Genomic DNA, 71,272 nt, shown 5'->3' with positions numbered 1-71,272 from the left:
TTTGCACAGAAGCCCCAGGTGCTCATCTGCACCTCCAGGGACTGGCAGCTGTGTGGGGTAAGAGGACTCGGTAGCACAGCTTAGTGCAAACCCTACAACGGATAAAACGTGCAGTCTGGCCTCAGTAGAAGTGTGCTCCAATCAGCCGAATTGACTGCTTTTACAAAAGAATTTGCTGAAAATATAATGCTAGAATTTAAGGATTTGGACTTCCATGTCTTTCTCCTTAATTGTACCTTTATAAATGTTGTTTTTTTAATAGAAATATATTGCCATTTTACTTCTAAGGATGGAGTCAACCTGAGATGGAAGATGTTCATTTCATGTTAATTCAGGAGAAGTTGTTGTTTTAAAAATCAGGGGAGGAAACCCAGTACTCTATTTGCAGGGATCCGTCCTGTCCAAGATTGCAGGCATCCATGGGGGCTCCCAGTGGTCGGGCCTCCTGTACCTCCATCGCTGTCTTTGCCCCCCATTGTGTTCTTGACTGTGATACTGTCCCACTGTCGCTGGGTGGGAGGGAGAAGGACTTGCCCAGTATGCCCTGGCCAGATCCTGGAGCTTCTCCCAGCCTGGTCCAGTTAGCTGCTTAGCAGGGATTCCAACAGAGATGTCCTGGTCTGTTGCCCACTTTTCTTTTAATACAAAGGCGTCTTCTAGGGAAATAATAATAGATTCCTATTACACAAAATTTTGAAAATATGTCGATGCCACCACTTCTATTTCTAGAACCTTGTCATTGAGTGGTAATGTATGTTCTACTTAAGAAGAGGAACTATGGGCTGGGGCTGTGGCTCAGTGGTAGAGCCCTTGCCTGGCACATGTGAGGCCCTGGGTTCGATCCTCAGCACTACATAGAAATTTTAAAAAATAATGGTTTTGTGTCCATCTACAACTTAATTGTTTTTTAAAAGGAGAGGAACTGTGAAAAGGAGCGTTGTTATTTAATGCAGACTTTTGAGATGATCCCATACTTTCTCCACAAGCTTCGTGTATGGCAGGGTCTCCAAGGTGTGACCTGTGAACCAGCAATGTCAGTGTCACTAGGAACTTGCTGAAAATGCAAATTCCCAGGCCCTACCCCAGGCCTGCAGGAGCAGTCTGAGCTTTAGACAGCCTCCACAAAAAGACCTGCTTACTGCAGTGGGAGAGCCGTGCATTCTGGGTATGCCAGTGGCTCAGCAGCAGCTCTGCCCCTAACCCAGGCAGTCCGTTAAATTCCTGGTGAACTCAAGCTCATCAATTATAGAATATTCCCAATATGATACTGTTGGAAATATTTCATGTCCTTAAATAAACATCACCTCTTTAGTCAACTAACACAACTGAAGAAGGATGCTATAGAAATCTTTCCAACATTCTTGTGCTTAGGTCAAGGCCGACAGACTAGGACAGATCAACAAGAAACACACAGAAACACAAGCCCACGAGCTCTAGTGCACACTTGTCATGTGCAGGAGCAGAGTTGGGGGAGCCTCTCAATGGCTTTCAGAATAATGTGACAGTGTGTCCGTCCGTGTTCTTGACATAACTGAGATGCGTTTGAAGGGAATCAGTTCTTTCTGACGGTCCTGAATTCCCCAGAGATAAACTCAGAGGCCGACGAAGGACACAGGACCTCCGTGTCCTTCTAAATCCCACTAAAGGAAATCTCAGGTTAGCTAACAACGGAAATGGTTGTGTAGAATAACAGTGGGGGATCACGCTACTAAACAGATGCACAGCTGAGCCATGTTCAGCACAGATTGAAAGTGAAATTGAAATGATGAGGATTGTTTAAAATTCAAGCTTTATCAAGGTGTGTATGTGTGGGAATTGAAGCCAAGGGTGCTCTTCCACAGCTCTTTTAATTTTTTATTTTGAGACAGGATCTCACTAAGTTGCTGAGGCTGGCCTTGAACTTGCAATCCTCCTGCCTCAGCCTCCCATGTCGTTGGAATGACAGGCATGTGCCACCACACCCGGTTTATTAGGTTCCTTTTATCTTCAATGTTGCCCAAATGCCTAATTTTAAATGTTTGTATGTACCTTGAAATAAACCACCTACTTTAAAACTTCTGACTGAGTCAGGAGACTTGCATTTTGATCCCGAATCTGCAACAGCCCATGGTATGGCTAAGTGCAAGTGCCCACCATGCAAAGCTTCTGCCCCTGATGGCGGAGTGGAGCTGACCCCCACCCTCATCTCCCAGATCACTTCTAAAGAAGCTTTAACAACTACAAAATGAAAAAAAAAAAAAAAGAGTATTCTTTTGTTGGGCACTTGGTAGTTCTGAACTCAGGAATTGTGTTTATTAAATGTTTTTTGTAGTTAGTGTCCAGCAATAAACTAATGAGGTCCCCTGCACAAAGTTGCAGGCCTGTCATCCCAGCTACTTGAGAGGCTGAGGCAGGAGGATCCCAAGTTCAAGTCCATCTCAGCAACTTAGCGAATCCCTGTCTCAAAATAAAATAGTTAGATAAAGGGCTGGCCATGTGGCTCAGTTCAAAACACTCTTGAGTTCAATCCCCAGTATCCAAAAAAATGAACAGGTAAATCATGAGGTGATGGAGCTGCACCCCAACAGCAGCCTTGCTGACTTAGGTGCACCCCTGTGTTCCAGCAGCACTAGGGTGAGACACCATAATGACGGTGTAGGACTCAAGCCCGGGGCCAGCAGGGCAATGGGTGGGAGCGAAGAAGATCTACTGAGTGCTTAGCATGTGTCAGGTACCACGTCACTGCTTAGAAAAGGAGTCATTTAACTATCACAGCGGCCTGCTACCCATACTGTTGCCATTTTATAGATGAAGGAAGTAAGGTCTATGGCTTGTGCTTTCGTGGGCCACCCTGTTGGCTCTTGTAGATCAGCTCAGCATGCCCCGACTTCAAGCTGTATAGGGTGTCGGTCATAGTATGATATGTACATTCCCGGGTTCTTGACTTGTAACTCTAATCTTGGCCAGGTGGGTGGTACACATCTGTCATCCCAGCAGGAGGACTCCCAAGTTCAAGGCCAGAGTCAGCAACTTAGTGAGACCCTGTCTCAAAAAATAAAAAGGGCTGGGATGTAGCTCAGAGTTAAAGCATCCCTGGGTTCACATCCTAGTACCAGCAAGAAAAGAAGCTACTCTTCCCCTGCCTTTATCTGACCATAAATGACCTTGTCTGACAGGAGGCCCTAGAACCTTCCCCACTGCAGAAGGGTTCCGCCCTCTGCCAGGAGTAGATGAGCCTTGCCGGCCTCCCCACCAGTCTGTAGCAATTTGCCCATCCATAAAACCCAAAAGGACAGGGTCTGGAGCCCTTCCAGAGGACTGAACCAGTGGAGGTCGCTGGGGGTGGCTCACCTGGAGAGGGCCACCGTGCCTTCTACACGTCACCTGTGCATGTCTTCATCTGTCTCTTTCTACCATCTCCCCTGGACATCCCTGTACCTAGGGCAGGACCCAGAGCCTCAGGCTGCTGGGCAGGCTTTCAGCCACCTCCTGCAGCATCCTTCTAATAAGCCAGAAAACAGATTTCCCTGAGTTCTGAAACCCACGCCCGCAAACTAATGGAGCCCAGGTAGGGGGTTGTGGGATCCCAAGTCATAACTGGTCAGAAGCAGAGGTAAAGCAGCCTGGGGCCTGGGGCGGCAGGCACAGTGTGTATGGACAGAGTCTCTGGGCCTGAGCCCTCAACCTGTGGGATCCAAAGCTCCATGCAGGTCCTGCCAGAACTGATTGAGTAGAGGACACCTACTAGAGGGGAGAAATCGCCACACCTTTCAGGGTCACGAAAACCTTCCCTGCTGCCCGTGGCCACACAGGAAGTTGGTTTTTGCAACACACATTGACAAAATGAAGATGTGACTCCAGACACCTTTCACAGTGGCCTCTGGGACCTTTCCTGACCTCACCCACTTGCTGGTCTGAGTCATGCTTTCAGTCCTCCTTCACCTCCCTTGTCCCTGTTCAGAAACTCTGGGGAACTGGGGCTCCAGAAAGCTCCAGAAATTTTTTGCTGCAGCTGTAGCCCTGGGTTGGCACCTGAGTTGTATCTGGGGGGACCCTGATCGGTGGGTATTTTGAGTGTCGTTTGTTGGCGGGGAGAGACAGAGATCCTGTGTGACCAGATTGCATGGCTCTGGAGCAGTGGCCAGCTCCAGCTGCTGAGCTGTCAGGCCAGGCTCATGGGACCTGTTTCAGTTGTCTCATTTGCCAACGAGGCGACTCTAGTCGTCTTTGCCTCACTGATGGACACTTGCTTGGATACTAATGACGCTGACCCTAGCAGGTTTCAGAAAGATCTTATGAGAAAGCTGCAGAATGAAGTGCCCACCCCCAGTGAGCTCCAGACAGACACTGAGCTGACCGTGGGCTTGGCACGGAGCAGGGCACACTCTGGCCACTCAGGAGTCACCAAGTAGAGGGAGGTGTCAGGGGTGTGATGCTCTGTGCTCACAAGCCCACCACCTGCAGAGAGCTGAGGCAAGCACCAAGACCTCTCCCCAGGTGGACATGGCATCTGACACCTGCACTCACAACACCCCTGGAGATGCCGCAGGGACCTTCTCTCAGGATCAGAGAACTGCGTGGCTCTATCTGCTCAGGTCTGCGCTGCTCCCTCCACCAGCACTTGTTTATCTTCATTGTCTCCCACTGTGAGCTCCTTCAGCACCTTTTCTCCCCATGGAAGCCCAGTGCCGGAGCTTATGGAAGGCACTCGATGAATACCCTTCTGAATGAGAGCATGCATACGCCATGAGCCTGGTTCCTTGGACATTTGCCTCCACAGAAGGCCAGGACTTGCGGAGAATAAACCAAGATAGAGGTGAAGGTTTGTCGGTGGCCTCCAGGGTCTCCAGTGAGCACTGGTGCTCCTTACCAAGGCTGAAGCTACACCCTCTCCACGGGACAAGTGGGGCCTGGGCCTGCGGGAGCAGGTATGGTGGCTGAGGCCTGCGTCCAGAGGCCTGTGTAGACAGGAGAACAGCCTCCTTGGGAGCTAAGCAAGAGAGGAAGACTCCAGGGGATGAAGACTAGGGAAGCCAGGAGACACAGAAGGGCCAAGCAGAGGGTGGGCTACTGGCCTGCAGGAACTCACGTGTCCCTAAAATGCTCAGCCCAGCACTGCTCCCCAAGACACTGACGGCCTGAGAGTCATTTTAGGTGCTCTGCATGCTCCCTCAGTTGGATGGACTGAGCAGCTCTGTTCAGCCCTTAGATGGGCCACACCTGAACACAGGACCACAGCTAATAAGCAGAAGCCTTTCAGAACGCTGACCCCTTAATGAGGTCCCAGGCATGCTAATCATGTTCTTGAGGAGACCCCTTTTCCTTACAACACCCCAGCTCTGTTCCAAGAATGAACTCAGTATCTTCTGTGTTTCCAGGACCACAGAAAGTCACACAGTCCATGCAGCATTGGCATGAACCACAGATGTGGAAAGGCTTGCTTTCCTCAACCGTCTCCCAGCTATTTCTGATTTAGCCGCTCCTCACCCCTGAGTGGTCAGGCTGTTGGGTCAAATGCATGTGGCTCAGTTTTTGACCCTGAAGCTTCCCCAATTTCCAGGGCAGGATCAGCAGCAGTAGCCTGCATGTCCTGGGCCCTGGCGCCAGCACTGGCTAGAGCTAGGCTGCTGCAGGTGTTGCACGTCCCAGGAGGCCCTCTTCGCTGTCTGCTGTAACGGGCCAGGGACACAGTTCCTGTGAGGTCAGATGCCCCGTCGATGTTCTTTCCCCCCCTCTCTATGTCTGCAGGTGGTAGTCAGATAAACGTGATTCCTACATACGGATTTTTAAAATACAGAAGAAGCGCTTAACTGTGGTAAAAACGTATATAGCATGACACTTGCCATTTTCAAAATTTGTAAGTGCAGAGCTCAGGGGCACGAAGCTCATGCATATGGCTGTATATCCGCCTCAGTCTCCTCCAGGACTTCTCCACCCTCCCCGCTGAGACTCCACCCACGGAACAGTCCCACTCCATGTCCATGGATCTGACCACCCTCAGGACCCCTCAGAAGTGGAATCATCAACTAGTTGTGGTTGTCGTTGTGCTCTGGGGTCACACCGCAGCCAAGCACCACTCTACTGTGAGCTCCTTCCCTAGCCCACCGTGGGTCCTCTGGGGTCTGGCTCAGGTCCCTAGCATAATGACCTCAAGGCTCATGAGTGGCATGTGCGTCAGAGTCCCCTCTCTGCGCTGGACAGCACTACACTGTGCATATTGAACGCATCTGCTCTCCATTCGCAGTGCCCCCTATGAACTCGGTGCCCAGGTGTGTACAAGAGCTGGCTCTCAGTCCCTGAGGGCACATACCCAGAGTGCTGGCTCCGGTGCAGATTTTGTGGTTGGGTTTTTGAGGACCCACGGACCTGACCCCTCCCATTCCCACCAAAAGTGCACTAGGTTTTCAATCTTTTCACATCTTCCCAAATGCTCATTATTTTCCATTTGTTTGTTTGTTTTCAATAACAGCTATCCTGGGACTGTGGCTCAGTGGCAGAGCACTTGCCTGGCATGTGTGAGGCCCTGGGTTCCATTCTCAACACCACATATAAGTAAATAAATAAAGGTCCATCAACAACTAATAAGAATATTAAAAATATAGCTACCCTAATGGATATGTGATAGCTCGTTGTGGCTTTGATTTGGATCCCTAATAAATGGTACTGAGCCTTTTGACCATATGTATGTTTTCTTTGGAGAAATTTCTACTCAAGTCCTTGGCTGGCCAAAAGTAAGAAATTTTTACTGTCATTAAAGGGAACTCACTTCTTATAGTTCTGAAGATGTGTGTGTGTGTGTGTGTGTGTGTGTGTGTGTGTGTGTGTTTTCATCTCACCTCAGGCTAGAGTCCTTTATCAACCCACATTGATTTGGGGATTATTTAGGAGAAATACAAAGAAGCTATAGGTAATGTGATGTGTATATAAGTGAGCATATACGTACTATGTTTATCCAATATAATCATTGGGCATATCTAATTCTTCTATGTCCACACATGATCTGAGCAGTGTGTGGAATATGTATCAGGGCCAAATTATGCATTATTTATTTACTTATGTTATGGGATTGGGGATGGAACGCAGGGCCTCACACACTAGGCAAGTGATCTACCACCAGCTACATCTCTTGTCTCCAAGTGATGAAATCTTAAAAATAACAGTGCTAAGAAAGATCCAACTCAGCTGAAGCAGAAGTTGAATATTGCCATCCTGAAGCCAAATGCCATCGCATCCCTCACAAGAGCATCAGTTTATTCTGGAACAGTAAAAAGACAGGGAGGAGCGCTCTGAGAGCAGGTGAATCCCATCTGTCCTCTGTCCATCCTGAGGCAAAGTTTACCTCACCTAGAGAACAAGTGCAGTAATTATTAAATAAAAAATAATTCAGGAGCTGGGGGTGTGGCTCAGTGGCAGAGCGCTAGCCTAGCACATGTGAGGACTGGGTTCGATCCTCAGCACACATAAAAATAAATAAATAAAATAAAGGTATTGTGTTCATCTACAACTAAAAATATTTTTTTAAATGGACATATAATTCAGATAAACATATTTTTCTTCTTCTTTTTTCTTTTTCTTCTTTCTTTCTCCTCCACCTCTTATTCATTTTTTCCTTAAAGATGATAAAGAAAAAACTCAGAATATCTGAATTCTTAGGCACTGGTGCTGGCTTATATATTATCATACATTTTTCTAGAAAAGGAAAATTCTATTTATTTATTTGCAGTATGAGGGACTGAACCCAGGGGTGCTCCACCACTGAGCCACATCCCAGCCCTCTTTACTTTATTTTGAGACAGGATCTGGCTAAGTTGCCTACTCTGTCCTTGAACTTGCAACCCTCCTGCCTCAGCCTCACAAGTAGCTGGGCTTACGGGAGAGTGCCACCCAGCCTGAACTGAGTATGCGCTTTTGGAGTGACATTTTTCTACTTAAAATACAAAAACAACTCCTAAAATTCTAAGTGGAGCTCAACTGTCCCGATGGCCTGTGAGTACAGGGACTGTCAGCCTCAGGCGGTGACATCCTGTTCCCTTGGTGAAGCTCACGACTTCAGGTGCGTGGTCCTGGTCCTATGCTGGTGCACCGTGTGCAGGACCCGCCCTCATCCCTCTCAGGTCAGCACACCTGGGGATGGCCATGGATGCTCACCAGCCGTCTCTCCTGGTCCACGCAGTGCCATAAGTATCTTCTGACTACCTCAATGAACTTGTTGACATGGTCAGGTACCAGGAACTTGGTTCCATCCAGAAGGGCAGACCCTGAGTTATCATCAGGATCCTGGTAAGGTTCTTCTAGGCTTTGCTGGAAGGTGCACTGTGCTTGAAGTCTTCTCTGACCACACGGTGCTGGAGGTCCTGGGGACAGTGGCTCTAACTCTGGCCTCAGCAACTTCCCATGTGATTTCCTGTCACCAACACTCAGGGGCTCTTCTTGGGTCCCTTCTGATCATTACTCCTCCCCAAGGTAATGTCTAGGCTATGAGTACTGAGGACTCAGTCTGCCTGTTTTAAAATTTTGAACAGACGGAATCAATCAGAAAATACTTTCCAGTGTCTGGCTTTAGTTAGTAAGGTTGGCTTTCTAGAGTGCGACAATAGTTCGTTCATTTTCGTTGATATGTAGTATTCCACAATATGAATATTGCACAACTTTATTTATCCATTCAACATGTTGATGAACACTTGGATTTTTTTTTCTAGTCTGAGGTCTTTTACAAATAATGGTGATGTGTACATATTTTTGAAGCAGAAGTTCTGGATCATAGGTTCTTCCATGACCATTAATTCTGAGCCTGGTAAGGGGCGATGGGGGATTGAGAAAAACAAACATGTATATAGAGAAAGCTGGGACCAGGTGGGACTTGGTCCTCTGGAACAGTGACCCAGAGAGAGCTCAGCATGTTTATTATATAGGTTTTATCATCAAAAGTTTATTTGTGGGAAAGTTTTTGCAAAGCAGACAGCCTTGAAAGTAGTGGTCACTTGTAAGACACTGTGGTTATCTTATTAAGCCCCCAAATCTCTATCCCTAGCAGCTGGTGCTGGAGCTCAAGGTCCAGACTGATACAGCTCCATGCCTTTGCACAGAGCCTCCTCAGGCTAGGCATTACCATAGCAACTGGGCAATCTTGATCTGCACTTTGCACAAGAAGTTCTCAGTGCAAATGCAGCCACCAGGTGGTCAGAAACCATGATCCAAGTCCCTGTTCTCCACAAGGTTCTGCACGTGTTTGGATTTAGGAGGTATTGCCTAATGTTTTCTAAATAGGTTGTACCAATTTACACTCCCAAGAGCATTGTATGAAAGTCGTGTTGCTGTATAAGGCAGGTAGAATATAATATCCCTCAAGGATGTCCATGTCCTAATCCCCAGAGCCTGAGAAAATATTACCTTATGTGGCCTAAGGGACTTTGCATCATGATTAATGATCTAGTAATGGGGAGAGTATCCTGGTTTGTATGGGTGGGCCAATGTAATCATAAATGTCCTGAAGAGTGGCAGAGAGAGGAAAAAGAGAGTCAGAGATGTGACTGGAGGAATGGTCAGAGATGCAAGGTGGCTGGCCATGAAGGCAAAGGAAGAAGCTGTGAGCCAAAGTTAGATGTTTCTAGAAGCTGGAGAAGGCAATGCAAGGGATTCTTTCCCAGGCCTCCAGAAAGGAGCCCAGCTTTGCTGCCATCTTGACACAGCCCAGGGAGACCTGCCATTGACTTCTGATCCAAAGAACTGTAAAATAAAAAAATTCCACTTGAAGCTTTAAGTTTGTGTTCCATTACAAAAACAAGAGAAAACTGACAGATTCCACATCCTCATGATACTTTGTATGTGAGGATTTTTTAAAATATTTTGCTATTTTGGTGGGTGCATATGGCACCTCATCCTGGTTTTAATACACATGTCCCTGATGGAGGTGTGGTTGGGCATCTTTCATACGCCTGTTAGTCATGCAGATGTTCTCTTTTATGAGATCCCACTGGCTTTTTGGATTGTCTGTCCTATTCTTATTGATTTATAGTATTTTATATTCTGAATATAAACTTTTTTAGTTATATGCATGACAAGTAATTTCAACTTCAGAGTGAGTGTTTTCGTTCTCTAAAATAGTGTGTCTGGATAACAGAATTCCTAATTTTAATCAATTTATCTTTTTCCTTCATGGTCTGTCATATGCCTGTTTAAAAAATTGTTCTCACCAGGCATGGTGACACATGCTTGTAATCCCAGCAGCTCAGGAGGCTGAGCAGATGGATCACAAGTTCAAAGCCAGCCTCAGAAATTTAGAAAGACCCTAAGCAACTTAATGAGACCCTGTCTCAAAATAAAAAATAATAATGAAAAAAGTGGATGTGGGTCCATGGTCAAACACCCCTGCATTCAATCCCTGGTACCAAAAAAGAAGAAAGATGAAAAAAAAAAACAAAACAAAAACAGAAAACTTCTCTACCTCTGAAGCCAAGACTCGATCTTCTTATGTTAACTTGTGAAGTTTCACTGTCTGACCTTTCAAGCTTGTAACTCTATTCATCTGGAGTTGGGTTCCTATGGGGAGTGAGGTGGGGATTGAGTTTCTGTCCCCTTTTTCTCCTATAGTGCTCCACCCGACCAGCCTGATTGCTCACATGGCTCCACAGGGCTGCTTATGACTTTTTGTTGCTATTCTGCATTGCCACTACTGTCCTAAGTCACGTATCCATATGCACGTGAGCCTACATCTGGATTCTTCACTCTTTTTTATTGGTCCATTGGTTTATGTTCACTCAAATACTGGACCCTCTCATTTGCTGTGGCTTTCTTGAAGTCCAGCCATCCTGTAAGGTGAACTCCTCCCGCTCTGCTGTCCTTCAAGACCATCAGCTGCTTTGGCCTCTATTGCCTGGCCCTTGTGTTTCCACAGGTCCAGTCAGGGCCAGATAGTTGACATTCATACCTACAAGAAAACTGCCCATGGTTTGAACAGGATGAACTGAATCTACAAATCAATTTGGAGGACAATTAACATCTTTTAAAAAGTTGAGATTTCTAATCCAGAGCCTTCGTGTAGACTTATATTTTATTTAAGAACTTAATTAATTTCTCTCACTAATATTTCACAGTTTTTTTATGCAATGGTCCTTCATATCTTTCATCAGGTTCATTCCAAGGATGAATGAATTTATGAAATGTATATATAAAAATTATAACAGCTTTGAGATATAAATCACCATAAATTTACCCACTTAAAGTACACAATTCAGTGGGTTTTAGAATATTCAGAGTGAAACAACCATCACATACTATTGTTAATAGCATTACATTTTAAAATTCTCCTTATATTTATTGGTTGTTTGTATTGTGGGCGTACAATTGACCTTATGTCCAGCAACTTTGCTAAATTTGCCTCTGATTTTTCAACAGTCTGCAGTAGGCTACTGTGTTTTCTCCACCCACAATCATGTCTTCTGTGACGTGACATGTTTCTCAATGACAGCATAGCTATGGAAGAGGCACATTTCATGTCAGAAGACATGAGAAGATCGGACCCACACACACTGCTGATGGGAACATAAAATGGTGTACTGCTTTGGACAATAGTCGGCATTTCCTCTGTTAAAGACAGAGTTGCCAAAAAATCCAGCAACTCCACTCCTAGGCACAAGCCCAAGAGAACTGAAAGATGACATCCACAAAAAACCTCGTAGGTGGGTGTTTACTAGTCATCACATGATAGTCATAGCTACAATGAGCCACCCGTCCAAATTCCCACCAACTGACGGGTGGATAAGTGAGAAGGGAGACAGCCAGACAATAGGACGTGATTCCTCAATAAGGAGGAGACGGCTGACTCATGCTACCACCTGGAACACAGGAGCCGTGTGACAAGCCACTATACACCATACGAATGTTTGCATGGAGCACTCAAAGCAGTCCAGCCAACGGAGACAAGTCGCTGACTGTGACGCGGGTGTGGGTGGCAGTGGAAGGACGGCTCGTGACACCTATCTCTTTTAAAGGTTGATTGATTGCCTACATGTCAATACTCGGTGGTAAACAGAATTTTAAAATGTATTAAGGTAATGAAAATGTTCTCATATGTGATGGTTGTTCCACTCTGAATATTCTAAAACCCCATGAATTGTGTACTTCAAGTGGGTGATTTATATCTCAAAAAATTTTAGATGTATATAAATTAAAAGGTACACTAATGTTCTTGAGTATAATCTCTGAATTTGGAGATTATGGGGGATTTAAGTTTTTCTTTATACTTTCTGGATTTTCTCAGAGCATATATTTTTACAACAGGAAAAACCAGAAAAGAGTAAACTTACAAAGATGTAGAATCCCTCCATAACCCCAATCAGGAACACCAAAATATCTTCCTAAAATCCAAAAACATGGCCTGAAGTCTGGGCAGGAAAATGAAATGTGGCAAACCGTGGTTATACCAGCCAAGGGCCTTTGGTGGGAGGTTGGGGTGAAGGCTCAGGATGTTCACTGGGGTACGGTGAGCCGTTATCACTCAGAAAAGATAAATCTGCATCCTTGGCCTGAATAGACTGCAAATGACTCGCTAGAAAGTTGCTAGTGTGCTGCTGGAAGCGTGGGCAGCGCTTCTGGAGAGACACCAGGTCCCTCCCGGGAGGAGGAGGCTCTTGGACACCCGGGAAGCTGGCCGAGGGACGATTGATGAGTGGTCCTCAACAAGACCACAACCAGGATTGCAGCACTGGGAACTCCCCTACCTGTTACCTGACCTTTGTCAAAATGCTTTTTTGGGCCTTACTTCCTCTATGTAAAAAATGTTAATAGCAAAATCTGCTTCTCAGGTGTCATTAGTTAAGACAGAAAATACACAAAAACACTTAGCATAATACCTCTACGCTCCTCTCAAAAATATTCCAAATATGTCACATTTCAAGTGGGGGAACTGGGCAAAGGGGACACACTGAACATCCGGGTACATTTTTGCAACTTCCTATAAACCTGTAATAATTTCAAAATAAGAAGTTAAGAAAATGTTCTAGCTCTCTTGTTTACCAATTATATATACCTCATGCTGGACCTCTTCTTACCAGAGGAAGGATCTAGGACCAGGCACACTGAAGCGAAACTGGAATAGAAGCAAAATCCCTGGGTCCCAAGCCTGGAGTGCCTTAGTGTGTAGAGAACCTGGGGCGAGGCTTGGTCTGACCACAGAGCTCCATGGCTTTGAGCATGCGTCATTTCTTTTGCTGGCTCAACCTGACTCATCCATTGGAATTCCAAATAATAAACATTTCCTCAGCACATACTCTACCAGGCCTGGTGGGAGCCCTTCCACGACCTGACACCACTGGTGCTTTCTGAATCCTGAGGGATGTGTGAAGAGGTAGTCCATGCAACGCCCACTGCTTACACGATTGGTTTTCCTAATGAAATTAAATGTGTGGAACAAACCATAGGGAATACAGGTACCTAGGTTGGGGTGGCCACAAATTTCCTCAGGGGAGAATCCTCTGTCTCCACGAACTGGAACATTGTGGAGAGCACTAGAGCAGCCCCATGGTGGTGAGTGCTCACGCTCCTCCACACTCAGTTCACAGCTGTGGTTTCCTGGCAGGATATGCTGCTTTGTTTAGCACAAGTCTATGCTGAGAAACCTGGAACAAGGCTGCCCACCAGGGACAGGCCTGGTGTCCTGCTGAAATTACAGGCAGCCTCTAGGGCCAGTAAGCAGAGAAGAAGCAGGTCCCCTAGGGAAACAGATGGGCAGGTCCCCTAGGGAAACGGATGGAGTTCAATTCCTTAACTATTTTCCCCTCTCTTCTTTCCCTTCCTTTCCTTTTCTCCCTTCCTTCCTCTCTTTCTTCACCCTACACCTCCTGCCCCCACCTTCCTTCCTCTTCTTGATAGTGGAAGCAAATGAATCTTCAGCTGATGTGAATAAAAAGAGATCAAATGTCTTGAAAATCAAAGCCAAACTTGAAAGTTTGAGGAAAGACAGATTTCATTCTGGAACATCCTCTTGACCTGGGTTTTTTGTGACAGGGGCCAAAAGAAGCAGAGGGGAGAGGACAAAAAAACTTCACGTAGATATTTACCTTCATACAGTCCATGAAGACAAAGAGGTGGCACTAGGTAAGAGAGGGTGACTACTTTTATTTTATTGGCTGGTGGCTGGTTTTGTAAGAAGTGCTCTTTCCTACTTGGCAATGGCAGCCTATGAGGGCCACCACAGCAACCTGCTCCAAAAAACAGAGGTGAATAAAAATGAATGTCAAAAACATTGTTCAAAAACCATTTTTATCCATTTCTCCATCTTCAGATTAATTTTCTTACCATTTAAAACACAGCTCTGCCTTTTAAATATTTTCAGCTTCAGGAATGACTATTCTGAAGGAAAAAACGAATGCTTCATCACTGATACTGAAATTGATATGTGGGATAAGTGTCCTACCGTGTCAGGTGGGTTTTGTTGTTGATTAACAAGGTCTTCCCTTGATGCTTATCACGTACTCACCAAGGTGGATAAGAACAAGCGTTTATTCTGCTTGATATTTGGTCTACAGTCAAGGTTCTAGTAGGACATACTCCTTTGTATGTTGTGTTTGAAGATCTAATTTCTAATTGTAAGTCTCCTGGGCAGCTAATCAGAGTTTTCACTGTCATTTGGAAGAGGATTTATTCTTAAAAATTCAGGCCTTGGGCTGGGGATGTGGCTCAAGTGGTAGTGTGCTCGCCTGGCATTCGAGGGGCACTGGGTTCAATCCTCAGCACCACATACAAATAAAATAAAGATGTTGTGTCTACCGAAAACTAAAAAATAAATATTAAAAAATTCTCTCCCCTCTCTCTCTCTCTCTCTCTCTCTCTCTCTCTCTCTCTCTTAAAAAAAAATCTGGCCACAGAATTAGATAATATATTTTTAAAAAATATTTATTTTATAGTTGGACATCATGCCTTTATTTCACTCATTTATTTTTTTATGTGATGCTGAGGGTCAAACCCAGGGTCCCGTGTGTGCGAGATGAGCGCTCTACCGCTGAGCCCCAGCCCCAGCCCCAATACATTTTTTAAAAATATTTATTTTTTAGTTGTAGTTGGACACAATACCTTTATTTTATTTATTTTACATGATGCTGAGGATCGAACCCAGGGCCTCTCACATGCTAGGCAAGCACTGTACTGATGAGTCATAACCCCAGCCCAGATAATACATTTAAAAAAAAATTACTTATGACACTCTCCCTACTTTACAGATTTCTGTGTCAGAGCAGGGTAAGAATTCCTGTAATCTAGGGGCTTGGGAGGCTGAGGCAGGAGAATCTCAAGTTCAAAGCCAGCCGGGGCAACTTAGCAAAATCTGGTACCCCCTGAAAAAAAAATAAAAAGAAAGGGCTGGGAGTGTATCTCAGTGGTAGAGCACCCTTGAGTTTGATCCTAGTATTACACACACACAAAAAAAAAAGAATTTCAACCTCATACTGTGCCCTGACCATTAACAGGGCATTCGATAACACTGTTGACTACACTGTATGTGAAACTAGGTTAAAGGTACACAGAATAATGATTGCTATTATTTGCTTAAATGTAATTTTTTTTTTTTTTTTTTTTTTGGTACTGGGGATTGAACTCAGGAACACTTCACCACTGACTGAGCCATATCCCCAGCCCTTTTTTCTATTTCATTTAGACACAGGCTCTCATTGAGTTAATTAAGGCCTTGCTAAGTTGCTAAAACTGGCTTTGAACCTACAATCCTCCTGTCTCAGCCTCCTAAACCCCCAGGGATTACAGGTGTGTGCTACTGTGCCCAGCTCAAATATAATTTTTATAAGGAAGGAATAAAGTACATGTTATAGAGATAAAGCCATTTATCTGTGAGAAAGCAGTAAAGAGTGAGAGGGCGTGTGCTGAACTCACTGATGTTACTAACCACACTGGGTCAGGGACCTATGGCACTGGGCACCTCAGCTAGGATGGCAATGGAACACAGAGCTTCAAGGGACAGAGAAGTAACCCCTGTTTTCTGCCTTTGCTTCCCCCTTACTGGAGGACACCAAGGCCAGACTTGCCGAGGCCTAGCTCCCACAGCAGAGCCAGCCACCCCACATCCTGGGCTAGCACTTGGCACAGAGTTTCTATTTTTCTCTTGATCACTGAGAATTCTAAGTCTGGCTTAGCTGGGGAGAATATCAAGACTGTGTGGTGGTCTCCTGACCACCTGGTGGCTGAAGCAGAGTAGGCTGTGGAGTTTGTGTTATGCAAGATCACTAGGTAGTGTCAAGAGCCAGGTGGCCTCTCCTGCCTCCCTGGCCTCTCCTGGGAAGCAGGGAACTCTCGGGGATTGAGTCCCCCTCCGCTGGCTGCTGTGGACAGTTCCTGAATTTCCAAGTCCTTGCCATTTTGAGTTAGCGTCAGCTGAATTCAATAAGGGCATTCTGTAAGGAAGGAGAGAAATATGAAAGTTTGGCCTTTAGTTTTAATTATTCTATACTTGGAGTTGAGTCCATTTTCATTTTTTTCACTCTGAACTTTTATACCATACAATCTGTGTTCTATCTTGCGACAGCTGAGAGGAAATCTTTTGAAATAGCTGTGCGGAACCCCTTTTTTATTAGACAGATTTTTATGCATTTCAGAGGATCTGGTTCCTTAGTATCTGATGCCTCAATGCCACTAAATGCCAATGCACTGTCCTTAGTTAAGGCTACAGTGCAGAAAGGCGCACACTGATGATTTAGAATTCCCTCTTTTAAGAGACCAGGCCCCCTGAAGGGCGGGCAGGGTTTTGTGCTCCATTCTGGCGGAGTACCATTTTGGAAACCTCCGTAGCCGGATTTAGACTAGAGTCAAAGAAAGAGCAGTGAAAAGGAGTCAGCAAACCTGGCTTTAGCCTACTTTGTGTTACTAAGTGTAAGCCAGTCGCTTAGCTTAGCTCCTTTAAAACGATAGAAATAATAAAGCGTAGGACACAGGTTTCAGCTGAGAAAGTGCTGCCAAAATGACTTAAAAGACCAAAAAAAAAAAAAAAAAAAAAAGCGAATCACAGCTCCATGCGCACCTCCGGGACAGCAGAGGTGAGCAGGTTCTCGGGGCCCACGGGAAGCACAGGGCAGCACTGGGCAGCACGCCTGCGCTCTCCCGCAGGCCTGGCGGACGCGTGCGGCAGGGCCTCAAGGACCCAGGCTCAGTAGGGAGATCGAGGAAGGGGGCTCCGGAGGGCAGGGAGCTGGGGTGGCCGGGGAGGGGCTCCGCGGGGAGGGGCCGGCCGGCGGAGGGGTCGGGGGCGGACGAGCAGGGCGGCGCCTCCTCGGCCCGCAGCCCGAAGCCGCCCGGGAGCCGCCGCAGGGCCCGGGGGTGGCGCGGCCGTGACCCAACAAAGCCCGCGCGGCGGGGCGCGGGTCAGCGGAAGGAGGGCGCGCACGCCGGGCGGCAGCTCGCGCGCTCGCAGCTGTGCGCGCGCCGCCAGGCCGAGGGTGCGCGCCGCCGCCGGCGGGAGCGAGCGAGCGGGAGCGCGCACACAAGCGCGAGCGGGCGGGAGGCGGCGGCGCGGCGTCCCGAGCCCGAGTCCGCCCCGCGCGCCGTCCCCGCCGCCGCCTGGCTGCCCGCGCCCACCGGCTCCGGCTCGCGCCGCCGCGTCGCTGGCCCCGGGCGGCCGCGGAGCGAGCAAGATGGCGGGTACGTGCCGGCGGGCGGGCGGGTCCCGGGGCCGCGGCCGGGGGCGGGCGGCGGGCGGCGCTGACCGGCTTCTCTCTCCTCGCAGACCTCTCGCTGCTCCAGGAGGACCTGCCGGAGGACGCGGACGCGTGTGAGTGGCGCGGCCCGCGGGGACGGGGAGCGCGGCGGGCGGCCGGCGGGCGGGCGGGGACGCGGGGTGTCGGGGACGGCGGCGGGGACGCGGGGACCGCGGGGGACTGGGACGCCGGGGCGGCGGCGGGAGACGGGAGACGCCGCGCTCTCTTCCGCCCGCCGCGGCCGGCGCCGCCTCCCCGCCGCCGCCTCAGCCTGGGTCGGGCCTGGAGCGCGGCCTGGCCTTGTCGCCCGCAGCGCGGCCTGGCCCGGTCGCCGTCCCCGCAGGGTTCGGGCTTGAGGGTGGCTTTCCGTGTGGGGAGGGTCCGTGTCCCGACGCGGCTTCCGGGCTGCGGCGGAGCCGGCCGAGGGCGCCGCCGCCCTTCGTGCTCCCGGAGCCGCGCGACGCTGTCCGGATTGATGACAGCGGGGACAAAGAAGGGCCGGCCGCGCTGTCGCAGGGCGTTCTAGTTGCCGTCGAGGCGGATCGTTGTGTGGTGCCGAGGTCCGCGACCCATGGGGGCCAGGGGACGCCTGGCGTCGCCGTGCGGGTCCCCGAGGCCGTGCCCGCACCGAGGCCAAAGAGGCCGCCGTCCTGCCGCGCCCTCGGTGCCCGGGTCGGCCCTGGCCTCCATTAGCCGTGGCTCCTGAGTCCCTGGTTGTCAGAGTGCAGTAAGGGAGAGCTTTACGGTCTAGAGAGACCCCGGCAAAGAGTTGTTTTTTGTGTGTGTGTGTGTTTTTTTTTTTTTTTTTTTTTTTTGAATAAAGGGAATCCTATCTGAACATCCCGTGCTAAGCCGCTGGTGGGTGGGCTTTTCCTTGATGGCCTCTTACAGGGAGGGGAGGGACCGGCCCCGGTGCTGTTCTCCCTGGTCACTCACCCGCGGGTGAGCTCAGGCAGATACTCTCAGGTATCTTGCAAGGTGGGAACTGGAGAGGGGGCCCGCGTTATGTTGCCTCAAGACAGGGCTTTTTAGTCTCATGTTGAGACCTTGTAAGTGAAAGATTCATTCATTCAACAGGTATTTAAGACTGACACTAGTGAGAACTTCCCAGTATTCATTTGACCTCAGGGGTCATGGTAGTGCACCCTTTTGAAGGATGAGATGCAGTTCTGCCCGGCCTAGAGGGGAAGGCTGTCCTGGGAAACATGGGCCCTGAACAGGATGGCCAGGGCCTGAGCCCCTAGTGGTTTACACACAGTTGTCAGGAAGGCCCCGGAGGCTGTGCAGTGACCACACAGATTAGAGCCAGACAGCCTTGTTGCAGTCTGAGCTGTGCCACTTTGGGCAGACTGGGCAGCTCAGGCAACCTCACTGTACTTAGATTTGACTCTTGTAAGTGGGCATGATAAATATTCCCTACTTTGTAAGAGTCCTCAGGACAGGACTGGACTTAACACCTTTGGCACTTAGAACTACCTGGGTAAATAGCGACTCTTGTGTTTGCCATTCTGAGTAAAGAGCAAGGTTAGCATAGAGGAAAAGCAGAGAAGGAGATACTGATGTCAAACTTAACAGAACTGATATAAATGCTGCCACAGCTTGCACTGAACTTTTTTTAGGTTCTGTTTTATGTTCACTTTAATTCAGGATAAAACCTTAGGTATCTCTTTGAAGGTACCAATTATTTGCATATTTACAATTTTGTTGAAAATTGTTTTAGAGAAATTGCTCATTTTTCTCAGTTGCTAAAGTTCTTACAAGTAATACCTTTACCCAGAATACTCAGGGGCAGAGGATCTTTGAGCCTAAGGCCGTTTACAGACTCGTTGCCTCCTGTTGTGAAGGGATAGAAAGAGGCGTAGTGTCTGCCTAGAGGGCACGATGGTTGGTAAGGGGATAAAACAGCTTGGGAACCCAGAGGAACCATAGAAAGCAGAGGCAGAGAGTGGAGAGTGGAGTTGGCTTCGAGCCCATGGGTGAGTTTCTCTCCGCCAGTGCCATGTGGGAGGCCAGCCTCCAAGGTAGCATGTGCTTCACTCTTCCATCCAGCCAGGCCTGGTCTAAGTTGACCCTTGGATTGGAAAGAAATGATTGTCTGATCCAGTTCTAGAGCCTGGTCACCTGCCTTAAATGCAAGTGGAAGAGAACACTTCTGTTGTACAGGTCACTGTAGCTGTGGATCATCCCAAAAGGATGTGGTGGAGTCCAGATCTTGACAGGGGAAGAATTGCTAGGCCTGAGTTAGCCTCAGGTCAGGTGTTTTGATTTGTTTCTAAAGTCTCTAAAGTCTGGAATGGGGAAAAGGGTTGGTTAAAGACTGGCTTGGCTGATAGCTGTGAAGAAAAAAGTCCCCCAATCCTAAGAAGCAAAAAATGGATGTATTGTATTATATAGCAAAAAGCCATGAAGTTTTGTTTTGTTTTTTGTGGTTTGGTGGTACTGGAGATGGAACTCCACCTCACAGGTGTAGGCAAGTGCTGTACCACTGAGCTATATCCCCAGCCTCCAAAAAGCCATAAAGGTTAAGTAAAATTATCATTAGGCATAGTAAAATTAAGTATGGCTCAGTGGTAGAGCACTAGCCTACAATGCTTGAGACCCTGGGTATTCAGTTCTTAGCACCGAAGAAAAACAACAAATGAAACAAAACAAACAAAAACCCCCCCCCCAAACCCTAAAGTGGTTATTTTCAGTACTGTATCATGAAATGTACTTTGAATTTCAAAGTGAAAGCAGGCCAGAAGCTTCATTTAAGTACATGTCTCAGCAAATTTCAATGTTGGCTAAAATGTCATTTTTATGATTTTTGTTCCTTGAATAATAGGAAGCAATACAAATTTGTAGATAGACTTTTAAGAAAAGATACTCAAATTTCTATTGTCAGCTTTTCAAGATGTCTAAAGTGATAGAGCTAGGACTTAAGTAAGTAAGTAAGATTTGATGAGCTGATGTTTATAAAATAATCTCATTGAAGGAGTCTGATTAAAATTAAAACTTTAGAAGAATGGTCGTATTAACACTTAGTAGTTATGGAGACTTTCAAGCACAAATTATTTTTTCCCGCCATCTTGTGATGTATAGACTGTGGTATTCTAATATTGGTAAATACGTCAATTAATACCCAAAGGGACTACAATATTTTCTCAAGGAACAAAACTCCTAAATTCAGATGATTGTAATCCAGGCCTTCTGATTTTAAATATTGTATCTAAAATATTATCTCTTCTCAAGTTTCCCATTTTACAACATTGAGCAGCTCAAACCTGTCACATAGGCAGTTTGCTTGAGGCCATATTTTAAAGGCCCTTATGAAGTATTCCAAGATGCTGTGTGGGGTTTAGTTTTACCTAGAGAGAAGAGAGTCTATGGAGGTTGGGAATAATACAGCTTATTTAGTCCTTCTTAACTTTTATGTTAGAGTAACTAGGCATGATGTTGACGAGCTTTTGAAGCTGTATTATGGAACATGCCATCCCATAGGCTGTTTTATTGTTGAAGTTTTGGAATCTCTTTATATTGCTCTGATTTTCTTTGAGGGCAGTGTTGGAGTACAGGAATGACAAATCCTGAGCTTACTGAAGGTCACTGCTCTGATCCAGTGCCTGGTCTTTAGCCCTCTAGCTACTCCCTGCACCGCCCTGCCCCAGGGATTGAACTCAGAGGCACTCAACCAGAGTCATATCCCATTCCCTTTTTGTATTTTATTTAGAGACAGGGTCCCACTGAGTTGCTTAGGGCCTCGCCAAGTTGCTGAGGCTGTCTTTTGAACTTATGATCCTCCTGTCTCAGCCTCTTGAGTCCCTGGGATTACAGGCCTGCGCCAGTGTGCCTGGCTAGCCCTCCAGCTACTTTTAGAAAAGAGTTCCAATAAACTTCCTTCAGTCCTTGCCACTGGGGGAGCTGAGAAGTAGAAAAATGTGACTGTGTCCAGTAGTGGCCAGAGAATCACCAAAACTCCCAGAGATGCTCTTGAGCATGATGATGTTTAGGTGTTCTTAAGCAGGGATTTGAGAGAGTGAGCAATGAGACTTGGTGACATGTTTTGTTTGCTGCTAAAAGATGAGACAGGAGAAGTCTTAGAGGTAATGTGATTGATGGCCTAGGAAAGAGTGCTTTAAAAATGGTCTAGTGGTGGTAGGGGGCTAGAGCTGGGCTCAAGTGGTAGAGCACTTGCCTTTCCCGTGTGAGGCACTGGGTTCCATCCTCAGAACCACATAAAAATAAATAAATTATTGGGTTCATCTTCAACTAAAAAAAAAAAATTAAAAATGTTTTAGTGGTGTCCATCTGTGTATAAAATCATTAATGATGCTTTAAAGGGCTAATAATTCCTGATGTAAAATTTTTATTTTTTTATTTTTTTAAAGAGAGAGGGGGAGAGAGAGAATTTTTTTTTTAATATTTATTTTTTAGTTATTGGCGGACACAACATCTTTGTTTGTATGTGGTGCTGAGGATCGAACCCGGGCCGCACGCATGCCAGGCGAGTGCGCTACCGCTTGAGCCACATCCCCAGCCCCTGACATAAAATTAAAAAAAAAAAAAGGGGGGGGGAAACTTTTGTAACTATACATGGGTTTGTAGCTATATAACCAAAAACAACAAAGAAAATACCAAAACTAAACGAAGAGTTTTTGTTCTTGCCTGTGAATGATCAATCTTGTAGGTGAAGTTCAGAAGTCGCCACAGTTCTTTGGTTACTGGTTTATTATTTCTGGTTCTTTTGCCTCAGTCTTTCATCAAAACAGAGAATTTGTATTTTTTTAATTAAACTGATATTACCTTATATCTACATTTACATTAACCTTTCTTTTTTTTCTTTTATTTTGCAGTATTGAGAATTGAACCCAGGGGTGCTCTACTGTTGAGCTACAACATATCCCCAGTCCTTTTTAATTTTTATTTTGAGTCAGGGATTTGCTAAATTGCCCAGGTTGACCTTGACTTTGTGATCTTCCCATCTCAGCCTCCCAGGTAGCTAGGGTTACAGGCATGTACCAGCTTACCTGGCTACATCTTTTTTTTTTTTTTTTTTAATTGCTGTAAATGAATTTTTTTTCTTTTCATGGTGAATAATTTTTGCTGTCAGCTATGGGTTAGAAGTCCCTCAGCTTGAGCTAGAGTTTCACTTTGCTTTTCCCTTGTATCTGAGAATGACCCTAATGTGATATCGGACGCACAAAGGAGGTTGACACATGGCTTTTGGACCTGCGCAGTGAAAGATCAGTATTCCCTATATAGCTTCTTAGGAGGGCCTGGCACCCGCCTGCTTTCAGCAGAGGTCCTTGAGTGGGCTGATCACCTGATCGTTCTTCCTCCCACAGTCGTGTCCTGACTCTGCTGTCTTCAGTGTCTTGGCTTCTTAGCTCCCTTGACTTGGGAACAAGCTTGACTGCTGGCCTGGTTGATACCAAGATTGGCGGTGAGCGTCTTCCAAGCAGTAATTGTGTCACTATTCGCAGTCTGGGTCTGTGGAAGGAAAAGGCACTGGCTTTTTAGACCTTTAGACCTGGGAGTCACATTCTGGCCCTGCTGTGTAATCTCTTATAATCCTGAACAAGGTGCTTAATGTTCCCCAGCTGTTTTCTGTCATGAAATGTTGATGGATTTTGGATTGGCTCTGGTTTTTGACTATTACAGATCAAGCTGCTGTACACATTTCATGTCCAATTTTTTACGTAGATGTGTGTGTTCCTTCTCTTGGGTTTGTATCCAGGAGTATCTTAGGAAGTTGTCCGACTGTTTCCATGATGGTCACGCCAGGTTCCATCCGCAGGGCAGTGTGTGCAGGTCCTCCCGCCCTGGCCGCTCTCTCCGGCAGCCTTCATTCCAGCCCTTCTGCTCAGTGCGAGGTTTCTTTGAGGTTTGAATTTTCTTCTCATTAATGGTTAATGATGTCCCTCTTCTCATGTGCTCATTTGCTGTCTGTTGCTTTGGTAAAGCGCCTTTCCACATCTTTAGCTCCTGGTTTTGTTGGAACACCTTCCCAAGTTTTAGAGTTGTTTATATATCCAGATACAAGCCCTTTCTCAGATACTCAGATAAGTTCCATATCTGCAACTTGTCTTTTCATTGTCTTAATGGTGCAGTTACAAGAGCAGAAGTTTTGAGTTTTGTGTTTTAATTTATTGTTTTATCACAGAGGCCCTTTATTAGGCTGAGAAGTTTCCCTGACTTTATTGATAGCTTAAGGAAAGTAGGAATGGGTGTTAGATTTTGTTGAATACTTTATTCTATGTTTATTGAGAGGATTCGATGTTTTTTTTTTCTCTTTTAGTTTTTCAGTTTGATGAGTTACAGTGGCTTTTTGAATAAGTATTATTAATTATTCACCAGCCACCACAGCAGGTACAGCATCCTGTGCATACCCCCCCACAACGCTGCAGCTTCATTCAGCCCTCAAACATAAATTTTCAGGGGAAAGAAGAGGCAGGTAGGGTACTTACTTTAAGTTATCATGCCAAAATGTTACTGCTAGGATCTGAATTTAAATTAAAAGTCAGATTCGTTATCATCTTTTCTTTAAATATAAAATTTGTTGTGGTAGAAATAACTCATTTTTTTTCAAGACTTTATTTATTGGGGATTGATGGTAATTTGGTCCTGAATAGTTCAAATTTTATATTTGAACTACTAGGGAAGAAAGGGTTTATGTGGTGGCACATACCTGTAATCCTCAGAAACCTGGGAGGTTGATGCAGGAGGTTCACAAGTTCAAGGCCAGCCTGGCAACTTAGCAAGACCCTGTCTCAAAATAAAAAATAGAAAGGGCTGGGGATGTAGCTCAGTGATAAAGTGCCCTCGGTTCAATCTCCAGAACAACAACAACAAAAAGGTAAAGAAGAAAGAGTCCTTGTAACCAAAATGATTGGATTATTAAGACTATAAGGAAACCATTCTCTCTGAAGGAAATGAAGGACATGCTTGTAAAATCCACACGTACAGGCCTTTGATAGGCTGCATACTCCTGTATCACAGGGTTTAGAAAACATGACCTTGGTAACCAGTTGGAAAATAAACATGCCTCTGCCCTTTATATTTACTTGTTGTATGATTGTTCCTCAGAATCTATCAGGATTGTTTCCAGGACCCCCTTGGATACCAAGTCTGTGAATGCTCAGGCCCCTTTTATCAAATGCCAGATTTGCCCATTATCTGTGCACATCCTCCTGTATGACTTCAATCATTTCCAGATGACTTACGATGCCCAATACAATGTAAATGCTATGTAAATAGTTGTTAGGCTGTATTATTTGGGAAATAACGAAATCTGTGTGGTTTAGTACACAGGCCAGTTTTTTTTGTTTGTTTTTAGTACTTTGGATCTGAGGTTGACTTAAGATTTGACTAAATCATACTTCAGAACATCTGGACAAGGAGGTAAACTATACCATAGGAAACTATTTTGTGAGGCAGAAGCAGGAGGATCGCAAGTTCAAGACCAGCTACAACAACTTAGCAAGGCCCTGTCTCAAAATAAAAAAATAAAAAGGATATGGCTCAGTTGTTAAGTGCCCCGAGTTCAATCAAAAAAAAAAGGTTCCTGCTATAAATTTACTTGTGAGATTGAACATAAAGGACAATTTTGTACTTGCTTATAAAGATAATTTCTAAGGATTTAGTAACTTTTAGCATTTATATTTGAAGGAAGGAATTCCAGTAAACATTATTTGTTCCAAAGTACAAACTAAATTTGACATGCCTGTTGCTTAAGGCTGTGTTTGGTGAAGACTGAACTGGTCTTCACATTTTTGTCTTTTCTATTAATTTTCTTCCCTCAACAAAGACTCAGTTGGGTCTCTGCTACAACACTAGACCAGCGTTGGAAAGTTCTGTAAAGGGACAGAGAATGAATAGTTCAGTTTTGTGGGCCACATGGTTTCTGTTGTAACTACTCAGATCTGCCGTATGGCCAGAGTAGCTCTGGGCAGTATGTAAATGAGTAGCCTGCGTGTCTTTTGGTCAGACTTTATTCACAAGAACAGGAGGCCAGCTGCCCTGCTGCCGAGATCTACCCGCTCTCGCTATACTGGAGAATCCAGGCCTCCACGTTTCATTCTACCCACAGCACAGTGCCCAGCAAACAGTGAACTTTCAGTACACATTTGCTTCAGTGAATCTTGTTTTTTTCTGGCCAAATTAGGTAAGGCCATAAACTTAATTTTAAATAATGAAATTTTAATTTTTTAAAAATGTATTCACGGGGCTGGGGATGTGGCTCAAGCGGTAGCGCACTCGCCTGGCATGCGTGCGGCCCGGGTTCGATCCTCAGCACCACATACAAACAAAGATGTTGCGTCCACCGAGAACTAAAAAATAAATAATAAACTTCTCTCTCTCTCTCTCTCTCCCTCCCTCCCTCCCTCCCTCCCTCCTTCCCTCCCTCCCTCTCTCTTTAAAAAAAAAAAAAAATGTATTCACTTATTTTGGCAGTACCAGGGGTTGGCACCAGGTCCTCGCTTGCTAGGTGAGCACTCTTCCACTGAAGTACATCCCCAGTCTTAGGTTTTCCCCTCAGTTGCCCTGGCTGGCCTTGAACTTAAGATCCTCCTGCATCAGCCTCCTGAGGAGCGTGATGACGGGCCTGTGCCACCACGCCTGGCTCATACTGATATGTTTGAAGTCCATTGGGTTTATGTGTTTCCTCCAGATTTGATTTAGGCTGTGCCTCTTTTCACTTTTTGACAACACAGGTATAAGTGTTGTAGTTGTTTCTCAGTAGTCTCCCTTGGTCAGAGGCACCAAGGGCTGCTTCTCTGTTACTGGCGATGTTGAGGTGATGTATGCCACCCTTCTCCCCTGTGAAGGTTCCAACACTGGGGACTACCCTGTTCCTACAGTGAATCTTGCCCCAGTCCTTCTGCTTTACAGGAGAGCTTGTCCTTCCTCCCTATTCATTTCTTGGTGTGTTTATTTGTAAAGACTTCAGAAAGAGAAAATTTGATGGATTGATTGTGGTCTTATCAGGATCAAGGCAAAAAAAATGAAGGGGAGGGCAGAGCCTCAACCTTTTCTTGTTTGATAGGATATCATCAGCCATTATGTGGGGGATAAAAGGGTGTTCTGATCAAGCATGGTGAAAGTGACATGTACAGATTCCTCTGTTTCCTTCGGTGTGGTACTTGTCAAAGGCATGATGTGCTGATGCACTTATGAGTGACAGGAGGGTTAAAGTGTGTTAGAGAGACCCTGCCTCTCCCAGCACCTCTGTGGGCATCTTCCATCGATATTAAATGAATCTGCTGCCTTTGTAATAAATATTAAATTGGGGGTTTTAAGGGAATTTGTGTTGAGGAGTGGGTTAGTGGTGGCAGAAGAAAAAGAGGAAAAAAAAAAGCAGAAACACTGCTGTGGCTGGCAAAACCTCAAGGGCTCTTAAGGCTGCAGGAATGCAGAGGGAAAGTCTTTTTTTTTTTTTTTTCAAAGAGAGAGAGAGAAATTTTAATATTTATTTTTTAGTTCTCAGTGGACACAACATCTTTGTTTGTATGTGGTGCTGAGGATTGAACCCGGGCCGCACGCGTGCCAGGTGAGCGCGCTACCGCTTGAGCCACATCCCCAGCCCCAGAGGAAAAGTCTTAATTGGAGTAGGAATGTCCTGTGAGGTATTTGTAATAGGTACATTTAAACAGAAGAGACTAGAGCAGCCAGAGCAGGATGGATGACACCACACAAAGCCAGAAGGCAGTTGATGCCAGCAGGAGAGAGAGCTGGATCTGGGTCCCCCAGGCCTGGAGTCCAGCTTGAGGAGTCCTGCCCTACCTGGCCAGTGGGCAGGATGGAGGGCTGGGGAGTGCAGGAATGTGGGAGTGAGTGGGGTTGGCATGAAGAGTGCCTGGGGATGGGTGGAGCGGGCACTTGCTGTCCTAGGACAGTGATCTCTAAACGTTACCACATGTTTCCTAAACCATCTGAAAACTCTGTGTCAAGTTGATACCCAGGATTTTCCAAGGTTATATTCACAAAGGATGTAATTTAACTGTAGTGTCCCTTTGAAACGGGATGTAAACTTCAGAGCGGGTTCAGGCACATTTCCGCCTACCATGTTTACCGTCCCCAGCACACTCCCTGTTTTGCCACCTCCCGTTGTTCTCTTTCTTCTTGACCCCTTCTCACCCACTCACACTCTGACCCTAATCTGCTTAGGCCGAGACTTGTGACTGCCTACCATGTTTATTTGTACCCAAAATAGGTATATAGAGGAAAATTTAACATTTGAATGTCCTTGTAGCTATTGAACTTAAAATTTCTTTTTATTAAGCTTCCATTACTACTAAGTTGATCATCCAGAACATATACAGATTACACATAATTTTGTTGAAAGCAAAATTTTATTGAAAAGTCATCTAATGGATAAGATTTCTAAAAAAATAATTATGAATTGATAGATGAATAGGATTTACTGTTTAGAATGAGACAATATTTAGCATCAGTTTTTAACTTCACATTTTAAGGATTATAAGCACTGAGAAATTGTATTGATATAAATAATGTGATGGGAATGGGAAGGACTATTTTGAACTTCTAACTTTGGTGAATAATAATTTTGAGAAGAGACTCACATAAGAGGGATCCCAGCAGTTTGGGAGGCCAAAACAGAGGGATTACAAGTTCAGAACCAGCCTTGGCAACTTCTCAAGACCCTGTCTCAAAAAATTTTTAGAAAAGTTGGGCACGGGTTGTGCACTCTTGTAATCCTAGCAGCTTGGGAGACTGAAGCAGGAGGATCATGGGTTCAGGTCAGCCTCAGCAACTTAGTGAGGCCCTTAGCAACGCAAGCAAGACCCTGTCTCTAAATAAAACATAAAAAGAGATTGAAGATTTGGCTCAGCAGTTAAGCACCCCTGGGCTCAATCCTCAGTACCAAAAAAAAGACAACCCAAAATGTAGCTCACAGATAGAGCACTTTTAGGTTCATCTCCCACCCACCCACATACCCACACATAGGAGCAAGAGAGAACCAGACAGAGCAGAGCTGTCTTGGCACCTTTGTGCAGTTGCTTCAAGGACCAGTAGCTTGGGCTATAAGTTCAGTGTGACAGGAAAAAGCCCCGTGCCCTCTATTGCTCCAAGTGTAGCATAGATGGCAGTGTTCATGAGTGCTGTGCCCATTTTTCAAGTCACCTCTGTAGCACTGTTTCTGTAGTTGAGTCAGAAATAGTGGATGAAGTAGGTGAGACGTAAGAGCCATAAGTGTTGGACAGAAGCCCGCCATACCAGATGAGGAGACTGCGGGGACTGAAGCTATGAGGGCAGACCTCTTTGGCACCTGTGCTCCTCTTGCTCCTAAGCACATGCACCATTAGTGAGATGGGGCAAGTGTCCCATCTTCTCCTTTGTTCTCATGGTAGCTGGCATCCCTTCTCCCCCACTTGGCATTGTGGAGTACACAAAGTGTGTATGTGGTAGGAAGGAAAGTGGATTTGTTGACGCAGCTCTGGGCGCTTTTAACAAAATGGATTGCAACCATCTTCCAAAAGAACTCTTAAGATTTAAGAATGGTGGGTTGAAATTTTTCACTGAGTGAGCATAGCACCAGTTTGAATTTGTCATCTATCTGGGCACGTTTGGTAAGGGAGAGAAAGAGGCATGCTCATGCAGAGCTGTGGTGCTGCTGATGGTGTCTGTTCCACGGGGGTGGGAGGGTGGGGGGGGAGTCAGGCCTTCCTGAGGTCCTGCCTTCTGCCCTCTGCTGCTTGGGAGGGCCATCGGAAAGGAGTGTTGGGAAATGAGGCCTGGAGTTCTTTTGGAATGTGGTGGAAAGACAGTCATCTGGCTTAGAAAATACATGATCTTTGTTTAATTTTTAAAAAATAAGAGATGAAGGGAAGGGGAGGGGAGTTAGGATCAGGAAGGACAGTGGAATCAATCTGATAACTTTCCTGTGTACATATAAGAATCCACCACAGTGGATCACCATCATTTATATCCATAAGACTAGGATCCTAGTTAGAATAAGATATAAGATATCAAGCAAGACCCTTCAGGCTTGTATAAATGTATCAAAATAGATTCTACTGTCTTGTGTAACTAAAAAGAATAAATAAAAATAATGCAACTGAAAAAAAGTGATGATTTTAGTGAAATTTTATCTTAGTTGAATATATGTGTTATCCAGAATTGTCTACATTACTCAAAAAAGGTTGACATTAATTAAGTTGTTGCTTAGAAAAAATCTATACCAACTTGTATAGGGAATATTAAAAAAGAGAGAAAAAAAATCTATACCAAATTCCTTGTAATTTTCCAAACATGAAATGGTTCTCCTTGACTCTATCTTGGACTTTCTCTGTTTAGAATGTTTTCCTCCTGCCCTCTGTCCTGCTTGGCAAGCTCTAGTGTATCTTCCAAGAATTGTCTTGACTTGGAAACCTTCTCTAACTCAGTATTCATTTTAATTCCTCTGTTGGCTTTCTAGTTATACTTCTTGCATGTTTTAGAGATTAGTCCTAATATTGCAATCTGCATCTCTAATTCATTAAAATTAACGTGTACTTTGAATAAGCTGCAGGGACCTTACTGCAAATGGTGTCTTCCCTCTGTGCTATACAGGGCTTCCTTCCTTCCTTAAGGCATGTGTGCTGCAGAGTTTTTTCAGTGGTGAGGATAGTTTTTTAATTGCTTATTTCTGAATTTCTCTTTGTAACCTGGGGCAGATGTTTGATTGAGGCTGGGTAAGACTTACAGGTACATTCTGTAGCAGTGGTGATCAAAGCCTGTGGACTCCATAGGGGTGAGGTCCATAGTCTTAGTCAGCTTGACCTAGGACAGGAAGGATGTCAAGCCAGGGTGATTCTGTGATTCTGTGGATGTTGGCAGGGGCAATGTATTGGGAAGTAGAAGTAGACCTTTGTCACCAGGGTCTGTGCCAGAGTGGAATGCTCCTGTATAGAAGAGTAGTCAACCATGATTGACAGACTGTGACAAAAAGGTTGAAGCAAAGCACGATTCTGTTACATCTAGGAGTGTGTTTCTCAAATGTAGTGGAGCAGTTCACATTTGAATTTAATGGGGTATTTATTAAAAATAAATGCTCAGGGCCTCACTGTGAAGCCACACAATCAGTGTGTGGGTCTCAGAATCTGCATTTAAACACAGTGATGCTGACAGTGGTTGCTGGAGGCGGCTTCCCCACTGCCACCCCCCACCCCCAGCTTATGACCAGAATCAGTGTTATTAATGTTTGCCTTTAATACATGTGAGACTCTGATGAAACAGTTTGGTCATAGTCATAGAATTCTAGAGCCTGCATAAAGGTGCCTTTGAAGTCATGCTGGCTCCACAGTCTTAGGTACAAAGGAGGAAACTTACCTGAATGAGTGTGTCTGAGTGGCCTTTACAACTCTGATTCATAATGCTGGTACTTTGCTGTGAGTTGCAGATCAGAAGCTGTGTAAAATTTACCGTAAGTAATGATGAACACGGTTAGGGGTTATTCATAACCCAGTGTGACAATCACTTTTTTTTATTGGGGTATTTAGACCATTTGCACTTAACATACTAAATGCTAAGGTTGGGCTTAAATCTCTCATCTTGCTCCCCTGTTTGTCCCTCTCTTGCTTCTTTCCTTTATCCTTTTTTTCTTTTGGGTTGAGTTTTTACAGTCATTATTGACTGGTTAGCTGTTGTCTTTGTTGATTTTTTTTGGAGTTCGTGACTGGCGCAAGTCCTTAACTTGCCCATCTGCCTTCCGGGGCGCTGCTCTTCACAGAGGCGAATGGCGCTCTGCTTCACCCCCCTGCTGTCCTTCCCCTGCTGGAGCTGCTTTACCTCCACTGGCCTTGAGGTTCACAGGGCATTTCTATCTGTTTACTTGACAGTACTACGTATTTTTGCCTTAAACACTTATCTTAATTTAAGAGATTTCAAAAATAAAGAAGCTTTTTATTTACCCACATATTAACTATTTCTGATACTCTTTGTTCCTTTAAGTAGATCCAGATTTCCTTGTGGTATTATTTTCCTTTTGCTTAAAGAATTTAAATGTGTCTAATGGTGTATGTCTGTCATTGAGGACATCAGCTTTTGCATGTCTGAGAAGAGTCAGTTTTGAATTTGAAAGGTTTCTGTTTGTTGGATATAGAATGGGGAAGTTGGTATTGTCTAGTAATATATACATATTTTATATATATATATATATATATATATATATATATATATATTTTATATTTATTTATTTATTTATTTATTTTGGTATCAGGGATTGAACCCAGAGGTGCTTAACCGTTGAGCCACATCCCCAGCCTTTTTTCATATTTTATTTAGAGGCAGGGTCTCACTAAGTTGCTTAGGGCCTTGCTAAGTTGCTGAGGCTGGCTCTGCACTCCGTGCTCCTCCTGCCCCAGCCTTCCTAGCCGCTGGGATTACAGGTGTGCGCCACTGCACCTGGCCTGTTGTCTGTTGCTCTGCCATCTGGCTTATCAACAAGTAGTCTGTCATTCTTTGTTCTATAAATAAAGTGAGTTTTTCCCTGGTTGATTAAAAGTATCAAAAACTATTTTCTTATAAGCTATTTGGTCCTAGATGATCCACCTTAGTCAGAAGTAGAAGAGCATGTTTGGGTGTTTCTTTAAATACAAAAGCTGTCTTCATTTTAGCAAACTGGAATAGTTAGAAGTGGCAGTGCTGCCTTTTGTAGTGGCTTTCTGATGGCATTCTCTTGGGGGTGGAATAGTTCTTTTAGTGCACTGCTCAGAGTACAGTGCCACAAGATGGGCCCATCCCATGGACTCACTCACATTTTAAAGAGGCCTTTTTTGGGCCATACTGGGGATTGAACCGATGGGCCACACTCCATCACTGAGGGTGTGCCCAGTCGGAGCAGTGACAGTGGGTCTAATTGGGACATGAGAGGCCTTTTCTATTCCTCATGTGGCAGCATTGTGGTGCTTCTCATGTTGTGGTGTTTTTGCTTTCCTGAGCAAAGACCTGTAGCAAAGATAAAATCTGGTTGTGAGTGATGAACAGATTGGTTGCAGAAAAGCTTAAGTGTTTCTTTGTGCCAGGAAATATTCTTGGAGATAGAGCAGTGAGTAAGGTGAAAATTCCTATCCTCCTGGAGCCCATATCTAGCTCTGCAGAGACAGACGGAAAGTTAAGGCAAGCTGGCACATCAGAGGTGGTGAAAGGCAGGAATGGAGGTGTTAATCACCGTGGAGGGGGATGTCTGGGAGCGCTTGTGCTTCGGACAGGGCCTGACCTCCTGGTGTTGGGAGCTCATACTGGAGTCTCGAGCTTCCATCTCCTCTAGCCTCATGATTCTCCCATCAGTTATATTCCCTTTTCCCCAGCACTTGGATTTATATTTATTTGTTGACTACTTACTTTTATCATATAAGCATGTTTCAAATCTTTCTCTTTAAAATATTAGAAACTAAACAAAATAAAAAGTAATCTTCGTTGTGCGTTGTGCCTTGGATGTCCTGGCTAATTGTTCTAACAGCTACATTTCCGCAGGGCACATTTTGAGCTGGTTGTCTTCCTCTGTATATTGTTTTTCTCAGCCATGACTGTGGTCTGGCTCTGACACTTTGATAGCACAAGAATCACACCTGATAGGTGACAGTACCACATTCAATGGGCAGGTGCCAGTTAATCATGCCTTCAGATTCTGTCTGCCTGGTATCTTTGAAGCCCTTACCTTCTGCTAGTTTCATCCATTCTCTTCTGGTTCTCCCTCCTCTTCTGGCAGTGTAAGCAGTTTCTGGCCTTGCAGTCAGTACCTGCCTTCTTTGTGATGCATTTTAAAGTAGGTTGTCTAAATTATCATTATTTGCGGATGACATGATTTTATACCTAGAAGACCCAAAAGGGTCTACAAAAAAACTATTAGAACCAATAAATGAATTCAGCAAAGTAGCAGGATATAAAATCAACATGCATAAATCAAAGGCATTCTTGTATATCAGCAACAAAACTTCTGAAATGGAAATGAGGAAAACCACTCCATTCACAATATCCTCAAAAAAAATAAAATACTTGGGAATCAACCTAACAAAAGAAGTGAAAGATTTATACAATGAAAACTACAGAACCCTAAAGAGAGAAGTAGAAGAAGATCTTAGAAGATGGAAAAATATACCCTGTTCATGGATAGGCAGAACTAACATCATCAAAATGGCGATATTACCAAAAGTTCTATATAGGTTTAATGCAATGCCAATCAAAATCCCAAAGGCATTGCTTGTAGAAATAGATAAAGCAATCATGAAATTCATATGGAAAAATAAAAGACCCAGAATAGCAAAAGCAATTCTAAGCAGGAAGTGCGAATCAGGCGGTATAGCGATACCGGATTTCAAACTATATTACAGAGCAATAGTAACAAAGACAGCATGGTACTGGTACCAAAACAGGCGGGTGGACCAATGGTACAGAATAGAGGACACAGAGACCAATCCACAAAGTTACAACTATCTTATATTTGATAAAGGGGCTAAAAGCATGCAATGGAGGAAGGATAGCATCTTCAACAAATGGTGTTGGGAAAACTGGAAATCCATATGCAACAAAATGAAACTGAACCCCCTCCTCTCACCATGCACAAAAGTTAACTCAAAATGGATCAAAGACCTTGATATCAAATCAGAGACTCTGCGTCTGATAGAAGAAAAAGTTGGCTACGATCTACATATAGTGGGGTCGGGCTCCAAATTCCTTAATAGGACACCCATAGCACAAGAGTTAATAGCAAGAATCAACAAATGGGACTTACTTAAACTAAAAAGTTTTTTCACAGCAAGAGAAACAATAAGAGAAGTAAATAGGGAGCCTACATCATGGGAACAAATATTTACTCCTCACATGTCAGATAGAGCCCTAATATCCAGAATATACAAAGAACTCAAAAAATTAGACAATAAGATAACAAATAACCCAATCAACAATGGGCCAAGGACCTGAACAGAAACTTCTCAGAGGAGGACATACAATCAATCAACAAGTACATGAAAAAATGCTCATCATCTCTAGCAGTCAGAGAAATGCAAATCAAAACCACCCTGAGATACCATCTCACTCCAGTAAGATTGGCAGCCATTATGAAATCAAACAACAACAAGTGCTGGCGAGGATGTGGGGAAAAGGGTACTCTTGTACATTGCTGGTGGGGCTGCAAATTGGTGCGGCCAATTTGGAAAGCAGTATGGAGATTCCTGGGAAAGCTGGGAATGGAACCACCATTTGACCCAGCTATTGCCCTTCTCGGACTATTCCCTGAAGACCTTAAAAGAGCGTATTACAGGGATACTGCCACATTGATGTTCATAGCAGCACAATTTACAATAGCTAGATTGTGGAACCAACCCAGATGCCCTTCAATGGATGAATGGATTAAAAAAATGTGGCATCTATACACCATGGAGTATTACGCAGCACTAAAGAATGACAAAATCTTGGAATTTGCAGGGAAATGGATGGCACTAGAGCAGATTATGCTTAGTGAAGCTAGCCAATCCCTAAAAAACAAATACCAAATGTCTTCTTTGATATAATGAGAGCAACTAAGAATGAAGCAGGGAGGAAGAGCAGGAAGAAATGATTAACATTAAACAGAGACATGAGGTGGGAGGGAAAGGGAGAGAAAAGGGGAATTGCATGGAAACGGAGGGAGACCCTCATTGTTATACTAAATTACATATAAGAGGTTGTAAGTGGAATGGGAAAACAAACAAGGTGAGAAATGAATTACAGTAGAAGGGGTAGAGAGAGAAGATGGGAGGGGAGGGGAGGGGGCATAGTAGAGGATAGGAAAGGTAGCAGAATACAACAATTACTAGTATGGTATTATGTAAAAATATGGATGTGTAACCCATGTGATTCTGCAATCTGTACTTGGGATAAAAAAGGGAGTTCATAACTCACTTGAAGCTAATGTATGCTAATGTATGAAATATGATATGTCAAGAGCTTTGTAGGGTTTTGAACAACCAATAAAAAAAAAAAAAAGTAGGTTGTCTTCTCAGTGGCACATCAGTGCTTGAGGGCAGAAGCTATGGTGTTTCCATGGTCATTTCCTCAGTGTAAACCTGGTCCTTGGCATAGGCTGTTCAGTGAGCACTTGTTTAGTGACTGTAAGTACACTGCTGGTTTTAGCTTACCTCTAGTGAGCGAAGTCCTCAGCTATACCTTTGGCGTTGTGGAATCCACCATATCCCGTTTGACTGTGTGTGTGTATCACTTTCAAGTATACATGTTCCCATCGAGCATGTAAGTCCTTACACCTGTGGTCCCTGTTCCCTCCCGTGATCTGTAACTGTTGGCCTTGTGCTCCCTGTGGCTGCGGTAGTGAGACGGCATCTGGAGAAAGAAGGGGCACCCTTCAGCTCCTGGTGCTGCTGGCTTGATGCCGAGGGTCCCTTGGGATCCTCCTCACCACTCTAGCGGTGTGCGTGCTGCATACAGGTGAGGGGTGCTTGTGGTTTCCGAGTGTGTAAGGAGTATTTCTGATGTCTCTGATAGTTGGTGTGGATGACTACAGCTCAGAGTCTGATGTGATTATTATACCTTCAGCCCTGGACTTTGTCTCACAAGATGAGATGTTGACGCCACTGGGGAGACTGGACAAGTATGCTGCAAGTGAGAACGTGTTCAACAGGTGTGTGCACCTTCTTTCCATTAACCTGGAAGTGGAGGGGGGGGTTGTGTCAGCAGGGAGGACAGCACACCCAGCCTGCAGTATAATGTGCACAGTCTGAGCCACCAGGCTACAGCGATCACATTGTCCTGACCTGTGCTGTAGGTGTTACTCTTGATCCTGGGACACACACAGTGCTCTTGCTTTGCTTTTTGCCAAGACCAGACCGTCTTGCCGCTGGCATGCTCTGGAATCCTGCAGGTTGCTTACTGGGAGTCAGCATCACCAGACCACGTAGCCTGCACTATGCTGGTTGGTACTCAGGGCACCGGCCCAGCCCTGACTGCCAGCAAGCACTCTTTCTTGCATTTGCTTTGTCTACCTATGCTGTCCAGACTGCTTCGCCAAACTTTTCTGGGAAATGAAGAAGTCCTTGTCCAAATTTTTGAACATAGATGTATAAAATCCATGCTAGTAAAGATATTATTTTATGTAATGAAGACTGAATATATTTTCTTATTGTTAGGATAATCGAAGGATAGCTGAAGTGAATTTTCAGTGACTTCAGAAATTTGCCATTCTGTTAAAGATGAAAAATATTGGAAAATATTCAGTCTCATCTATGAAATCAATACTGGCATTTACCACTTAGGAAATTACAGGTTTCATATGTTTTAAAGTGTAGTAAGAAAAAATTGCTTATTGAAACCATATGGGTTCTGTCTTTTAAGATTCTAAATAATAACTGTTGATGCCTAACTCTATGTGCTTCTCTTTTTCTGTGTAGACAAATGGTGGCCCGGAGCCTGCTGGATACACTGAGGGAAGTGTGTGATGATGAAAGAGATTGCATTGCTGTCTTGGAAAGGATTAACAGATTAGCTGACGACTCAGGTACGTTTGTGTATGCAGAGGAAACAGACTTAGGTTATCTAGAAAGGTTTCTTTTACCAAATTTGTGTTTCTAAAACTAATGGAAAAGTTAAAGTGATATGAGATTTCATTAGAAGATTTCCTAAGTAAATTATCAAACCCACCAGTAACAAGAAAAAAAAAGTCCATTACTAAGTTCATACTAGACCCATTTACTTAACTTTGGACATTTCTTATCAAAATAAGAATATTATTTTTTTTTTCAGGAGTGTGTCTCTTTTTTTTTTTTCTGAGAGAGAGAGAGAGAATTTTTTAAATATTTATTCTTTAGTTTTCAGCGAACACGACATCTTTGTTTGTATGTGGTGCTGAGGATCGAACCCGGGCCGCACGCATACCAGGCCAGCGCGTTACCACTTGAGCCACATCCCCAGCCCCAAGAATATTATTTTGCATCATGTCTTAATATTTTTAACTTAATGAAATGTTAAAAAATAATTTAGAATAAATTAAAAGAGATATAAGGTGCTGTAAAATTTTGGGGCAAATGTAAAATACCCTTCGTAAATCTAAGGCTGGTGTATTTTACGGTAAAGACAGGAGTTTGCACAAAAGGCGAATTTGATTCGAGCTTTAGAAAATAGTGATGCTGAAATTTTTCAAAATATGTTTTGTATTGTGATAAGATATACATAACATAGAGCTTACCATTTTAAGTAAATACTTAGTTTTAAGTAGTTTTTATATTTGATTTTACAAACAATCCAAAAGTAAATTTTAAAACTTAAAAAAACTATGCTATCAACATATGTTTTTAATTTCTGACAAACTTTTTTGGTGTCTTAAAAGTCTCATCTTTTAATTTTTAGATGAGCTCTACTTAATGAGGATATGTTAACTATTTACATAAGTATTACATTTTAAAAATTGTCTTATTGGGTGGAAAGAACATTTTTAAGCTTATTAATAATCTGTGTATAGATTGCTCTTATGTGCTTGCCTTAGGGTGGTGTTAGGAGGCTCTCATTAAGTGTGATTTTTAGTTGTAATTTTCACTGAAATGAAATAGTTTTGAGACGGGTTGTGATGGCTTTGATAGAAAGCTGAGATGCAGAGAGGGGAAGGGGCGCAGAGTTTTGAGAAGTGGAGGTGGTAGCCCCTGGTCCCCAAGGAGGAGCTTGCTAGTCTGGAGCCAGCAGGGGAGGCTGTTCAGAGGGAGCTGGAGCCCAGCTAGTGGAAGGGTGCGGGGCAGAAAAGATGTAGTGCTGGGAGTGTTTCCCAAACTGCCTCCCTTAGTTTTGTGTGTGTGATTTTAGTTTTTAGTTTCTGGTTTGCGTAGGTGTTTTCCACATGGTTGAGGATGTAACACTCTCCGTAGTTCAGTGTGTTGCTTTCCCATGGGTTCTGACTGTTTGACTTTTTAGTCCTTTGTCTCCCATCTGCACTGTGACAACGTCTTTTAGCAGTCTCTTCCAATTGCTGTCCAATTGGAATGTTTCATTGCTGTTAATTCCATTTTCTCATTTTCAGGAGACTTGGTACTTCTTCTCAGGACCCTGTTTTTCTTGTCCTATTGATTACATTCTCTTTTCAGTTACACTTCCTTTCATCATGTTAGCCGGGTATTTGAAATGGTGAAGGCCTCTGCAGGTTGCTTGTGTAGCTGCAGTGCTTGGTGCTACTATCCTTCTGTTGTGTCTTCATCGCTTTGCCATTGAGGGATCATTTCGTTTTTATAGTTTCTGATTATGAGTTCATCATTAATGGGTCTTTGTAGGGATCTGGTGCTGTGGTTTGACCTTCATTGTGGCATTGTCACTCGTGATTCAGAGCTGTGCTGCCAGGCCCAGGGTCCTTAGCAGCTAGGAATCACTCTGCACTGATTCTGTGGTGTTGTATGTATGAGATAAGTATGTTTATTCTGGGTGGGGAGCAGCAGTTCTCATTCTGTGCCTGCATGTATGAATCTGGAATCCAGACCAGTCCAAAGCACATGCCCAGGGTTTCAGAAATAACACGTTTAGAGCAGATTTTTGTTGTTGTTGTTGTTGTTTTCAATACCGAGAATAACACACTACCAAAAGAAAAAAACTGTTAGTACCCTAGAAACTGCCTCAGTGTATCCTGCTAATTTCTGTCTTGCCCACTTTCCTAAAGGTAGGCACCATCTGACCACTAAGGGCATTGATTATTTTGTGTCTGGCCTCTGTTTCTGAAGCTCCTCCATGTTGCTGCTTGTGACTGTTGTGGATTTTTTTTAACCAGTGGCGTGCTCTGTGAGTACACTGCAGCTAAGTGCCACTGTGGTTGGAGTGGGCGCATGGGTTGCCTCCAGCATAGGTTAGTGCTGCTGTGAACACAGGCACACATCTCCGTGGGTACATAGAAACAGAGTCACTGGGTCATAAGACATGCGTAGCCTCACCCTGATGGAAGTGCCCTGGTGTTTTCCAGAGTGGCATAGCTGTCTACAGATGCCTGGGCATGTGTTCAGTCTGCGCCTGCAGCATCACCAGTTTGCGCAGAGCTCGGGTGTGTGAGGGCATGCTTTAACTTGCATTTCTTTAGTGACCTGAGAAGTTGAGTGCTGGTTATGTGCTTACTGGCCAGTTGGACACCTTGATTTTTGTAATATAAAGTCTCTTCCCCTTTATTTAAATTGGCAGGATTTTTCTTATAGATTTTTTCCTTATAGATTTATAAAGTGAATTTTTTTTCCTTCGGTGCTGGGGATGGAACCCAGAGCCTCATTACATGCTAGGCAAGTGCTCTAACACAAGCCACATCCCCAGCCCTGAAATTCTTTATACCCATTATGTATCCTTAGGCCATTTATGTGTCTTAGAGGTATCTTTTCTACTCTGGCTGACCTTTTTCTCTTAAATGGTGCCTCTTAAAGAAGAGAAGTCCTAGGTTTGTGGAGGGAGCACTTGCCTCGCCTGCATGAGGCCTGGGGTTCAATCCAGGGTACTGGGGAAGAAAAAGTTCTTTTTTTATGGGCTTTCTATTTATGTGCTCTTTGAGAAGCTTATCCTGACTCCAAAGTCATGAGAATATTTTCCTATGTTATCTAATACAGAAACTTTACCTTTTTTTTTTTTTTTTTGCCTTTGATACTTAGATTCATATTCCACATGTAATTTACTCTTTTTGACATGTTTATCATATACAGTATTTATCATGTAAATACAGCGTTTATTTTTGTATATTTTAGGAAACAGAGAACAAACTTTGTTTTATTGTTGTTGGTTTGGGTACCGGATTGAACTCAGGGATGCATAAACCCTGAGCAACATCCATCCCCAACCCTTTTTAAAAATATTTTATTTTGAGTCAGGGTCTTTCCTAGTTGCTTAAAGCCTCACTAAGTTGCTGAGGCTGGCTTTGAATCTGCAATCCTTCTGCCTCAGCCTCCCAAGTCACTGGGATGACAGGTGTGTACCATTGCACTCAGCTGTAATGAAGTTTTTATAAAGTGAATTAGTTGATTTTTTAGTTAGTTCTTTTGTAGTGTTTGCTTCTCCTCCTTAAGATCGTACGTTTCTTCTAATATTATCTTTTACTCCTTTGAGTTTTTTCCCTCCCAAATTTGAAACTTGCATTTCATCTGGAGTTTATGTGTAGTGTGCAGAAAGAGTGGGAATCTAACAGGCATAGTGGCGCATGCCTGTCATTCCGGTGGCTGAGGCAGGAGGACCACAAGTTCAAGGCCAGCCTCAGCAATTTATTGAAGCCCTGAGCAACTTAGCAAAAAGACAATGTCTCAGAATAAAAAATACAAAGGTCTAGGGATGTGGCTCAGTGTTTGAACACCACTGGGTTCAATACCCAGTACTGAAAAAGAAAGGAATTATTGTATGCTTGGTACGTGCTATGAAGTGTAGCACCTGGGTCTGGGTAGATCCCTCCTTCATTCTCGGTGGACCTGCTGGTGGTTGGAGGAGGACTGCAGGGTGAAAAGATGATTTTGTAAGTCCTTTCCTTGCTAAGGATGAAAGTTCAAAGACAGCTCACTTGTTCACCTTGCTGTTATTTCAACAGAACCAACAGTGCGAGCAGAGCTGATGGAACAGGTGCCTCATATTGCATTGTTTTGTCAAGAAAATCGCCCTTCCATACCATATGCTTTTTCCAAATACTTACTACCTATTGTGGTCAGATATCTTGCAGATCAGAATAATCAGGTAAGAGTTCCATTTATTTGATCTTAAAGGAATGTTATGTAGCTTAATGTATGTAGAATAGCCCAGCCTGGGTTTTCACTGGATTATTTTTCCTAATTTTATTATTTGTGTTTCAGAAATGCCCAGTTATCTTAGATAAGACATTGTTGAGAGTCAGACAAGTGCATTAGGTCTCTTGAATGCCCTTCTGCCTAGTACTTGTGTTCACTTGGTACCTTCCCAGGTGTTTGTCAGTGCACCTTTGTGATATCTTTACAAGGATGGCTTTTGTGTTCCACTGTTACAATATAGTCTATCACATCGTCTTTGTAATAGTTGAAGAAAATAGCTAAAAATTTTTTTTGCGAGTATGTCTTCCTTTAAGTTTTATATGAAAAGTCTTCACATTTGTAAACATGGAGTGGTCAAGTTTTGTCACATCAGGCATGTTTGTCTTTGTGGTTTGCCCAGGTGAGGAAGACAAGCCAGGCAGCGTTGCTGGCTCTGCTGGAGCAGGAGCTGATCGAGCGATTTGATGTGGAGACCAGAGTATGCCCAGTGCTGATAGAACTGACTGCCCCAGACAGCAATGACGACGTGAAGACGGAGGCTGTGGCTGTAAGTGGTGCTCGTTTCTGTCTAGGCAGAGGTACCTGTAGAGTGCCCATCAGACCTTGGCTGCTTTGTCTCATTTAATACATGATTGTTAAAGTAGCTGCCAACTGCTAAGGGACATATAATGACTGAGGAAACAGGTGTATCTTCATACAGTAAAGCAGTAAGTTTACCGCAAAGTCATTGTGGCAAATGGGAAAATAAGATGGTTATCACAGAGTGCAGTTAAATTAAAAAAAAAAAAAAAGTAGTAAAGGAAGAAACACAGGGAGCCCTCCCTTGCTGGGAGCCCTTCTCCAGGCACTTTATAAGGACGTGCTTGGCTCCTACCCCTCAGGGAAGGACAGCCTGCCAGAGCCTTGGCTGGGATGCATGCCGTCCCTGGCTAGTGCTACTTCTATGCCGTGGTTGCTGCATCTCATTATTTTGTTTTTAAATACTCACCAGCTAGTAATGAACTCATTTTTTCTCAATTATATTTATTCACATAACAATCATTTTAAAGTGTGTAATGCAGTAGCAGTAGCATTTAGTACATTCGCAGTGTCACACAACAACCACCTCTACCTATTCCAAAGCATTTTTTTCCTTCCTTCAGAGTTCCTCAGTGAAGGACATCAGTCTTGGTGTGACTGTTGGCTCACATGAGCAGGGTGTACTGAGTCATGATTTTTTATGGGATCTAGAATCAGGAGATCATTATGATTTGAGGACTGTCTCCAGCACTGGTAGGAATCCTGCGCTGGCCTCTTCAGACTCACTCACTCCTGCTTAGTTGTCAGGTTTTACATTTCCTGGCTCCCAGTTATTTTCTTTTAGGAATGATTCATTCTAACAAATTCATTTGTCCTAGATGAGTAGTGATACAGTGTAACCTGGGGTTTCTATCCAAAGTTTGGGTTGGTGATTCTTGTTTGAGAAACAAAGCTTTCCATGGCCTTTAGGAGTTGCAGGCATTATCTCCAGTTCTGATGATATTGGGATTTTGACACAGGAATTATTTTATATAGATCAGTTTGGGAAGAATTGCTAGCCTAACAATCCATGAATATGATAGGTCTGTCAATTTACTGAAGCATTTGATCGACCTGGTCAATATAGTTATCAGCAGAAGATCTTGTATTTTGTTAGATTTCATGTCTTTTTAACATTGTGAAAAATGATGTTTTAAAGGTGCCCAGTCATTCTTTGTAATTTGTAGAAGAAATACAATAGATGTTTGTATTCTGACATGTGTCCTACAAACCACGCCTTAAGTGGTGTGAGTGGTGCTTGTTTCCGTCTAGGCAGAGGTGCATAGTTGTCATACATGACAACTGTCATATGAATAAAGAGTTTTCTGTCTTTCCAATATCTACCTTTTACTTTTTGTCATGTTTGTAGTGTCAGAGGGGATTTCATTACTAAATGATGATAGACTATCAGGTTTCTTTCTGTGTCGACTTCTATAGTGGAAAGTTCATTTTCTTTCTTTTTTTAAAAATCTTTATTTTATTTACTTATTTTTTTGTGTGGTGCTGAGGATCGAACCCAGTCCCTCACACATGGTAGGCAAGCGCCCTACCACTGAGCCCCAGCCCCAGCCCAGAAAGCTCATTTTTGAATCAGCAGGCCTCATTTTGGTTGGTGTTCTGTGTCAGCTGAAACATGCATATCGGGACTGTCCTGACTTTCCTTGAAGCACACATTGCAGAACCATGATGAGTCCAGCATCCAGGAGCCTCTGAACACAGTGCTTGGCAGCGCGAGAGCCTGCCTCTCAGCCTTCCTTAGTAACACACAGGTGCTTAGCACCCGGTCCTGCCGGGACAGTCTTTCTGTTGGACAGTCACTCTTGTTTTTACTAGGAAAATGTAGGGTGTTTTATTTTTTAAACTTGTAAAGATTAAAATGATTAAGTATTTAAGTAACAATGATGAAGTAATATGGATGAAAATTAAAGTTTTAAAATTTTCTGTGGGATTATTGTATATTTAGTATTTGTTGGTTAATTTTATCAATAATGGTTAATACCTGTTTTTCTGTTTCCTTTTGGATAAATAGGTTGGAATTATCATTTGCTTTGAATATTCTTTACGATGTAATCAGTATAATGATGCCACGTCATTTTATATTTCCTTACATTATTTCTTTTTTTCGGGTATCAAACTTAACTGAGAAAGTCTTTCTTTTTATAGATACTTCCAGTGTGTCTTTTCTTACTTTATAGATAATGTGCAAGATGGCACCCATGGTTGGGAAGGACATTACGGAACGTCTCATCCTCCCCAGGTTCTGTGAGATGTGCTGTGATTGCAGGATGTTCCATGTGCGGAAGGTACCTTTACAGTCAGTTGTTTTCTGTTTAAGAATGCATAGTTTTAGCGGTTAACATATTGATATGTGAAATTTAATGGATTATTTTTAGGGAACTCTGTCTGCGGTATATTGAAATGTCACCAATGCTTTTGTTGTCAGGTCTGTGCTGCCAATTTTGGAGATATCTGCAGTGTAGTTGGCCAACAAGCTACTGAGGAAATGTTGGTAAGTATCACAAATATAGAAGAGTAAATGGTGTGTTACAGAGTAGCATGTGAAACTTGAAATGGAAGCATTTGTCCCAAAATTTTATTAACACAATCCCATGAATGTAAACCAGGAAGATGATCATGACTTTGAGTTTAGATGTCTGCCCTCCTAGAATCTGGGCGTTTAAATTATGTTTTAGTAAGGACAGTTTGTTAAAAATTTAAATACATGTGACAGTCTTCAATTCATTGTTACCATTCCCATTTCTATGAAGTAAATCAATTCTAGTTTATTCCGTTGAATTAATTTTATTATGGTCCTCCAATATTTTGGTGGCATCTTAAATCTACAGATTAGTTTTAGACAGTAGTATGTGAGATGTGTGTGCTCCAGGTTCACGTGGATTATTTCTGGAAGGATCTATTGTGCAGAACAAGCCCTGAGATAATAGCTGCATTTGTCGAGTGTTTTGGGGTTTGCATAGTCAGTTATGAATTAGATGTGATTTATTGAAAACTACTGAGTATTAATATTAAATAATTGATACTTTTTAAGAAAATCCAGTGTTTAAAACACTATGAAAGCAGAAAATGGGAGAAAAGTGACATAGTGCCCTCCTCAGTTTGCTTAAAACCTACCCTTCTTGCGCAGCTGCCCAGGTTTTTCCAGCTTTGCTCTGACAATGTGTGGGGCGTCCGGAAGGCGTGTGCCGAGTGCTTCATGGCCGTGTCCTGTGCAACCTGTCAAGAGATCCGACGGACCAAATTGTCAGCACTGTTTATTAATTTGATCAGTGATCCTTCACGTTGGGTATGGCTTTATCATTTTGGTAAAAAAGTAAATTTGAGCCTGTTTTAAATAAACTTGATTTTATAATTTAAGAAACAATTTATAACTTATTCATACTTCTAAGAGTAGGCAACAAAAGGACTACTACATTAAGAATATGCTTTTCAGGCGGGAGCTGTGGTTCAGTGGCAGAGCGCTTGCCTGGCATGTGAGGGGCACTGGGCTCTATCCTCAGCACCACATAAAAATAAATAAATTAAAAAAAGAAAAGAATGCACTTTTCTTAACTGTACAGTGTTTCTTTACAAATAAAAATCATGTTGGTTTTCATTCACTTGACAATGGTGTATAACATTCATTGATTTTTGTTTTTTAGAACCTTGTATTCTGTAAGTAATAGGTTAAATGTGATCAGATATGACCACTTGGTTGTAGCATATACAACCCACCTCTTCTCCTGTACTGGGGATTGAATCCAGGGGTGCTTTCCCACTGAGCTACATCCCCGTTTTGTTTATATATATTTAAAAACTATATATATATATATTTTTTGTGTGTGTGTGTGTGTGTGTGTGTATAGTTAGTTAGTTAGTTGCAGTTGGACATAATACCTTTATTTATTTACTTATTTGTTTGTTTGTTTGTTTTTATGTGGTGCTGAGGATCAAATGCGGGGCCTCATACGTGCTAGGCGAACATTCTACCATTGAGCCACAACCCCAGCTCCCCCAACCAGTTTTAAAATTTTTGTTTTTTCTATAATTTTGAGGCAAGGGTCTAAGTTGCTGAGACTGGCCTCAAACTTGCTACCCTCCTGTCTCAGCCTACTGAGTCACTGGGATGACAGGCATGCACCCTTATGCCTGGCTATATACTACTTTTGATGTGTTGCTGGATTTCATTTGTTAATGTTATGTTGAAGGGCTTTGTATCCATATTGTAAAAAAACACTGGTCTGTAGGTTTCTTGTAATGTCATTGTTTAATTTTATTATAAATTAAGTTGGAGAAATGGTCCTTCCTCTTCTGTTTTTTTGTGTTTGTTTTTTGTTTCAGAAAGTTTGTGAAGAGTTGGTATTAATTCTTTAAATGTTTGGTAGAATTCAGTGGAGAAACCTTTTGGGTCTGGCCTTTTCTTTGTAGGTAGTTTTAAAATTACTAAATAAATTTTCTGTGACATTTATTGGGAGCAAGTTTAGAGATTTCACAATATCCAGAAAAGGTAAACTCTTGACATATAATTTTTTAAATAACATCTTATGTTTTTATGGAAATAATGCTTACTGTCTTACAAAGAGGAACACACTGAATTCACACACACACACACACACACACACACACACACATTTTCCCATGAAGCATATAATTCCAGCCTTTAGGAAAACCAGCTGAACCCTTTTCTTGTAGGGGTTCTCCAAGTAGGTAAATACTAATAGAAATACCTTACATTTATTTGCCTTTGTAAAATCCATATAATCATATAGTCCTCACTTTAAAACTTGCAAAACCTTTTGGAAAACTCTCTAGAAAAAGGATGCCATCCTGAGGGAGTTGGGTCTGTGGTGCCATCGAGGGTATGACACGCCTCCTCTGCTGTCGCATTGCCATTGTTGGATTGTGTCCATCCATCCTTCCTCCCATGAAACTCTTTTCAAATGTTGTGTTTACAAAAATCCTGATTTTGAAAAATAATGCAGAAATCCATGAGATAAAACTCTGTAACCCCACACAGAAGTGACATGAAGAAGTGTAGTACAGTAGCGGACGGGAATGGGGGTAGGGGAAGAGGAGGTGCCAGGACTGACCTGGAACAAAGGAAGGTTCATGCGTGTGGTCATGTCTGAGTGAGCCCAGCCATAATGCACTGATAAGCGTGTAGTGAAAGAACATGAGTGTTTGCTTTCAGGTCTTTGTGGACTGTGTCCCAGTATTGTCTTCTACTGGGTCTGTATACAGCTGTGGTACATCTGTCCTGCCTCCTTTTAGTAAACAAGTTATACAGTCTTTCCTACCTGAAAACATTAAATGTATTTGTTACATTTTGTTGACGTTTTTCTTTATAATTTTTTTGGTACTCTTGGTTTTCTTTATTCTTTTTGTTGTTGAAAATTTAATAAGACTTTTTAAAAATATATGTATTTTTTTTAGTTGTAGATGGATGCAATATCTTTATTTACTTATTTTTTTTTTAATGTGGTGCTGAGGATCAGTGCCTCACACGTGCCAGAAGAGTGCGCTACTACTGAGCCACAACCCAGCCCCTTAACAAGACTTTTTAAAGACTTATTCTACGCAAATATCTTATAGGTTTTCATATTCAGATTATCTTGGTTTGAATAGAAAAGAAGAAACTGGAAGTAAAAAAGAGAAATTAATTTACAAATTTCAGAATCCTAGCTGAAGAGTGATTTTTATAGTTCATCCTCTGGGAAAGCAGGCCATCAGATGTGCCTGTGGCAGAAGCTCCTCATTCCTATGGCTCACCACCTGGTTTCCTTCCTAGGTTCGCCAAGCAGCTTTTCAGTCCCTGGGACCTTTCATATCTACTTTTGCTAATCCATCTAGCTCAGGCCAGTATTTTAAAGAAGAAAACAAAAGTTCAGAAGATGTTTCAGTAGAAGACAAAAACAGGTATGATTTTAAAACTTTGTTTTCCAGTTTTACAGTTTGTGAATATCATTTCCAATATTTTATAATACACATTCATTTTGGAGCATTTACTAAAAAAAATAGTTTTATTTCAAGTGTATGTATCTGTTACATTTAAATATCAGTTTAGTACATATTAAATGAGAAGATGTATATATCACATTTAGCTTACCTGGCACATAGAAAACTAAATGGTAGATTTTAATATTTTTAAATAAGTTTATTTAGTAAATAATTTTCTTAGTAAACTGTTGATATTTAGAATATATAGCGTGATGCTTGTGCAGTATAAAGAGTTTGCTTTTTGTTTCTTTTAATGAGTTTTCAAGGAGTAAAACCTAATTTAAGAGTATTTCTGTTTTGAGGCTGGGGTTGTGGCTCAGCGGTAGAGTACTCTTCTAGCACATGCGAGGCGCTGGGTTCAATCGTCAGCACCACATAAAAATAAATAAGTAAAATAAAGGTATGTGACCAACCAGAACTAATAAGTAAAAAAAAATACAGAGTACTTTTTTTATATATATATAGTCCATTTCTGTCTATTTTTCCTTTCATGGATCTTGGATTCTCTTACAACAGAGCAATAATTATAAACTCTGAATTGAGGGGAAAGCATTTTAATGATTAATCCTAAACTAGTGTACTTAGTACTAGATTGTCAGTTTTTAAGTGTGTTAGCCTAATAGGCTAACCAATTTTTAAAATCTTAAAGAATCAACTCTTGATTTTTATTAAGATTTTTTTTTTTTTTTTGCATTATAAAGCTCAATTGAGTTTTAGTTTTTAGAATTTATCATGCTATATGCTGGGGGGCTTCCCAGCCCCACTGGTGCATGGAAGGTGTGCTGGAGGCAGTCCTGCAGTGGGCCGAGTCACCGCAGGTCTGTCGTCCTGGTCATGGTGCTAACGGGCCTTTTCTTCTATAGGTCTTGGTACTGTGGTGTTGCTTTCTTGGTGTTTTGCTTTGGCAGTTCTTCTTTCTTCTCTGCTGCCTTGTTTTACCTCTTGCCCGTTCTCCTACTGTCCTGCTGAGTAGCCAAACAAACCCGAGGTAAAGGAAGAAAAATCACTCTGAACCTGTCTCCTAGCATGCAAAGCCTGTTCGTTCTTTTGAAAAGAGCTTCTGGGAGGAGTGTGACAAAATGACGGGGTGGAGATGTCCACTGCAAGCTCTCTCACTGTCGACCTGAACGTACTGAAGACTGTTACATAGCTTTCATTTACTTTAAAATCTGGAAGGAGTCTAGTAAGTGCAGGTGTGCATTTATAAAAATTGAATTGGGTGGGACAACACACTTTTTTCTTTCTTTTTGTCTTTTTTTTTTTTTTTTTTTTCCTTTTTTGGTGGTAGGGATTGAACTCGGGGGCGCTTGACCATTGAGCCACATCCCCAGTCCCATTTTTTGCATTTATTGTTTAGAGACAGGGTCTCACTGAGTTGCTTAGTGCTTTGCTTTTGCTGAGGCTGGCTTTGAACTCTCGATCCTCCTGCCCCTGCCTCCCAAGCTGCTGGGATTACCGGCATGCACCCCTGCACCCAGTGCTGGAGGGCACACTTCCTGTGAGAGGTCAGTTAGTAAATGTCCTTCCCTGACACATTGCTCAGCTCTGCCTTTGCAGCCATGTGCCTCGGCTATGTCAGGGCACTCTTGCTGATAAAAGCAGCTGTTGTGCCTCTCATGGCCATGTTTGCTGACTGCTAGTATGTGGCATTATTGGAAGAGCCATGTAAAGACAGTTTAATTCATGGATTCTTCTTCCATTGTGATGAGGTACATCTTATCATCAAGTCAGAACTACTTGTAGCGTCAGCTTTTCACTGCATTGCTAGATGTTGTTAAATTATGGTAATGGTATGGTGGAGAGAAGAGACTCCCCTGGCTGAGGAGGGAGTTCTGTCAGATAACGTAAATACTTTTGCATAGTTTGACTTCCTAGCTCTGTAGAGAAGTATTAAGTCTCAGAACCGTTAACTTGCTTGCTCCCCTTAAATACTGTGCTGGCTTATTTTTAAGCCGTTTTAAAATTGTTATGCCGTTAAGATTAATAAGCAAAAATTAACTGAGCACCTACTGTGATCCACATGCTTATAAATGGAAATATAGAACTTAGTTCTCTCGGTTAGAATTCGGATGTCTTTGTTTCTTTTTCTTTCTTTCTTCTTCTTTTTTTTTTTGTACCCAAGGGCACTGAACCACATCCCCAACCCCTTTTAAATATTTTTTTTTTAAGTTGCTTAGGGCCTCACTGAGTGGCTGAGGCTGGCTTTGAAGAATCCAGATTTCTTACACAACATCTTATGAAGTGTTGACCTCTTTCCAATGCTTGTTTTTTGTTTTTTTTTTTAAATAATGTTTCCAGAGCTACTACACAAAACACATTCACTGCCACATGGTACTGTGAAGACTCATTGATGACTAAAGTGTGACTTTATTGGCTTTGTCTTTCACTCACCTCATCAGGCTTCTTTGAAGCATTTGTGCTTCTCTGAAAGTGCTGTTAAGTCTCCTTCCAGAGCAGAATTAAACATTTACGTGTACACTTAAAAGTATGTAATACAGGATTCTTTTGTGTTTCGTTGTCCTGTGAATGAAGTGGGTCCTGGTGCTTCTCCCTGCTTTCTTGCTGGCTGCTCTCTGCGTGGGAAACCGTCTGTCCCCCTTACCTTCTTCTAACAGAGTGAGCATCGTGATGCACACTGTCCCCAGACTCAGAACCAGCAAGAACCCCTTCTTGACCTTTTCCAGGAAACTCAGAGCTTTGTGTATCTGCCGTTAGTAGCACTGGAGTCAGAGCACTCATCTTTATTTTTTTTCCATCACACTTGTAGAGCAGATTTCCATATCTCTGCTTGTACACTGGAGCACTAAGCTTTAATCGCATCTTAACTATGTGTTCGCCTACATATAGTGGCTGCAAGCCTCCAGTGGAGTGGTCTGTCCTTTGTGCTGGTGCCTTCCCTGGGCTGGCACGTATTTGGTGCAGAGGAAAGTTTGAATGAATTGTTCTAAGGAAATATGGGTTTGATCTCAGAAATCTTCCCTCACTGCTTTTGCCACGTGTTGGTTTAGCTTAAGGTCAGCTGTGTAAACGTGAGACGGGTTGTTGTTGGTGCCGTTGGGAGTATTTCTCCAATGTTAGAACTCACTCCAGTTAGTGAAGTGAATGCACAGCACAGTCTTTGGAAGGTGTGTTCTGGACGGTTCTCCTTCCTCTTTCTGTAGGACCCAGTGCTCCTTAACCAGATGTCTCACAGTTTTCCAGGCCCCATATCCCATGCTGAGGAACTCTAAGGATATCACTTGCAAACTTACATGAGCATAAAAAGAAATTTTAAAATTCTTTAGAGATGGATTCCCGCCCCACCCTCTGGTACTTTTGTACCTAAGTCTCTTGGGAGCTGGGACCCTCCCTCCATGGTGCAGAAGCAGTCTCCTCAGTTTTCAAAGTCATGTTTGTTTTGTTTAGTAGCAATTAGAAGTCTGGCAAGTGAGCATGTCAGAATTGTGGCGTTGAACAGTGTGGTTTTGTATCAGTTGTTACCCAGCTAGGAAAAATGGAATTTAGGGAGTTTATACCGCATTTGCAATAATTCCTCCCAGGATTTAATACTAGGGAAAACTCCTGTGTTTCCTAGTCTCTCTAGGATGCACTGTTCAGTTTACATTTGCTAGACAAGTAGATGGTTCAGCCCATTGTTCCTTATTTGATTTTGTTGTTGAGAATATTAAAATTTCATCTTAGTGATCAGAGAACTTCAGACCTAGGACAGTTTCACATTCTGAATGACATTTTTATTAGGAGCTTTTTGTGTTTATCTGTTTGTTCCTCCCTGTCTCAATTGCTGAAAAATATCCTGTTAATATAAATTTTAAAATTCGGTTTGAATGATTTCAGAAAAATTACACAAATACCACAAAGAATCCCACATATCCTTCATCCAAATTCTCTGGATATTAATGTTTTACCATATTTGCCTTACTGCTGGTTATTTTTAGAACTCATTTCAACATGATATTCTTTTTACTTCTCTTAAACACTTTACTGTGTATTTTTTCAAAACACACACATTGCTGGACACAGTGGTACAAGCTTGTAAACCCACCGGCTCAGGAGGCTAGGCAGGAGGATCACAAGTTCAAAGCTAGCCTCAGCAACTTAGCGAGACCCTGCCTCAAAATAAAAAATTAAAAGGGCTGGGGATGTGGCTCAGTGCCCCTGGGTTCAATCCCCAGTACCAAAATAACCCCAAAACCAATACACACAAACACACATACCATTAATACATAACTTCAGTGACCAACATAGAAAATTAACAAAACACTATTACCTAATCTGTAGACTTTATTCAGATTTCACTAGTTATCCTATTAAAGTTCTTAATAACAAAAGGAAAAAAAACACATTTTAATAAGGACAGAATGACCAGAGAACACATTCAGCACACATGCTTGTTTTTTAATAATAGCACAAGCTTCAGAAGCTCTTTTGAGAAGGAAAGGATCTTATGGCTTGTCTGGGCAGGTCTCTCATGCTGATGCAGTAGAAGTAAGGAAGGAACCTTGTGGGGCTTTATGTCAATGTGTTAGCAGCACCAGGTCAAAACAGGCAGTCTGGTTCTTCAGTTGTGACACAGCTGGGCTCCATGTGCATGCTCTGTTTATAGATACAGAACGGAAGAGAAACACCACATGTAAAATCTATCATTGTGTGGTATGTGGTCAGATGACGTTTATATACTTTTGTTTTCTCTTTAAAAAATCTTCAATAGTCGTGCTTTTAAATATGTTTTTTAAAACCTGGTGAGCAGTATGATGAAAGGGAATTTCACTACCTCACGAGGACGCTAGTGGTGGCTGTTGAACTGTGACCTTGTGTGGTGTTGACCCTCCTTTTGCAGGGTTCCCTTAGCCTCCTGTTGGGATGTCTTTCACTGTGTGTATTTAAAAGCGCACGATGTACTAAGGAAATGCCCTTATTGTCCCCCTCCTTTTCACTTTAAAAATGCACACACACATTGATCCACCCTGTCCTGCTCTCCTCCATTAGTCCGCCCTAGGGTTTAATCCATCCCTCACCCCAAAGATGCTACCTTTCTTCAGAACACATCATCACTTGGGGGAAGGTGTGGAGTCACTGTGTCCTTCTGACCTCCTTCTTTGAGAGTGGCCTTAGGAGAAGAACGCATCTGATAGTGTCCTCATCCTCAGCCTGCCAATGCCGTTTCCTCTCTCCACGTCAGAACCGTCTGGTGGTTTTCCTGGCTGTTGCCCCTCTCCTCCGCTCCTGCCTTTGTGTGCTGGTTCTTCTTTGAAGACGTTTCCTCCTTAGTCTCAAAAGCACTGACTGGCTCTTCTCAGTACTCCTGCCGCTTCCTCCATGGCTTCCTGGTGCCCTCCCCTGCCCCTTCCTGTGCTAAGTGTGCCTGCTTCTCCGCTTACAGCTGGCTCTTGTTGCCTTATTTGATCTTTTTAATTTTTTTTTTTTTTTTTTTTTTTTTGGTGTTGGGTATTGATCCCAGGCGTGCCTAACCACTGAGCTACACTCCCATCCCTTTTTGTTTTTCATTTTGAGACAGGGTCTTCCTGAGTTGCTGAGGTTTGCCTCCAACTTGAGATCCTCCTATCTCAGCCTCCCGAACTGCTGGGATTACAGGCATTTGCCACTGTGTCCAGCTGATCCTTTCTTTTATTTGCTTCTAACTATGATCTCAAAAGCAAGATCTACATCACATTAATATTCAGATCCTCAAAACTCATTTTGTTTCCTGACTCTAAGTAGGTGCTCAGTAAATGCTTACTAAATTTAATTGAGACAGCTAAAACAGGCAATAAACAGTAAAACTTAAGATAGCACTTTGGTTTAGATGACAGATGGCAGTAGTTAGTGGACTTCAGTTGGGAAACTGTTAATTTCGCTTACCAGTTAAATCTTGCCTTCCTTTTGGAAAAATTTGGGAGTAGAGATGGAAATTATGGAAGAAATAAAAATAATTCTTTGTTTGCACTTAAGTAGATTTTCATATGTCTCATGAGACAGTTAATAAGTACATTTTCTACTATTTATATAGAGCTCTTTTTCCTTTTTTGTGTAAGCAAAAAAGCTTTTAATTCTCAGCTTTCAGCATGTCATTGGAGCAGAGTGGCAATACAAATAATGCCAAAAATCCTATAAATTAAAAGTCGTGTGTATCATCAAATGCATGTAGGAATTACCTCTTCCTATTTTTCTGTAGTTGCTTATTGAAATTAATATGGTATTGTAGAATCCTAGAATTATTTTTTTGTTGGGGGGTTACCAGGGATTGAACTCGGGGGCACTGGACCACTGAGCCACATCCCCAGCCTATTTTGTATTTTATTTAGAGACAGGGTCTCACTGAGTTGCTTAGCCACCTCACTTTTGCTGAGGGTGGCTTTGAACTTGTGATCCTCCTGTCTCAGCCTCCCAAGCTGCTGGGATTATAGGCATGTGCCATTGTGCCTGGTATCCCAGGATTCTTTAATGTTACCTTCTCCCACTAGTAGTACTTGAATAGCTAGAATTATGCTTAATAGGTGTTTACATCTCTGAACAAAGAATAACTAATGGAAAAAGAAGCATTCTGAGTGATGGACATGAACAATTCAATTTGTATGGATGATAATTTGTAATATTTAACTTGTCAAAAGGCTATATGTGATATCTTTCTTGGATTTGTTTTCCAGTAATTGTTTTATTTATACTTTCATGTTTTTGTGTGTGTTTTTTCCCCCAAAATGAAACAATAAAAGGATCAGAAATCAAGATGTCCTAGAGGATGTACAAATCAGGCCAGAGGATGTTCCTTCAGATCTCAGAGTCACTAATTCCAGTATTAACCTGGAAAACTTGCTGGAAGGTCCTGCTGCGGAAACATCCAGGAAACCTCCAGGTGAAATCAGTGTTCCAGCGGACAGCTCTTTACTTTGTACTTTGTCCTCAGAACTTCATCAGGAAGCAGCTAGTAATGAGAATGACAGAAAGCCTGGTCACTACAAATCCACCTTCCGGCCAGAGGCTGGCACCAGCTCGCAGGATTCGGCTCTCTTAGATCAGGAGTTGTACAACTCCTTCCATTTCTGGAGGACTCCTCTTCCTGAAATAGACCTCGATACGGAGCTAGAGCAGGACTCTGGGAAAAGCCCAAGCCCAGAAGCAGCACCCGAAGTCCCTGTGTCATGTTCTCCAAATATCACCATGGCCACCAGGAGGGAACTTGAAGAAATGATAGAAAACCTGGAGCCCCATATAGATGATCCAGATGTTAAAGGTATGCAGGTGTTAATCAAGTTACTTCTTTATTCTAAAATTGATGTAAAATGTGACTTTTCAAAACTTTTTTCTAGAATAATTCCCTCCTTTTAAGATCAATAGATGTGTTTGGGTTTTGTTGTTGTTTTGTTATGAAGCTCTCAGGTAAGGTAGGCTCATCACCATGTTCCTTATTGGAGTGTGCAGGGTTTGTTGCTCTGCTGGTTGCCCTGCCTGCTGGAATGTAGAAAGAGGGTGGAGCAAGTGGGCCCAGCCAGTGAGGGAAGAGGCATGCTCCCTGCCCCTGGGAAGACATGGCCTTCCTGATGATTTCTGGGCCCTTTGGGGAAAGCCAAAATGTTATTTAAACCAAAAGGTGATTTTGGAAGATCCCATAAGTACAAGTCTTCCAATCTTATATTACTTTCTGAATTTTTTTATTTCCCTGTTTGTTCCAAAAACTAAAATTTTTAAACTGTCAGTTTGCCCAATATTGGGAAATGTCTATTTCTGAAGCAGATAAAATGATAGCATCAGTATCCTTTTAAAATGTAGAAAATATTATGTTTGAACTTTGAAAATTGCATTGGCATGGTCAGGTTAGCAATTGTCTTTATTTGACTTTCATTTATTGTGATTTTTTTAATCAATTTTCTATTATAATTTTACACTTGGGAAAAATGAATATGATTAAAGGCTAACTCCTGCACTTGGTGGTTGAACATTAATTGAAAAGTAATCAGTTTCTTTTTTTTTAACATTTTATAAGAGTTATGAGGATGTAATTTCTATCAGTAAAAGTCATGCTTTTGATTGGATGGGGTTAGATGGGGAAGCACAGGCAGGTAGCGCCACACCCTGGCAAGTCGTGCTCCCTCCACACCCTCTGGGCGCCGCTCTACCCTTTCCAGAATGCTGCCAAGTCGGCACGGAGCCCTGGAGTCTGACCAGGATCAGCCCTGTGGCATGTCACTAGTTCACTCTTATTTTCTGAAACTGGCACGAGTGGAAGACTGAATGTTAGCAGGGTGCTATGGTCTTCCCTCCCAGGAGGTCATTTCCACAGAAGCCTTGGAGCTTTACTTGCTTCCTTCTTCAGTCGCAGCTCCTGCTATGGAGTTTCACCACGTAGCAAGAGCTGAGGATTTTATTTTGTTTGCCAAACACAAATCCTGACCCAGATCTCACTTGTTGTTCCCCTTCTTTCCTGTCTATCCCAGTGAGAATCAAGCACAGAATTAAACCCCAGACTAGGGCCGCGGGAGCCACCAGTGCCTTCACTTTCTCCCGCTTTTCATTTGTCTTTTTTTATTAATTACCCACTTAAATTTGATTAAGTATTAAACTTCAGTACCTCATATTTCATTTTCTTAAACTCCATTTTTATGAAAAAAAATTGTCAGCTGCTGGTCCTTGAGCCTGTCCTGGGAGTTCTCATTTTATCACAGTGCCTGGCTTTCAGACACTCGCAGGCACTTTTAAATTGTTAATTGAAGTGTTGAATGAGTTTTAATTTTTCAACAAATAAAATAGCTTCTTCCATAGTTCACTTTTTATAAAAGACTTGTGTAAGGGCTAGGGCTGTAGCTCAGTGGTGGAGCACCCGCCTCGAACGTGTGAGGCACTGGGTTTGATCCTCAGCACCACATAAAAATAAAGATATTGTATCCAACAACTAAGAAAATAATTTTAAAAAATAAAATAAAAGACTTGGGTAAATGCACCTTCCAGGATATGACTTTGTTTCCTTCCTTTCTTTTTTGGTCCTAGGGGTTGAACCCAGGGGAGCTCTACCACTGATCTATACCCCAGGCCTGTCCCACATTTTTTTTTTTTTTTTTTTTTTTTTTTTGAGACAGGGTCTCACTAAGTTGCTGAGGCTGGCTTTGGACTTGTGACTGTCCTGCCTCAGCCTCCTGAGCCTAGCTTATGACCCGTGTTTCTGAAGATGGCTAATACTGTGCTTTTTATTTAACATTACATTGTAACTTTATAAGCTACAGCTGAGAGATTTCAGTGTAGATACTGTCTTGTGATCTAATCTAATTCAGCTTTGTAACCTGGTAGATTAACAGTTATCATGTTGTTCAGTCCACTGTGGCAAGGATTGCTGCATATATTTCCTTGGCAGGTTGGTCCTTCCTTCAGTAGTACTGACCGAGCACCTGTTGAGATGGTCACTGTATCAGGACTTAGGAGACGGCAGCTGCAAACCAGACAGCGATCCTGGGATTTGAGGCAGAGGAGCAGATGGTGTGGTGCTGGGGGTAGAACCAGGGCCTGAGCGTGCTGGATAGTGCACAGAGGCTCAGCCACTGAGCTGCACCCCAGCTCCAGGCTGCAGAATTCTTGAGTGCTTGATTTTGTTGAGATCTGAGGGCACATATACTCTGTGTTAAATAATGCCTTAAAAGAATGGATGTTAATTTGGGGTGCTTTTTATTTTCGACTTATGCCTTTGTAGGGCAGTCATTCCTTCAAACTGTCAGAAAACAGTGATGTGTTCCAAAGGTAGAACTTAATCTGAGATTGAAAACAAAGTTCTCACCAGGGAGCACACCCTGGGAGTTGGTGGCCTCGTGGATTTCTTCTTCTTGGGCTTTGCAGGGGCTCTCACAACAGAGCTTGTCCACTGTCTGCCGGGGAAGCCCTTTCAGGACACTCATGGACACTCGGCTTCAGTCCCACCTCATCTCTTTCCTTGTGGCTGTGCTCTGGGGACAGCAAGACTTAGTGGATTTCTTCTAAGGCAGCTTTCACTTCACGGTCTCACTGATGTCCATCTTACCTTCCTGTGAGCACAGATATTTTTTGCTGCCTTATGGATTTGGGGTATGACATTTAGCTGTGTTTTCCTAGATAACACTGGGAGTCCTGTTTTGTGGGAACCCTTTATTGGTTAGAGCAGATAGATCCTTGTGGGAAGATCTCCGTGTAGATCCCACATGGTGAGACACCTGACTTGCAGGGTGGCTAGGCAGATCCAGGGTAGAACAGGGAGCAGCCACTGAGCAGAATGCCTCCCTCGGCTGGACCTGCCACAGTGAGGTCCACACACTGCATAAGATCTGCTCACAAAGCTATTGATTTCTTTCTAGTTTGGGTCCAACTGAAGAATTAGGCCCATTGAGAGTTTATCAGAAAAGCTGTGTTGTTCACTGTTTAAAATCAGTAAATTACTGTTGGCCTTAGGAACTTCTAATGATCACACATGGTTGTGGAGAGAATGAGATCCCGAAGGGTTAGCTCAGCTGTGCCAGTCCCTTCAGGAAAAGACCAAAGTTTGAAGGTTTCAGGTGGTCCCCATCTCTTTGAAGTGTCTCTGGGGATTGTGTTTCTTCATAGATTCATGGTTCGTGCCACCTAAAAACCTGCTGGGCATGTGATTAAATGGCCCCGTTCCCCTCTTGGAGTCCTCTATGTTTGTCATTGGAGTTAGATGTGCTAAACCCTCATAGTCTGGAGTGATCATTTCCATTGGGAATGAGAGTAGTTGGCTGTGGGTGACACATAACACTGAATTGGCTGTCCCTGTAGTAACTCCAGAGTCCTGGGGGGAGAGACACCGTTCCAGCAGCTGTCTCTCAGAGCAGCAGCCTGAGACTCTTGGTAAAGCGAGCAACAGATAGATTTCAGTGTTGCTCACAGACTTTTAGTTCTGAGTCCCTAATTCAGGGTCCTGGGGTTTCAGTCTGCACTGTGAGTGAGAGGCAAGCCTGGGTAAAAGTCTCCTTAAGTTCCTCACCATGGCCCTTTAGATCCTCCTAAAATCCCAGCAGTAGCGAAGCTGAAGATTCTGCCTTGTTCTCTGGTTGGAGAATTTAAGCTTCAATTCTGAATGCAGCTCTAGGCTCCATCTCAGTTTTCTGGAAAAGGTAAGTTCACAGTGTAACTCATTTACATTTTTATGAACATAAAAACTTACAAAATGCACCAACACACACATGACAATGGGAAGGATGCAGAGCACTTAGATAAGGGACCTGTGTCGGATGTTCCATAAGAGACTGGTGTCGCACTAACTTCCAGGGTGTGCCTGTCTCACTTGGCAGCAGCCACCCGTGTAGTGGTATATGGCATGGCCTGCTGTGCTGCTGTTGTGCTTTAGCTGGGGAATCTTGAAAGACACCAGGAGGAACAGAAATGTTTGTAAAGAGAGCCGACAAATTGCCACTGAGATTCTGAGAAGAGTGAGCAAGAGCATGCTCCCACAGAACTTGCAGGAGTCAGCACCACGGTTTATTAACTTAGCCCGTGACAACCTGCTAGAACAGGGCTTCCTCTGAGCGCACCTCGCATCCCCATTGCAAGGTACTGACAGGGCGCACTGTCCAAGTGCTGCAGCCCACTAGCAGGCCATGTCACGCGCTTGTTGATCATTTTTTTGAACACGAACTTTGTATTCAAGTGGAGTGCTACTTGGAGTAGATGCTGAGCAGTGCATTTGCTGACCCTCGAGAGAGTGGGGGGTTAGCGAGGATGCTCTTCCGTGGCTGGTGAATCCCTTGCTGAGGGAGGCATTGCGGTCGCCAGGTTGAAGAACCACTGCTGCTGAGTTGTCCTCTTGGTTCGCTGCGAGGAAGACAGTGTTTTTACAGGGTCCCTGGTCTTGGGACATGTGGCTTCTTTTTCATTGTCATGAAGAACTAGAGCAGAGCGAAGCTGAATGAGATGGGAGAGGTGTTCAATGTTCTGAGGAGCATGCGCAGGGGCCTGTGTAGTGCCCGCTGTAACGTTGGCAGGGTCTGTAGGCTGCTGTCCTGCCAGTGGGCTCGCGCACTATCAGAGGTGGTCCACTCTCTCGACTGACTCCTTTCATGTCAGACTCGAGTCCCTCCAGCACCTAGGTAGCGTCTCTCCTCCTGACACAGAGTGGTGTGCGGTAGTGGGTGGCGCGACTGACCCGTGGAAGCCTATTAGCATATTAGTGGTCTCCTCTTCTCTGGAGGGACTAATGATTTACAATAGTAGACATTTTTTTCAGCTTTTTGATGCAGTGTAAAAACGCATCCGTCCTTTGATGGTGCCACGTGCTGTGCCGTGGAGGAGCACGCCAGAGCCCGCCCCGCTCACTGTCTCCCTCTTCTGCCTGCAGCACAAGTGGAAGTGCTGTCGGCCGCACTGCGCGCTTCCTGTCTGGATGCTCACGAGGAGACCGGCAGCGTGGAAAAGAGAAGTGACCTGCAAGACGAACCGGGTATAAATGAGCTACCAAATTGTAAACTAACTCAAGATGATTCTGTGCCTTTAATCTGCGATGCCGTTGAGGTAACGAACCACGAGGTGTTGACCGCGCGACAGCGGTTTGCCTCAGCGGCCTTGGTGGGGATGGCTGTGGCTAATCACGTCTAGTTAGCACGTTCTGGGGCTGCCGGTTTACCACGTCCTCTTGCACAGAGTAAAAGCGACTGTCCACGTCCTGTCCTTGTGACACTGTGCCGTAGTGAATGCCTGGGGAGTGCCCCAGTCCTGCCTGGGGCCATATGGTGGGCTTCATGCTAACGTAGCTCACTGCAGTGAAATAGTCTTACTGGAAACAAAGCCCTTTATTAAGAATAATTAACTCTTCCCTTTTCTTTTTGGAGAGGTGCTTTGTTTCTGGTCGGACCATTTCACTGCAGCAAGCAACACAGTGTTCTGAGAAGATCGGGACTTGAGGCCACGTTGCGGAGGGCCAGTGGCATTGTCTGGACTCGAGTGTGAGGGTGGGTACTGTTATGAGCCTCGTCGTCACTGCGCTCTTGTGAATCCACATGGTCCTTCCCTGGTCTCCCACGACAGCCCCAGCAGCAGTTGCTCTGTCCCTTCTCCCTGGGTGGTTTAAAGGCAGAAAGGGAACATGCCACTGATTGCCAGAATCCAGTGGCCCCAGGTCCTAGTGGCTCGAGTGATAAGCTCAGGAAAGCGCGCTCTTACTCTCTGGGGACGGCAGGTTCTTGGAGCTCTAGTGCATTTGCTTTAGTGTTTGTCGGGTGACGTTTGGTGTTTCAGAGATCTGGAGAACACCAGTGCTCTGGAGGGAAATGCTGACTGTTTGTTGGAGTTTTGACTGCTATGCTATATCTGCATTTTAGATGGTTTTTATTTGTTGGCTTTGTGTGAAGGGGAGTTCTGTGGTTAAAAGTAGATGTTTCTGAATTAGATATTAAAGAGCCAAGAAAAAACAGAAGAGACACTGTGTATGACACCCAGTGGCCTCTCGGACAGTTGACTGAAAGAAGCCTCGGAGTACTGTTTTATGAATGAGCTAATTCAAAATATTTAGTCCATTGCAAAACTATTTTCAAATCTGCTTCTTTAAAAAATATTTTTTTTAGTTGTAGATGGACACAATACCTTTATTTTATTTGCTTATTGATTTTTTTCAATGTGATCTCGAGGAGGGAACCCAGTGCCTCACACAAGCTAGGCAGAGTGCTCTACCACTGAGCCCAGCCCCAGCCCCTCAGATGGACTTTTTAATCACTCTCATTTTCCTGGAGTGAACATTCACAGATTGAGCAGCTTCTCGGCAAGCTTGCTTTAAAGCAGAGGAGGTCCTCACGGGCCTGGGGCTGGGCTTGTGTGTGCTCATGGTGCTGAGGATCAAGCAGGGCCTTGGGCGTGCGAGGCAAGCGCTCTCCACAGAGCTGAGCTGCACCCAACCCAAGGCCATGTGTTTAGAGACTCTTAAAAACCTCAAGAGTTGATATGTGTTCCTATCTGTATGGCAGCCTTGAGAGGTAAGTAGCCTAGTAAAATGGTTTTTAATGAGGACAACTTGGAGGAGAAGGGCTCTCTAAGCATGTCTGTTTCCCAACAGGGCGTGGACTCCACTCCTCACTATGCCCATGACGACTCAGACATGAGCACCAGCAGTGGCTTCAGCCCTGAGGAGGAGAGGCGGGCCAAAGTGCAGGTGAGCCCCGCTGGGTGGGGTTGGGGGGATCATGCTGGGTGAGGACACGCAGCAGGGAACCTCCCCCAGGGCCATCCCCGCCAGGTTCCCTCACAGACCTTCACAGGTCTGTGAGCACACGGGTACCCCTTTTCACCTCTCAAGAGAAGCAGGATCATCCCAGGCCACCACAGTGTGGCCTTATCTGTAACTTAGCTTTTAAATTTAGTAATTAATTCTAACTGGTCTTTATGTTGTTAATTGTTTAAGATCTTAATTAGCTCTAGTTTTGCTTTGTACACACACACGTTTTCCTTAGTACGTGTTTCTTATCTCTTTGCAATTACTAATAGCCTAAAATTTAACATTAAAATCCAGGTGTTTAAAAGTGGCGTGGTAGAACACTTGCCTAACACGTGAGGCCCTGGGTTTGATTCTCAACACCACATATAAAATAAAGGTCCGTTGACAACCAAAAAAGTACTTTAAAAAAAAAATAAGTAATTTTTACCTGATTTATGTCTAAACTGCTGAAAGTACATTTAAATGCTCAAAATGTGTTACTGTCCTCTTTATTCATTAGGATGTTGTGCCTCAGGCTTTGCTAGATCAGTATCTGTCTATGACGGACCCCTCTCGTGCACAGACGGTTGACACTGAGATTGCTAAGCACTGTGCGTACAGCCTCCCGGGCGTGGCCCTGACCCTCGGCCGGCAGAACTGGCACTGCCTGCGAGAGACCTATGAGACCCTGGCCTCGGACATGCAGGTGGGTGAGGCTGAGGTGGGACCAGGCACCCTATACACACAAGGCCCACATTTTTTGGCTTTTAAAGCCTAGAGAGTTTCTGTTTTAGTCAATCTTATATGGGTGAGCTTAAAGGTCATGTCAGAGAGCGTTTTGCATCAGGATTCCAGCGTCTGGCCTCTGGAGTGTATCGCAGGGCTTCATTTGAATGGAACCACAGGGGCCCCGTCTCCATAGAGTGCTAGGTCCTCTGCCTTGGAGTTGATGGTCTCCATTCTACAACATTCCCGGGGGCTCCTGTGCCCACCTGTCCCCTCTCCTCATCAGACATCTCTGCCTTCACCTGTTATGTGTGAACCTGAGCGAATGGGTATACGTCAAGTGTAGGGGCTACTGCGAAATTGTTGGTGGAAATGCTTCTGTAGGTGAAGTTTTAAGTCACAGTGTCAGTTTTTAAATTAAAGCCATGTGGAGGAAAAGATGTTTTTAACTTAGTTTCCTAGCAAATGAGATTTCTGTTGAGTTCTTTTCCAAGGGCTGTACACAAAAGATTTTCCTATTCTTGTATTTGTCAGTTCCATACAAACAAATTTTATTGGTTTTTATCTAAGACTTGAAACAACTTCTGAAGAGTCAAGTGGGATGGAGCCAGGTAGCCTTTGAGTCCTGTGGACATCAGAAAATCAGGGACCTAATGGTCACAGAGTGGCAAAACTGGTCTGTTAGGGATTCCCCCAAGCATCGTTTTCTTCATAAATGAAAGGGAAATGGAAAGCAGATAAATATATATATATTTTAATTCTCATAATAGCACCCATTATTTCTACTATTATGTGTTTGCTCTTATATTTTGAGATTAATATTCAAAGTACTGTGCACTTGTATTTAACTTGCTAACGTAGCTTTTGTTCTGCAGTGGAAAGTCCGAAGAACCTTAGCATTCTCCATCCATGAACTTGCGGTTATTCTTGGGGATCAGTTGACAGCTGCGGATCTGGTTCCAATTTTTAATGGATTTTTAAAAGACCTCGATGAAGTCAGGATAGGTGTCCTTAAACACTTGCATGATTTTCTGAAGGTAACTTTAAAACTTTTCACATAAAACATAATGAAATTCCAATATAAATCTAAAATTTTGTTTATGTTTTGCGTCTTTGGTGATCAGCAGGATTTCTGTGTGTTCCTTTATAAGGAAATACACCCCTGAGTTGGTGGTAAGATGGGACTTGAGGAAAAAAAAAAAAAAAAGCCTCATTCTGATAAAGTTTGCTGGTGTCATTTAATTTTTTTAATTCAAATTTATGCAACATTCATTTTTAAACAAATGTGTACAAACGTGTACCGTTTTCTTTTTTGGCATTGTAGAATAAGATACACGTTTAACCTCTTAGGAACCGTGGGCTTGTGTTCTGTGGCCTTCCAGGAGTGCTTGCTCCTTTAACACTGGCCCTCTGCTGTTCTGGGTGGGGGGCCTGGGTTCACAGATGGCCTGCTTCTCAGACTGTCACCTTGAACTAGTTGTCCTGGGGATGGAACCCAGGGCCAGCCCCTCTGCCACTGAGCTACTTCACCAGTCCTTCATCTTAAAGTAGTTTGAATTAGAAAAGTAATTGTATATGGAAGAAATTATAATCCAGCTTTTGGGGAAAAAAACTGACTTTGTTTGACTATTTTATACAGAGCAGACTGAAATTTTTTTGTTTCAATAATGTCCTTTATAGCTTTTATCCCTTTAATTCAAAGTCCAACTAGAAAGCACATGTTGAATTTAAATGTTTTAGCTCTTCCTCAAAACATTTTCCCTATTTTTTTGTTTTGTTTTTTGGTGGGGTACCAGGGTTGCACCCAGGGGCACTTAGCCACAAACCCAGCCATTTATTTATTTATATTTTGAGAGAAGGTCTTGATAAATTGTTTAGGGCCTTGCTAAGTTGCTGAGGCTGATCTTGAACTTGGAATCCTCCTTCCTTGGCCCCCCCCAGCTGCTTGGATGACAGGCGGGTGCCTCTGTGCCTGGTCACGTGACTTCTCAGTGCCACTGACATTTTGTGAGAGTCCAGCCGGGTGTTCTGCACGTTACCCCCTGGTTTGGATTTGTCTAAATGTTGCCATGCAGCTTGATTCTGATTAACCCGGGGCTTTCACAGGCATACTGTCTACCTGGTCTTCCTGGGTGAGTTGTCAGTTATTTTCCGTGTTTTGCCTTAGGGTGACATGGTGTCAGCCCTTGTATTGCTGGTGACGTGTCTGGTCATTTGGTCATGGCGTCCGTTTGATTCCTGCATTGTGAACCTTTCACCCTTGGGATCAGCAAGAAATTACTGAACGGATGCTGCTGAAGTCTTGACATCTTTTTTTCTCTAGAAAAGATGCGCGGTCCTTTCATCTCCCTTTCAAAGAGCTCTCCAGTGTGGCCGCGGACTTGAGAATTCACCTACTCGGCGTCTCGTGGCCTGTGTCTGTCTGAGCCTGGGCTGTGGGGGCCGGAGTATGGAGCTGTCTGTGGGCAGGCCTGTGCATCGAGCCCGCCGTGCACTGTGCTCCTGGGCACCTGTCTGTCGGGCTTTTTCAGGAGACAGGAGCCGAGAAGTTGTTTTGCTCTGAATTATTGAGTTTGCTTTTGAAATTGAAGTGAATTGTCCAGTACTTGTAAATGTGGAAGGTGGTGGAGAGCCGGAGAGCCGCTTGGCCTGGCTCTGGCCCTTCTTCTCCTCCCTCTTCCACATCGCTTCCTCAGCTGGCATGAAGGCTCGTTCTGTGCAGTGCTGACAGCTGGTCACTCCCGTGTCCTACAACACTCCTGGAATAGTTTGGGAATGACTCCTGATCAGGGAGCTCTAGCAACGCCCACAGGTGTCGTCAGCGTTTCCTCGGGCTCCACCGGCTGTGCCCTGTGGACGGGTGTCTGCGTGCGGTCGGCCCGTAGGCACGGGCAGAGCAGTTGTTGGGTGCTTTTATCTTTTTGCTCAAATCTGCATTAAGCACCTACTCTGTGCGATAGGGCATTCACTGGCCTTGTCGCACATGTGGGGGCAGTCACTGTTTTGGGGTGCATGTGAGAGGAGCCCAAGGGTAGTGCAGGCCTGCCGCAGCCTCGAGGGAGCCAGGACTTCTTCCAGAGCAACAGTGGCTCTGCAGGCCAAGTGGGTCACTTGGGAAATCGAGTCAAGCACCTCTGCTGCACGGTGCCAGCGGGCCCTGCATCTCTAGAGCGCTGGGCAGCCACACTCGAGTCCACTCTGCAGCAGGCCAGGGGCGGCGCCTCTCCTCGTCCTGGTGAGTGAGACGCTGTGTTTTGTGCGCAGCTCCTTCACATTGACAAGAGGAGAGAGTACCTGTACCAGCTGCAGGAGTTCCTGGTGACCGACAACAGCAGGAACTGGCGCTTCCGTGCAGAGCTGGCTGAGTAAGTCGGGCTGCCCTCCTCTCTCCCGCTTGGAGCAGGGCCAGTCTCTGGCAGTTCCTTGAGCACTTCTTGGGGTGCAGGGCTCCATCTGCTGTGAGAGAGGTGCGAGCCACCCTGGCCCCCAGGCTCGCTGTGGCACGTCACCCTTCCGTGGCATTGGCCTCTCCTCTTGCTGGCATGCCACCCTCGGTCCTTGGGGTCCCCGTGGTAGCTGGGGCTTCTCCCTGCAGCAGGTGACGTTGGCTGGACGTGAGCCAGGGGCCTTTGCTCAGGAAGGCTTCGCACCCCCACTGGGGTGCAGCATGTGCCCACCCTCCCTAGCGCTTCCTGTGAGCCTATGCCCATGGCCTCCCTCAGAGACCTGGGGCTTTCCCTACATGTGAGAAAAGGCCCCGGAGCGCCCTGTGCCACCCAGTGTTGTTGACACCTGAGGAACTTTCCTCCTGACCTAGGGGTGAGGACCCTGTGGGCGACAGTTTACAAGTAGGCAAGCACCTGTGTCCGGTGGCTTCATCTCACCTGTGGCAGCAGGCACCTCTTCCACCCACACGTTACGCAGGCCAGACTATTGGTGTGTCCCGCTTGTCATTCTGGGAAGTAATGCTCTTTGATGTCCTAGGGGTCCTCAGGTTCTCCCAGACAGGATAGGCAGTTTCGGGGGGGCCCTCCGTGGTCATCCCTGGAGGCTGCTGGAGTCCCAACAGGTGCATAGTGGCCCCCTGTTGTAACAGGAGCACAATAGACCCCCTGTTCTGCTGAACTTCCTACTGAGCACACGTGTTTGCCGACAGGGTTTCTCAGCTTGTCCTGTGGGAAATGTGCCAGGCTCCAGCTGAACACTCCGGGAAGGGCTTTGCGCTTTCTCAGTCCTCATGTGCCTTAGTCTGTCCTGTGTAGCTGTCATAAAACATGGGATGCTGGGCAGTGTATAAAGGAGAGTTTATGTGCTCAGAATTATGGAGGCTGGTCAGTGTAAATTGTGGGTGCTGCTGCCTGGCTCCGTCACAGTGTGGCTCTGAACAGCAAGGGAATGAGCCACCATTTGAGCCAGAGGCCAAGGGGCCAGGCTCACTCCTGTAACGACCACCCTCTGGGAATTCACCAGACCAGGGAGACCTGGCCGTTCCCACGAGACAGTGGGGCCTCCACTGGTGGGGGCAGAACACCATGATCTGGTCACCTGCCCCTGGCGCCACCTCCCAGAAGTGCCGCCACCTCATCACTGTCACTTAGGGGCCATGCTTCCAGTGTGGACCTATGGGAACAAGCCACAGGACAGAGGGCCCAAAATTCCACAGCTTTGTGCTCCTGGCATTTTGTGGGAAGACGTCACCTCGAGTCGCGGTGCGGAGTGTGCGTCCTGGCGCCCGCAGGCTGTGGTGGTCTGGGTGGGGAGGCCTGCTGTGTCCCTGGCGTGTCTCTGTCCCCTGGTGCAGTTTGAGACGAGTGGCCTGTGTTTACTTGCCGTCTGTGGACATTGGCTGGCTCTTGACGTCCTGGTGTCCGTCTTTGTAGGCAGCTGACCTTGCTCCTGGAGCTGTACAGCCCCCGGGACGTCTACGATTACCTGCGTCCCATCGCCCTGAGTCTGTGCGCGGACAAGGTCTCCTCGGTCCGCTGGATCTCCTACAAGCTGGTGGGTCCACGCCCTGGCTTCCTGGCAGCATCTGCTCCCCAGCTCTCAGCAGAGGCTGGCCTCATTGTCCGTGCTCCCTGCAGGTCAGCGAGATGGTGAAGAAGCTGCATATGGCCACACCCCCGACCTTCGGCGTGGACCTCATCAATGAGCTGGTGGAGAATTTTGGCAGGTGCCCCAAGTGGTCTGGGCGACAAGCCTTTGTCTTCGTCTGCCAGGTGAGCAGGCCCAGGGGTGCCCCTGGGGATCGGCCTGGCGTCCTGGCTGGCCACCCCCATCTTCCTCACCCCTGCCTCCTCGCTGCTGGGGACAGAGCCCACCAGTGGCCTCTATGTGGCTCCTGGTCTCCGCCAGTCCTTCCCTCCCTGCCAGCTGGGCACCTTCCCTGGTGACAGCACGCACGCTGTTGCACCATGGGGCACCCCATGTCCATGTGCTCCCGCACACCCTGTGCTCCAGAGCCTGCCCCGATTCCCTCCTGCGCCCTCCTCCAGACTGTCATCGAGGACGACTGCCTCCCCATGGAGCAGTTTGCTGTGCACCTGATGCCACACTTGCTAACCCTGGCAAACGACAGGGTCCCCAACGTCCGAGTGCTGCTCGCCAAGACCCTGAGACAGACTCTGCTGGAGAAGGGTAGGTGGAGAGGGCTGGAGAGTGCAGTAGGCACCGGGCTCAGGACAGCTAGGAGCCCCACATGTATAGGAGTGCTCCGGTAGCAGGGCACGGGGCTCAGCCATAACGGGCTCCTCATTAGTGCTCTGTGCTTTTTTTTTTTATTTTTAATCTTGGGCACTTACCATTTTTACAGCTGAAAACAGTGATGGTGGCGGGTGCTGGCATGTAGCTGTGTGCCAGTTGCTGCCTGTGCACACCGGATACAGTGGTGCAAGCCTGTAATCCAGCAACTCAGGAGGCTGGAGGCAGCAGGATGGCAAATTGTTGGAGGCCAGCTCCAGTAACTCAGGCCCTGTCTCAAAAATTAAAATTTTTTAAAAAAGTGTTGAGAATGTAGCTTAGTGTAGAGCACCCCTGGGTTCAATCCCAGTACCACACACTGCATCCCCCCCCCACACACACACACATAAAAATGTAAAAGGATAAAATGGCTAGAGAAGAAGGGTTTGGCTTGGTTTTTAGAGAGAATGTATGTGTGTGTGTGTTGGGGGGGAGGGGTTGGCAGTGTTTTAATAGCTAAAAAGCAGTTTTTTGGGTGGTGGGGGAGGGAATTGAACTCAAGGGCACTGGACCCCTGAGCCACCTCCCCAGCCCTGTTTTGGATTTGATTTAGAGATGGTCTCACTGAGTTGTTTAGGGCCTCACTTTTGCTAAGGTTGGCTTTGAACTTGAGATCCTCCTGCGTCAGCCTCCTGAGTTGCTGGGATTACAAAGGGCATATTGTGTTCATGTCTTTCTTAGTTTTCACATTCCTTAGCTGTTCTTTTTCTCCTTTTTTCCCTAATTTGTTATCATTAGTCATACACGGCAGTAGACTGCATTTTGACACATTGTACCTCCATGGAGTGTAGCTTCTCCTCCTTGTGGTGGAACATGCTGTAGAGTCACCCAGGTCATGTGGTCAGTGTGAACACAGGTGCCAGTGTCTGATTCACTCTGCTGTCCTCCCTGCCCCTGGACCCCCTCCCCTCCCTTCACTCCTCTCTGCCTCATCTAAATGAGATGCCCCGTGTCATAAGGACATGTGAGTGCCGTGTGTGACCGGCCATGGCCTGTGCGACACTGGTAGGCAGGCCCTGTTGGTGGTAGCTGGACTTCCTCCTTGCTGATGGTGGCTCACGATGCCCACCTGTCCTTGCAGAGTACTTCCTGGCCTCTGCCAGCTGCTACCAGGAAGCGGTGGAGCAGACCATCATGGCCCTGCAGATGGACCAGGACAGCGATGTCAAGTACTTTGCCAGCACCCACCCTGCCACTACCAAAGTCTCCCAAGACGCCACGAGCACAGCCTCCTCGACCTACTAGGTGCCCGAGTCCTCCTGCCTCCCCGAGGCTGCGCCCTGGGCGGGGCAGAGGGAGGGAGGACGGACCCTCCCCTTGCAGACTCCACCGCAGGCGCCTGGCCCACACCGAGAGCAGGGTGAGTCAAGAGCAGTCCAGTAGACTCAACTATCTTGACTTCAAGGGAAGTAACTTCTCAGAGGATTGTAACTGTCACCGAAGCCTTAACTCCTTCGTCTTCCTGACTGACGACACTTGAACCGCAGGCGTCTCCCCTGTGGCCGGGACTGGCTCCCCCAGAGCTGCGCTGCTCTCTCCCTGGTCACTGAGATCCTCGGAGCCAGAGGCCATGCGCACCCAGGCGGAAGACCTTCAGCATTGCCGTCTGCCGCCAGGCCAAGAGTCCCACTGGGCGCAGGAGGAGGCTGTGGGCGGGTCTCCCGAGGGCTGAGGCTGACACTGCAGTGGAGTCTGATTTTAATTCAGATGCAGCATATTGCTGTGCACACTTACAGACGTTTGCTGATGTCTCTGTCCTGGAGTTTCTCATGCTGGTCATGACTGAAGGAGATTTCTTAGCACGCATATTGTTACGTCGGGGTTTTTAACTTGATCATGGTCAGCTCCGAGGGGCGACTTTTCTTCACATGCTGTACATACCTGTGACCACTCTTGGGAGTGCTGCAGTCTTAATCATGCTGTTGGAACTGTCGAGGCACAAGTTCTCTTGTCCAAATAAAGTTTATTAATAAGATCTATACAGAGAGGCGTTTACACTTTGGATTGTTTTCTAGATGTCTACAAATAAATGCAATTTGTGACCTGTATTAATGATTTAGTATAAATGGGGAAACTAGATTAAAATATTGGTCTTTTAAATAGCGCGGTGGTCTGTCTGGACTCTGCCTGTGTTGTCTGCTCGGGTGTCCTCTTGGCAGAGGCCAGGCCTCCTGAGCTTCCCTCCGCAGCCTCAGGTGACCAGAACAGGATGCTAACCCGGGCGTCTAGGCCTCGTCTGTAAAGTAGGGTCAATATCTGCCCTTCCCACAGGAGGCCATCAGAGGTGCTTCTAGAAGGTGCCGTGTGTACACCTGGTGTCCCCCGAGCCCAGGGTGAAAGCCTGGCACTCCCTGGTGGTGGTGCTGCTTACGCACGGTGGGGACTCCAGGAAGTGGACCCTGGGTGGGTGGGGAGGTACCAGCTGCCTCCTGTGTGACCGGCCTTGGTTTGTTCTTGCTTTGTGGGCCCCGGGCAGGGGGGGCGTCCAGGCAAATGCCAACCAGCAGATGGGTCCCACTGGGTCCCAGGGCGGGCGTCAGAGCGAGAGCTCAGTGGGGCCTCCCAATGTCCCTTAGCCGAGATCCGAGGTGCAGGCTTCCTCCTATCCCCACCGTGATGCCCTCTTCCCTCAGGACTCGGCCCTGTGCACTGCACTGTGTCCTGCACAGCAGCTGCCTTTTAGAAGGTGGCAGTGGGGACGTGCACTTCGGCGTGGAGAGCTCATCCCTGGGGTGTCAGAGAGCCCAGGCCGG

General features: G+C 44.7%; 1 protein-coding gene across 4 annotated transcripts; it reads left to right on the top strand.

Annotated features, from left to right (window-relative positions):
* The first annotated feature begins 17,530 nt into the window (after window positions 1–17,530).
* Window positions 17,531–70,622, top strand: Ppp4r1 (protein phosphatase 4 regulatory subunit 1). 4 transcript variants are annotated; one of them, XM_076836719.1, is made up of 20 exons: window positions 17,531–17,616; window positions 17,702–17,746; window positions 36,183–36,267; window positions 37,034–37,140; window positions 41,161–41,303; window positions 41,754–41,900; window positions 44,107–44,214; window positions 44,355–44,420; window positions 45,057–45,215; window positions 47,697–47,824; window positions 54,616–55,133; window positions 60,210–60,382; window positions 61,917–62,012; window positions 62,575–62,760; window positions 63,656–63,817; window positions 66,045–66,145; window positions 67,661–67,781; window positions 67,865–67,999; window positions 68,276–68,417; window positions 69,601–70,622. In XM_076836719.1, the coding sequence occupies exons 1-20, from the start codon at window positions 17,610–17,612 to the stop codon at window positions 69,762–69,764; spliced, it is 2,793 nt and encodes a 930-aa protein (XP_076692834.1). In that variant the 5' UTR covers window positions 17,531–17,609; the 3' UTR covers window positions 69,765–70,622. The 4 variants fall into 4 exon arrangements, with proteins under 4 accessions (XP_076692834.1, XP_076692833.1, XP_076692835.1 ...); XM_076836718.1 differs by having other exon boundaries at window positions 36,132–36,267; XM_076836720.1 differs by lacking the exon at window positions 17,702–17,746 and having other exon boundaries at window positions 17,549–17,616.
* Window positions 70,623–71,272: the final 650 nt, after the last annotated feature.

The sequence above is a fragment of the Callospermophilus lateralis genome, chromosome 17 (genome assembly GCF_048772815.1).
Source record: "Callospermophilus lateralis isolate mCalLat2 chromosome 17, mCalLat2.hap1, whole genome shotgun sequence".
Taxonomy (NCBI): Eukaryota; Metazoa; Chordata; class Mammalia; order Rodentia; family Sciuridae; genus Callospermophilus; species Callospermophilus lateralis.
This window is presented reverse-complemented; position numbering and strand designations above follow the sequence as displayed.

Excerpts from the sequence above, each read along its gene's own strand:
- Ppp4r1 (XM_076836718.1), top strand. Across the intron at positions 41,304-41,753 it reads TTGCAGATCAGAATAATCAG|GTGAGGAAGACAAGCCAGGC; the intron begins GTAAGAGTTCCA and ends TGGTTTGCCCAG. Across the intron at positions 45,216-47,696 it reads TCAGTGATCCTTCACGTTGG|GTTCGCCAAGCAGCTTTTCA; the intron begins GTATGGCTTTAT and ends TTTCCTTCCTAG.